The sequence below is a fragment of the Solanum lycopersicum genome, chromosome 11, assembly GCF_036512215.1.
Source record: "Solanum lycopersicum chromosome 11, SLM_r2.1".
NCBI classification, from domain to species: Eukaryota; Viridiplantae; Streptophyta; class Magnoliopsida; order Solanales; family Solanaceae; genus Solanum; species Solanum lycopersicum.
The window spans coordinates 54,414,405-54,473,499 of NC_090810.1; the positions used below are offsets into that span (position 1 = coordinate 54,414,405).

Here is a 59,095-nt window from a genome sequence, read left to right on the forward strand (position 1 = left end):
GTTCACATGTATAATAAGAAGATGATAAATTTCACATCAATAACCAATTCACACACACAATTATGATACATCATCAAAAGTGAGTCAAGATAATCATTCAAGCTACTCGTGGCACACCACACAATATTATATCTACCATTCATTTTTTCCCACGTGATCATAACAAATATTCAGACAATTTAATAACAAGCACTCCTTTGTCTTAATTTATGACTTTCTTTCCTTTTTAGTTAGTCCAAAAGAGAATGACACATTTCTATATTAAATAATAATTTAACTTTAAGATGTATATTTTACGCTTAATGAAATGATTTACAACTACACAAATTTCTATCATTCATTTTGAACCATAAGTTTTAAAAGCCTTTATTTATTTCTTAAACTTCGTATCCAGTCAAACTACCTCACATCAAATAGAATAGAGAGAGTATAATATAAGAAGACCTTCACCATTCCCCATTACTCCAAAGTACACAACGAAACATAGAAGGTTCAATATACTTTCAAAGGGTTAAAAAGGTTCACTTACCTTAAAAAGGAAAGAAATCAACTTGGTACTATTCATGTCAATTTTTTTAATTTTCAAACGTCTATCTCTTCATATCAATTTATTTTAATGTGTTCAAATTTAAATTAATGTGAGCTATTTTTAAATTTAGATGACCCGTTTATTTTCCACCTCTAAATATAGTCAAAAGTTTAGTTTGTGGACAAGTGTAAATGGATCAAAAGCTCAAAAGTTACAAACACACTTAGGTTTTTTTTTTTTTTGGTTGTTGTTGGAAATTGTACATTTTCCCATGTTGTAGTCCTCTGGCAATTGTCAAAGGTAAAACGGAAGGCAATAAATTGGGAAGTTAGTACCGTTTTTTCTTATTGAATTTAAATAATATCATCCATAATACTACAGTCTACAAGGTTAGCATTTTTTACTAGTTTTACATTACAGTGTCTATTTACACGTAGTGGCCTTGAAGCCGGGGGGACACAAAATATGGCTACCATTAATTGGTGGTTCCATATTACAAAAGGTGGAAGTAAAATATATTAATATTAAGGGAAAATGCACAAGTATTTCCTCTATTTATGCCCGAAATTCTAGAGACATATTTATATTATGCTAATGTCCTATTGTCACACCTCTTTTTTTCTCTCAAATATTTTTTTTTTATTTTTGAAAGAAAAGAGTTTTTCCAATTAAAGTGACATTTTGAAAAGTGATAATTATTATACAGAGTCGCCACTTGGAATTGAGTTTTGGTGTTCCAAGTCACCTTATTTAAATCCCTAATCAAAAGAAAATTTGACTCTATTTTTTATTGGTCTGCAAACTAGAAATTCGGGTAAGGATTTCTGTTGACCGAGGGGAAGGTGTTAGGCACCCCTCGAATCCCGTGGTTCTAGCACGGTCGCTTTATTAACTTTGATATGACTTGACTTAATTTTGGATATTATATTTTTTAAACTTATTGATAAATTTTTATTTACCCAAATTTATTGGTTAACTTATTTGAACTGACTAATTTATTTGAAATGATTTTTTTTTCAGGGTATGTCCATTTATTTTTAAATACCTAATATTTTGAAAGTAAAATTTATGTAGGAAAGAGATTTTAGTGTTTGAGTAATTTTAGTATTATTTCTTTTTTAGTTACATTTTTGAATAAGAGGTAAAATTTTAAGAGATTTACTATTATTTTTACAAGAAAAAAATTTGATTTTTTTTTAATAAAGTAATAATTTTTAATTTTGGTTGACATTCTTTTAAACTCACTCTTTATCTTTCTTTCTTTTTTACTTTATTGTTATAAAAAAAACTTACGTGTTTGTTAACTTTTTCATTATTATTTATTTCTATTTTCCTTTCATTCTTTTTTTTTTAACTTTCTGCTTTATTAACTTTTTTATTGTATTGTTATTTTATAAAATTTGTCTTCTTCTCCTTTTTTTTTTTTTATAATTTTTGTTACTCTTTTTCACGTTCTTTTTTTTATTCTTTTTTTTTATTTCTCCTTCTTTTCTTTTCTTTTCGTTTTTTTTTCTTTCTTTTACACGTTTTTTTTTTAATTTTTTTTCACGTTTTGATTTTATCAATATTATGTTTTATATTTTTTCATTTTTTATTTTTCTTCTAATTATTTTTTTTTTATTTTATTTTAATACGTTTTTTATGTTCTTCTATCTTTCTTTTTTTTTTCTTTAACTTTCTGTTTTATTAATTTTATATTTTTAGTTTATAATTTACTTATTCTTCTTATCTTATCTTTTCTTCTTCTTTTTTTTTATACGTTTTCCTATTATTTTTTTTCTCTGATTCTTTCTTCTTCTTTTTTATTTTCTTTATTTTTACAATCTATTTCTTCTAATTTTTGGTTATGTTTTTTTCATTCTACTTCTCTTTTCTTTTTATTTTTTGATTTTTTCATTTTTTACATATTTTTCTTTTTATTTTATTTTTTAAAAAAAGATTCTGTTATTTTTTTTTCGCTGTTTTTTTTTGTTTTCTTGTTTGTTTGTTTTTTGTTTTTTTTTATTTATTCTTTTGTTCTCTTTATACAATTTTTCAAAATTTTACTTTTGTTATTGTTAAAATTATATTTATTAATATTAATTATCACTATTTCATCATGAATCTCTAGATGAAATTTATTTCTCTTTTTAATTAACAATTCTATTTAGATAATTTTTGTTTTTGAAAAATCATTTATTAATTATTTTTATATTTTAATCTAACAAGTTAACAATAAATTTAATTAAATTCTAAAGTGAAAAACTAAACGGAAAAATATATGAATCTAATCAAATTTATCAATTCAATATCATGAAGAGATATAAATTACAAAGTGTATCTAAAAAGCATTATAATAACAATAATAATAATGTAACAATAATAAATATGATACATGCGATTTGAAGAATTTCATACTATTGGAATCTAATTTTCATACAAGTAATATTATTTAAATCACGCGAGAATTTATAATTACCTCGCTGCGAAATTTCATACCACAAAAACAAGCTTTCTACGAATTTGGAACCAAGAGGAAAACCTCTAACTCTAACCTAATTCTCAAAAGAATAACTCACTTTTCTTCTCTTTGCTTTTTTTTCTCTCTGTATTTCAATCTGCCTTTGTGTGTTTTTAACATCTCTCTGTATCTGTATATTTTTATAATTCTTTTGACTAAGAGTTTGGTGCTAAATAAAAGGAACGTAATAGAGTTGAATTAGGATTTAATTTGAAATATTGTTGAGGAAATTGGGGTTGATGATAAGGATATAAAATAAATAAATAAATAATAATAGTAGAAATTAACCAAAAAAATAAAAAAAATGTTTAAACTAAACGTGCAAAGAGAGAGACAGAGAAAAAATGAAAAAAAAATAAATGAATAAATAAATGGGATGAGATTTTTTAGTAAAATAAGTTAGGAAGTTGGGAATAATTAGGATAAAGGGGAGGTAATTTGAATATTTAGGACTCCCTTTTTCTTTTCTTCTACCATTATTTTTAAAGTAATTAAAAGTTGAAGATTTAAAACAAATACCATAAATTCATAATTTTTTATTATTATTAAAGTAATTTACACAATTTATTTATTTTTATTTATTTTAAATATAACCTTTTTTAAAAAAATTGGTGTTAAATCTTTATATTTTGGTAAAAAACTAGGTGTTCACAGTATGCCCCTCTTTGCTTGAAAACATGAAGAGTTTTCATGCAAAGACGTGAACAACGTGACTAATTTTTTACTGAAATATTTATGTGAAAAATTTATAGTAGAGAAGAGGTTTGACTGTGTCCTAACTTTTAAAAATATCCTATGTTGAGATGATAAGGAGTCAGGCGTAGTTCCAATGAGTTAGGTAGTCGAGTGAGGTTTTGTCGAGATTCCGGTTCGTAGCTCCAGCTATTACAAAAAAAAAACAAAATGCAAAAGAAAAGATATGAAATCCTATCTACTGCGATAGTGCTAAGTCTTCATTTTGGATTCTCAGATATCGCTTCACCCTCTTAGGTAGGTTCATCGATTCCCGCCCTTTGCTCTAGACATCTGAGTTTAAGACATGAAATTTCATGACTTGACTTCAGCTACTGACATTCTTCCGCATGATATTCTTGAAAACTTATTTTGCTTGAAATGATGAATTCTTTTATTTTTGAATTGCAAATTTGTGTACTATGTAGAAACCTGCACACAAAAGGAAATTTAATACCCAAATTGCAATCCAGGGGTTATTGTGCCCTGTGAAGACATGAAAAAAAATTATAGGGGTTATTGTGCCCTATATGCAACCAGGGGTTATTGTGCCCTGTGAAGACATGAAAAAAAAAAGATAGGGGTTATTGTGCCCTATATGCAACCAGGCGTTATTGTGCCCTGTGAAGACATGAAAAATAAAATGATAGGGGTTATTGGGCCCTATATGCAATTCAGGGGTTATTATGCCCTGTGAAGACATGACAATAGGATAGGGGTTATTGTTCCCTATATGCAACCAGGGGTATTGTGCCCTGTGAAGACATGAAAAATAAAATGATAGGGGTTATTGTGCCCTATATGCAATCCAGGGGTTATTGTGCCCTGTGAAGACATGAAAATAGGATAGGGGTTATTGTGCCCTATATGCAACCAGGGGTTATTTTGCCCTGTGAAGACATGAAAAAAAATGATAGGGGTTATTGTGCCCTATATGCAATTCAAGGGTTATTGTGTCCCGTGAAGACATGAAAATATAGGATAGCGGTTATTGTGCCCTATACGCAACCAGGGGTTATTGTGCCCTGTGAAGACATGAAAACTAAAATAGGGGTTATTGTGCCCTATATGCAACCAGGGGTTATTGTGCCCTGCAAAGAGATAAAAAATGATAGGGGTTATTATGACCTATATGCAATTCAGGAGTTATTGTAACCTCTGAAGACATGAAAAATAAAATAGGGGTTATTTTTTTACTTATATTATTATTTAATATTACTTTATTTTTATTAGTACATTGATCAATTTAAAAATAAAATAAAATACCCCAGATTTTATTAAGAAAAAAAAATATTTTTTTAAATTTTGCATATTATATGAGAGACAAGGATTCAAAAACTTACCATCGCGGCGTTTGTTTCTAGCGAATTACTTGCATTATTTGTCTTTATAGCTCTTTCAGCCTATAACTTTATTTCTATCTTTATTGTGCTCATGCCAAGACGGAATGTCATCATTTGATAAATGGTGTTATTCGTGATTTTTTACCAAGTAGACATTCTTATTTTTTTTACTGTCGTCTTATGTTTCTCTCGAGAATTTTCACTCATAAGACCCTCTTATTTTTTTAATTTTTTTCTATAACATACCATAGGATACAATGTCATGTTTCAACCTTTGTAGATTTTAAATAGCATGATCATTATTTTATTGAGTGATTAGACCGAACCTCAATGAAGGGCTGCCTACGTATCCTCTTAGAAATCAGGTCGAACGTAGTTCAATAAAAAAATATTTTTTTTTATTTATGTTTAGAAATATAATGGAAAAATTGGAAAAATAATTAGTTCATGTTTGATAATGCTTTGACTTTAGTTGGTACCAACAATTAGTATTATGCATATGAACTACATTCAACGACTTTCAAATAAGTTTGAGGTCAACTTTGAGTAATTTATATTGTTTCAAATTGTATCTCAAATATATTTAAGTAATTATAAGATCAATTTATCTTGTCAAAATTAAGGGATAGAATTATTCGTATCCTCATGTTTCAAATGCACTCTCAATATATGAAAGTCCTACTTCACACAATACAATAATTTAGATCGTTGGACATTTTGAAAGTCACTCCCACTCAGAAAGATATTCAATGCATGAGATTAAGATACCATATGAGTGACTCTCATGTAAGCATCCACTAATATGAGAACATAAAAAATGAGATCAAATAGGACTTGTCATTGGTTTGTAATGTAGTCTTAGGGAAAGGTAGAATATTCATTTGAGATAAAGTGACTATTTCCTCCTTAGAATTCGCACTATACTTTTGATATTTTTTTTCGTTTTTGCATTTGACCTTTGTTTCTTGTAAGGTCTTTTACATTTTTTTTTCTCTCTTCATTTTTTTGATCTTCTCTCCTTTTTGTTGGAATCTTTTTTTTCATTTTTCATTCTAATCTTTTTTTTTTGAACATATTTGATTTTTTTCACTTTGTTACCCAACTTAGGTCTTTAATGTTATATAGATATTTCATAGTGCGTTCAAGGAGGTGAGATAAAGGGATTAGTGCATTTTTACACTCAAAAGGTATATATGCTAAGATGTGGTTATTCAAATAAAAAGCTTTCAGGGTCGAAATGGGAGTTCTGTTGATAAATGTCATTCGGTAGGCTTGAAAGACACAATCGATTCAAAGAAAGCCTATAATCCTTTCTCAAGTTAAATGTTGCTCAAAATTTCATCTCAACCAACATTCGGGCCAAGTTCTAGATCAACAAAATCATGACTTTGAATTTTACGTCGTAAAGCTCACCACGCAATGCATTTGAAACAATGAGGTAAAATTTATTTTATCAATAACTTTAAACAAGATAATTTCTCAAGTATGACATAAATGTATTGAGAGATGTCAATAGAAGTCTATAGTTCACAACAAAGTTGATATGTCTTACCAAATAGTTTAACACTTTATTTTTTTTTCTTATGCATAATCCTAAGCATGTTGTTACCAACCAAGTCAAAGAAAAAAAATCTATTTTTTTGCCCCAGTTTACGTGACTAGAATTTTTAGGATTTTTTTTCCTCGGTTGGACTGAACCTTACAATAAGGTTGCCTACGTATCTTGTTAAACAAGAATCAGGTCTAACGTAGTTCCAAAATATAAGTAAAAATATGTTTTCTTAAAGACAAATTTCCTTTTTAATATATACACAAATTATTTCATTTTTTAATTTTTAAATAATAATTTTTTAATTTTTTAATTTTTAAATAAGGATCACCGAACCAAAGGAAGGTTGCCTACGTATCTCATCAAGGTGAGAATCAGGTGTGCGTAGTTCGTTCAGATTGAACGTTTAAATAATTTTTGTTTGAAATTTGTTGACAAATGCAACTCTTTTCTTCGTTTAAAGTGATATAAGAAAACTTTTAAAATTTCTTATATGTACAATTTAAAAGACATATATACATATATTATTAATATTATTATATTTATTATTTATGTATTATTTTTAATAAAAGTGAAAAATAAAATTGAGGATTAGGAGGTGTGTATGTATATATATGTGTACTAATTTGTTTATTTTGAATCATTGGTTGAAAATGGGTAGAAAATAGATATTTATTTCTTTAGTCGATTATCCTAAAACCGATCAACATTTTGTTATAGTCTTCATATGATGCAACAAGTAGCATAAAAATTCACATGATGATCTCATGAATAGATATCTGTCCTAGTCAAATTGGGCCCTAAATTCCGGTAAGTTACATGCACACAATGCAAATAAATCGGAACCTAGTAAGAATATCATGTCTGAAAGCTTCAATTCTACTAAGGTAAGATATCTACACTGGCTGTAAAACAAGCGGACAACTCGATCAGGGAGTAGCAACGTACCAGTAGCAGCACTTTCCGGCTTTGTGCATGGGTGCTCCCTATCCTAAAATGGTGTGACTACATATCCTTCACCATGGACCGAAGATCCACCGGCTATCTTGACAGAAGTGGGGTGCATAGTTGCAATTCCCATCATATTTTTATTGAAGACTCATAATGGTTCGGGAGACAAGCAATTCAAATATTATTAAAATATTAAATAAATAAACAATTAGCATATTAAGTTAAAATAAATACAATATTCAAAAAGCGTAAATATACAAGTCATAGTCATACATAAATTAATATTTAAAGCTCGAATTCTAGTTAATCCCCAGCGGAGTCGCCATCTGTCACACCTCTTTTTTTTCTCTCAAATATTTTTTTTGATTTTTATTTTTCGAAAGAAAAGAGTTTTTCCAATTAAAGTGACATTTTGAAAAGGGATAATTATTATTCAGAGTCGCCACTTGGAATTGAGTTTTGGTGTTTCAAGTCAGCTTATTTAAATCCCTAATCAAAAGGAAATTTGACTCTATTTTTTATTGGTCTGCAAACTAGAAATTCGGGTAAGGAATTCTGTTGACCGAGGGAAAGGTGTTAGGCACCCCTCGAATCTCGAGGTTCTAGTACGGTCGCTTTATTAACTTTGATATGACTTAACTTTGTTTAACTTATTTGAAACTGACTAATTTATTTGAAATGATCTTATTTTTTTCAGGGTATGTCCATTTATTTTTAAATACCTAATATTTTGAAAGTAGAATTTATATAGGAAAGAGATTTTAGTGTTTGAGTAATTTTAGGATTATTTCTTTTTTAGTTACATTTTTAAATAAGAGGTAAAATTTTAAGAGATTTACTATTATTTTTACAGGGAAAAAATTTAAATTTTTTTTAATGCTGCATATTCTTTTTTTTAATTATTATCTTTGGTATTTTTTTTTGTATTTTTTTTAATTTTTATAATAAAGTAATAATTTTTAATTTTGGTTGACATTCTTTTAAACTCATTCTTTATCTTTCTTTTTTTTTTACTTTATTGTTATAAAAAAAAAACTTACGTGTTTGTTAACTTTTTTATTATTATTTATTTCTATTTGAAATTTATTTCTCTTTTTAATTAACAATCTATTTAGATAATTTTGTTTTTGAAAAATTATTTATTAATTATTTTTATATTTTAATCTAACAAGTTAACAATAAATTTAACAAAATTCTAAAATGAAAAACTAAACGGAAAAATATATGAATCTAATCAAATTTATCAATTCAATATCATGAAGAGATATAAATTACAAAGTGTATCTAAAAAGCATAATAATAACAATAATAATAATGTAACAATAATAAATATGATACATGCGATTTGAAGAATTTCATACTATTGAAATCTAATTTTCATACAAGTAATATTATTTAAATCACGCGAGAATTTATAATTACCTCGCTGCGAAATTTCATACCACAAAAACAAGCTGTCCACGAATTTGGAACCGAGAGGAAAACCTCTAACTCTAACTTAATTCTCAAAAGAATAACTCACTTTTCTTCTCTTTGCTTTTTTTTCTCTTTGTATTTCAATCTGCCTTTGTGTGTTTTTAACATCTCTCTGTATCTGTGTATTTTTATAATTCTTTTGACTAAGAGTTTGGTGCTAAATAAAAGGAACGTAATAGAGTTGGATTAAGATTTAATTTGAAATATTGTTGAGGAAACTGGGGTTGATGATAAGGATATAAAATAAATAAATAATAATAATAATAATAGAAATTAACAAAAAAATAAAAAAAATGTGTAAACTAAACCTGCAAAGAGAGAGAGAGAGAGAGAGAGAAAATGAAAAAAAAAAAAATAAATGAAATGAGATTTTTTAGTAAAATAAGTTTGGAAGTTGGGAATAATTAGGATAAGGGGGAGGTAATTTTTAGGACTCCCTTTTTCTTTTCTTCTACCATTATTTTTAAAGTAATTAAAAGTTGAAGATTTAAAACAAATACCATAAATTCATAAAAAAAATTATTATTAAAGTAATTTACACAATTTATTTATTTTTATTTATTTTAAATATAACCTTTTTTAAAAAAATTGGTGTTAAATCTTCATATTTTGGTAAAAAATTAGGGGTTCACACCTATTATTCTCTAAACTTATTTTAAAAGTAATTTTCTATCCCTTTTCGACATACGTGGTACTAGTTTGAAAAAAAAGCCAATCAGCGTTGGGCCCACAAGATAGTATCACGTAGGCCAAAAAGAGGTAGAAAATTGTTAGTAAATAAGTTCAGGGGTTAATAGGACCGTAGTATAATATAAGAGTGTCTATGAGATTTCGGTCATACGTTAAGGGAGTGCTTGTGCATTGTCCCTAATATTAATTAGTATAGGTATTCGTGTGTTGTGCAGATATTTTAAAGGTATAATGCATAAATATGTCCTTTAACTTGACTTCGAATCACATATATGCCCTTCAACTTTGGGTTTGCACAAATAGACACTTAAACTTGTATAAAGTTGAACAAATAGACACACACGTCCTACATGTCATTTTTTATCTTATGTGGTGTCCTACATGTATTTTGCTATGTAGGACTCATGTGTTTGTTTATTTAAAAGTTGGATAGTTAAAGTGTTTGTTTGTGCATTATGAAAGTTGGAGATCAAAGTTAAAATTTGAAACCAAGTTTAGGATCCAATATATGTATTATGCCTATTTTAAAATATAATAATTTAAATTTATGACTTTAAAAACGGAAAAGGGCCTAAAATACCTTTGACCTATCAGAAATGATATAAAAGTACCCTCCATTCACCTATTGGTCCAAAATACCCTCTTCATCCACTTATTGGCTCCAAAATATCCCTGTGATCCACCTTGGGTTTAAAATTGACCAATTTTTTAACGATTTAAATTTAAACTATTTAAATATTTTTTAATATATTGGCTCTCAACTATTTGTTATAGTTTAACTTATTAATATAATTTATAAAACAATATACTACCCACCATTACTAATTAAACTACACTCAATTAATAAATCCGCTCCATTACTAAAGCAACAACAGAAAAGCTACTACCAATGAGTATTTTTTAAAAATTTGAGGCAAAATTGTATATATTATACATTCAAGTCCTCAATCAAAACATATTATAATTCAAGTGTCTAATTAAAATTTACTGATAACTTAAAAATATGACTATGTTCATCTTAATTATTCATTCGTCTCAATTATGTGGTGTTACTTAATAGATAAATTTTATAAAAAAGAATACATTAAAGTTTTAATATTTAAAACTAATAATAAATATTTATAAAATTATATTTTAAAAAGTGCATGAATTAATTCGGGATGTACTACTTCTTCATCTTTAATCATAAAATACGAATTCAAATTTAAAAGAGAATCCTATTGAAAGCAGTCTCCTAAATAAGCGGCTCAACCTAAATTTAATGAGATTTCAATTTGGACTCGAATAATTTTGATTGTCATTTTAAGGAATATGTAATTTTGTCTTGTTTCAGTAGTGTTTAGGGCGATTATGATATTAAAATTGATTTATTAATTGAGTGGGGTTCAATTAGTATATAAATGATATTATAATTAAATTATATCAAATAGTTGAGCAACAAGTATTTTTAAAAAAATATTTAAATGGTTTAAATTTGAAAAAGGATATTTTGCAGCCAATAGGTAGGTGAAAAGGACATTTTCGAGCGAATAGGTGGATTGAGGGTAATTTTGTACCATTTTCAATATTTCTAGGGTATTTTAGGCTCTTTTCCGCTCTAAAAAAGAATGATATAGTTTAATTTAACATAAAATTTAAGAAAATAAAAAACTTTTAATTCTTTTTATCCTAAATTAAAATTATGTCAAATTTATTAAAAAAATATCATTCTTTTTTAAACAAACTAAAAAAGAAATAAAAAATTATTCCTTTATTTATAAGGTACAAGGGCAAATGGATCAAGAAAGTCAAGAGGTTCAACAAGGTCCATGTTGTACCGAATGTGGAAATTGTCAAAAACCAAGGCAAAATATCCTACTACTATTTGTTTTTTTTCAATTTAAAGAAAAGGAAAAAACATAATGTGAAATTAATAAAAATGTATTTTGTTTGTAATGTATTTTTAAATGTTTTTATCATCAATATTTGAATTTTAAAATGTCCTTAGTATTATTATCTCTAAAGAACTGCAATATTCTATATTTAAAAAAGGGCATATATGTCTTTTAATTCTCATAAAAAAAAGATCAGAAATTAAAGAAAAAATAAAAAACCCCTAACAGAACAGCACAACACTGGAAATCAGCGATTTTAAAAAAGAAACAGAGAGCTCTTGTTCTACAGCAAACGAACGAAAGAGAAAAATAAATTGAAAATTGAAAGTCTTAGTTCTCAAACTAAATAGAGAGATGGAAGAAGAAGGAGACGAAGGTAAGTTTCTAACTTAGTTTAAAGGTTGAATTTGTATCTTCCATGACTATAAGATTGAGAATTGAGAAGTTGAGAAACATGGGTTTAGAAGAAATAGAGGAAATTTATTTCATTCTTATGAACCAAGATAACATAGTCAATGATTTGAACGATAAACTTTGGTATTGTTCTTATATGCAATGAAAGTTATCAGGCAATAATGTTAGATTGATCTTTTTACAGTGAGAATTAATTGACCAAAAAGAGACTATTTTATGTGATTAAAGTACTAATTAAGTGATTTGGATAGATTCCGAATTAATCATGAAATCTCTAGGGATGAGTTTTTGTTAATGTAGTATGAATTACCTAAACGAAGGAGTTAACACGAAATTATTATGAATGTGTTTATAGTTTGACCAAAGGAATTCACATAGACTATTCAAGTGAAGAGCTTGGTGTTTCAACACAAGTACAATGAGTAGCAATCTTACCACAATTGATGTTTTATAAGTTGCATGATTTTCACGTGGTGTATAAAGTAATGTGTTATTGAATGTTTTGAACTTGCATGTGGGACAAGTATTTTACTAGATATGATACCGGAAGATTTTTTGAGATAATCTCATTTTTACAAGATATGATTACTGGTATTGAAAAAGTTTTACACTTATTTGAGAAATAGTATTTTGACAGTTGATTGTTAAACTTTAAAATGATATGATTTAATAAGATTTTAAGTGCTCTGTTCATTTTTAAAATGTTTTTACTGATTACAAGAAAAATATAAATGAGAACAGACTTTGATGAATCCCGTAAGACCTGGTGCACCTTGTATTTACTGATTTCTTATAAAGTCCTTGCTAGTGGGAGTGGAATTAGTATACTATTACTGATATCCCTCGAGGAGGGATCTACTGATATGAATATTTAACTCCTTTATGAGGAGTTCACTGTTATTGATTACTTCTTATAAAGAAGGTCACTATGATTACATGATTCATCTTTGAAAACCTCCCAGATATAAGCTTTGATATAAAAGTGTTTTTCTGAGTTTACAGCTATAAGATTTGATATGAAATTGTTATTTTACTGAGTTTGCTATTATGTATTTACACTGAATATGCTCATATGAGGCATACAAGATTGAATATGGTTATTTTTTTAAGAGCATTATTTCATCATTATGACTATTATATTAGCATGTTTTCTAATTTGTCCCTCATTAAAATGGTTGTGGATAAGTATTATTACTAACTGAGCTAGTGTTCACTTCTCGCTAATTGATTTTTACAGAGAATTCAGGTGGTGTTGAGGAGGATTTATTGTTATTCTTATAGTAACCTGTATTTATAAGGTTAATAAACAGAAACAGAAATAAGATAAAGCAGAAAAACATAAAATACAAGAAGTAATCCGAATCCATAGAAACTACTGTGTGTCCTTAAGAAATTTAATCCCCTCACTGTACCCAAGGTTATGGATTAATTTATCCCAAGATAAAACGGATTAAACCTGTTAAAGAAATAGTGGTACCTCAAATTTCTTTAACTTCAGCGAACTTGAGAACAGCAACAAGTCACATAGACTCAGTCGATCGACACTTTTGATTTTATTTGAGAGAAAAATAAATGCAGAAAAGGAAAATTTTCAGTGTTTAAAAAATCGAAAATTGACTTTCTTTTATAGCCATTTTCAGCAAGAAACGTGTCTGTTCAGAGAAATCTGTTCAGACCCGTTTATTCCAAAAAGTTGTGTCTTTTGAAAAAAATAATAACTTTTCGGAAAAATGTGTCTGTTAGGAAAATAACGACTTTTTTTGGAAAGTAACAACTTTTCGGAAAGAGCAACAACTTTTCAGAATGTTACCGTTACCCGCAAATTTATAAGAGATGATATTAACAGGATTTATTTGATTTAACAAAAATTGATTAAATAAATTTTGTCCAAAAAATTTATCAATCAATCACATCATTTGCCAAATCCAAATCCAAATCCCAAGCCCAAGCCCAAGCCCAAGCCGAGGTCGAGTGAGCGACGACGACGCGAGGGGGCATCTTATTCTTAGCTCTTTAAGAAGTAATGGAAGTGTTTCCTTATATAAGGACAACAATTTTCCTTTGTTTTGTCGATATGGGATAAATGACTTTACATTTGCACTTTGCAAATGACTATTCATTTTCCCTCCAAAGCATTTCCCTCACTTTTCATATTCTCTTTTTTCTTTTCCCATTCACACTTGCTAAACCCCAACAATCCCCTACATGAATGGGGAAGACTATTATTAAAACATATGCATGAAAAAAAAAACTTGTGTGTCTTGTAGGTAAAGGTTAATTGCATCTAGATAAGTAGGTTTCCCTTTAAACTTTCCGTAGTGAACATATATCGGATATACTCTGTCAATCATTAGATTTGATATCTTTGAACCGTCGAGCTTTGGTGTAAATCTAGACAACATATGTCACACAATCAACCCTTGAACTGTTGTTAGTTCTCATTGTTTTGTTCGTTTCAACCATGAACACATCTTGGATAGTAAGTGCTTAAAGAATTGGCCTTACCGGATTCTCCTTGAAGCGGCTTACACTTCACACTTACATAGGTGATTTCTAAATGTGTTATCCCATAGATACACCATTTGATATTCCCTGTATTCAAACTTAGAAACCATTAAAAAGTCCTTATGTCTTTATCCTGGTTACTAAACATTGTCTCATCATGAGAATGGACCAACAAATAATATTAATTTTTTTTTCTTTTGATAATGTTGAACCGTCATCAATGACTTTGTTTTATCTCCTTGAACCTAGATCTTGGGATATCCAGCCTTCTAGGTAGAGTTACCACCACGATGACTTGTTCTCGGCCATAGTCCCATTCCCGTCAATGATTTCTCAACTGCCTCTCTATTTAGGCCTTTTGTAAGTGGATCCGACACATTATCTTTTGACTTCACATAGTCAATTGTGATAATTCCACTAGAGAGTAGTTGTCTCACAGAATTATGTCTTCGTCTTATGTGACGAGACTTGCCGTTATACATAATGCTTCCAGCCCTTCCTATTGCAGCTTGACTATCACATTGTATGCATATATGGGCCATTGGTTTGGGCTAAAATGGAATATCTTCTAAGAAGTTTCGGAGCCATTCAACTTCTTCATTTGCCTTGTCTAATGCAATGAATTCAGACTCCATTGTAGAGCGAGCTATACATGTTTGTTTGGATGATTTCCAAGATATTGCTCCTTCACCAATAGTAAAAATGTATCCACTTGTGGATTTTGTTTCAGTTGACCCAATAACCCAATTTGCATCACTATATCCTTCAAGAACGGCTGAATATTTGTTGTAATGTAAAGCATAGTTTTGAGTGTCATCTAAGTATCTCAAAACTCTCTTCATTGTCAACCAATGATTTTGATTAGGATTACTTGTGTATCGACTCAGTTTACTGATAGCGCAAGTTATGTCTGGTCGTGTACAATTCATGACATACATTAAGCTTCCCAATACGCTAGCATAGTCCAATTGAGACTGACTTTCACCTTTATTCTTTGCAAGATGAAGGTTTACATCAATTGGAGTCTTTGCCCTTTTAAAATTCAAAAAATTTGAATTTTTCAAGTATCTTTTGAATATAATGAGTTTGAGACAATTCTAGACCATTAGGAGTTTTAAGAATTTTAATTCCTAATATCACATCAGCAACTCCTAAATCTTTCATATCAAACTTACTAGCGAGCATACGCTTTGTAGCTTTTATATTAGCAATGTCTTTGCTCATTATAAGCATATCATCTACATATAGTCATAAAATAACTTTCTGATTTGGAGTATCTTTAATGTAAACACATTTATCACATTCATTGATCTTAAATCCATTTGACAACATGGTTTAATCAAACTTTGCATGCCATTGTTTTGGTGCTTGTTTTAGTCCATAAAGTGACTTAATAAGTTTGCACACTTTCTTTTCTTTACCAGGAACTACAAAACCCTCAGACTGTTCTATGTAAATTTCCTCTTCAAGCTCTCCATTTAAGAAGGTTGTTTTCACATCCATTTGATGAATTTCAAGACCGTATGCTACAGCTGGTGCAATTAACATCCGAATTGATGTAATCATAGTCACTGGCGAGTATGTGTCAAAATAATCAAGACCTTCTTTTTGTCTAAAACATTTGACATCAAGTCTTGCTTTATATTTGTCAATAGTTCCATCGTCTTTCATCTTCTTTTTAAAGATCCATTTTGAACCCAAAGGTTTGTTCCCTGTAGGAAGATCAACCAACTCCCAAGTATGATTGCTTAAGATTGATTCTATTTCACTATTAACAGCCTCCTTCCAAGAGGTTGAGTCGCTAGACAACATTGCTTCCTTGAATGTTTGAGGCTCACTTTCAAGAAGAAATGTTATAAGAACTGATCCAAATAAAGTAGATGTCTTTTGACATTTATTGCGTCTTGGACTTTCTTCATTTTGTTCATTCTCTTTTGGTTCTTCTCTGGGTTGTTTAAATCCCCCACTAGATGACTCAAGTCTAGTTTTATACGGATAGATATGTTCAAAAAATTCAGCACTATCTGATTCCGTTACCGTATTATCATGAATATCCGGATGTTCCTACTTATGAACCAAAAATCGACATGCCTTACTGTTTGTGGCATATCCAATGAATACACAATCCACAGTCTTAGGTCCTATTTTGACTCTCTTAGGTATAGGAACTTGGACTTTGGCTAGACACCCCCACGCTTTGAAATATTTCAAATTGATTTTTCTACCTTTCCATTTCTCATATAGAATTACATTTGTCTTTGAGTGAGGCACTCTGTTAAGTATTTGATTTGCTGTAAGGATAGCTTCCCCCCACAAATTCTGTGATAAACCTGAACTTATAAGTAATGCATTCATCATTTCTTTTAAAGTTTGGTTTTTCCTTTCTACAATTCCATTAGACTGAGGAGTGTAGGGAGCAGTAGTTTGATGGATTATTCCATTTCTAAACATATTTCTGCAAATGGAGATTCATATTCTCCACCTTTATAACTTCTGATCATTTTGATCTTTTTATCTACTAATTTTCAACTTCAGTTTTATATTGCCTAAATGCATCTATTACTTCATCCTTACCATTTAGCAAATATACATAACAATATCTCGTGTAATCGTCAATAAAAGTTATGAAATACTTTTTCCCACCACGTGATGGTGTTGAATTCATGTCACAAATATAAGTGTGAATCAATTCTAAAAGATTTGAATTCCTTTCAACAGATTTATAAGAATGCTTAGCATACTTAGATTCAACACAAATTTGACATTTTGATTTATTGCACTCAAATTTTGGCAAAATATTTAAGTTAATCAGTTTTCGCAAGGTGTTGTTATTAACGTGTCCCAAACGTTCTTGCCATAAACATTTAGACTCAAGCAAGTAAGAAGAAGAAAAATCTTTATTCATATTAACTGCAATTACATTGAGTTTGAAAAGGCCATCACTAAGGTAGCCTTTACCTACATACATATCATTTTTGCTTACTACTACTTTATTAGAAACAAATACACATTTGAATTCATTCTTGGTCAGAACTGGAATTGAAACTAAATTCTTTCTCAATTCTGGAACATATGAGACCCTATTTAAAGTCACCACCTTGCCTGATGTCATCTTTAATAAGACTTTGCCAGTTCCTTCCACCTTTACAACAACGGAGTTTGCCATAAACAATTTTTCATCTGTAAGTGCTGGAGTATATGTGAAAATAATTCTTTGTTGGCACAAACATGGCATGAGGCACCAGAATATATCCACCATTCTCTTGGATTTTCAACCAAGTTACATTCTGAAAGCATTGCACAGAGATCGTCCATTTCTCCTTTGGATTTAGCCAAATTTGCTTGATCCTTCTTTTTCTTGTCCTTCTTTGGACCCCGACATTCATCAGCCCTATGACCATGTTTACCACAATTAAAGCAGTTTCCATTGAATTTATTCTTAGGAGGATTGCTTTGGACCAGATGCTTTCTTTCTTTTCTTTAATTTTGTCTGATCTTCTTCAACAAAATTTACTCCAACTATTGCTGAATCACCACATGACCTCTTTTCTGCAGCCTTATTATCCTCTTCGATTCTCAACCTTACTATGAGATCTTCAACAGTCATCTCCTTGCGTTTGTGTTTCAAGTAATTTTTGAAGTCCTTCTATTATGGATGTAACTTTTCAATAATTGCAGCCACTTGAAAAGCATCATTTACAATCAATCCTACATTAAGGATTGTCACACCCCTTTTTTTTCCTTTCAATATTTTTTTATTTTTAATTTTTTATTGTTTCGAAAGAAAAAGAGTTTTTCCAATTAAAGTGACATTTTGAAAAGGGATAATTATTATTCAGAGTCGCCACTTGGAATTGATTTTTGGTGTTCCAAGTCACCTTATTTAAATCCCTAATCAAAAGGAAAATTGGCTCTATTTTTTATTGGTCTGCGAACTAAAAATCCGAGTAAGGAATTCTGTTGACCGAGGGGAAGGTGTTAGGCATCCCTCGAGTCCCGTGGTTCTAGCACGGTCGCTTCATTGACTTTTAATATGACTAAACTTAATTTTTGGACAATGTATTATTTAACTTAATAATAAAATTGTATTTTATTTTCAGATTTATTCTAAACTTATTTTAAACTGACTAATTTTGCTTTTACATTTTTTTTTATATATTTTTATGTTATTATAGGGATGAATTATATAGGTATTTTATAGTTAGAAAATATTTAGAGTTCATGTTAATTTAGAATTTCTATTTTTTTTAAAAAAAAATAATAGAAAGATGAAATTTTATGAGATTTGAATTAGTTTTAAAATCACAAAAATTCTAAATAGATTAGGACTATATTTATTTTTTTAAGAAAGGTTAAATTTTATTTTTTTTAATCTTTTAATGCATGTAACAATTTTTAACATTCTGTCTTCTTTTTTTTAAAAAAAAAATAATTATTATTTTTAGATTAATTCTTTTTGTTTACGTTTGTTATCTTTTTTGTGCTACATTCTCTTTTTTTTTTTACTTTTTCTTTCTTTTTATGTTTTTAACTTTTTTTTTCTTTTTACGTTTTTTATTCTGATTCTCTTTTTTTTCACGTTTTTTTTTTACTTTTTTTTTTTTAAAAAAATTCTGTTTCTGTTTTTTTTTGGAAAAATCTGCTTTTTTTTATTTTATTTATTTATTTTATTTTAGATTTTTTTTTTATATATATATATATTCCTTCTGTGTCACGACCCAAATCGGAACGCGACTGGCACCCACGCTTACCCTCCTATGTGAGCGAACCAACCAATCTAAACCTTAACATTTCAATGTAATAACAACAGAAAGTAATGCGGAAGACTTAAACTCATTAATAAAAACCAATTCAATAACTATCAATATTCAACATCTATTATTCCCAAAACCTGGAAGTCATCATCACAAGAACATTTACCTTAAACTACTAATTCTAAGAGTTTCTAAGAAGCTAAAAATACATAAGAAGCTAGTCCATGCCGGAAGTTCAACGCATCAAGACATGAAGGAGAAGATCCAGTCCAAGCTAGAAGCGTTAGCTCACCCTGAAGATCCGGTGTGACGAAGACTGGCTTGAGTTACTGTTGAGTCGAAGATGACGGCACGTTTGCTGCACTCCACAAATAACAAGAAGAAAAACATAAAAGTAGGGGTCAGTACAAAACACGAGTACTGAGTAGATATCATCGGCCAACTCAAAATAGGGAACAGTATATATCAAATATTATCGTAAATCAACTATAAAACTCAACATGTAGCAACAACAAGTACTATAATCATCAATAAGTACCATCAAGTTCATCCATGAGGGCTCAAGCCTCAACACCATACTCATTTGGGAATTAAGTATATTAAGTTGAGTATATTATCATCTTTCAAGATTCATTATCTTTCCTCCTCTTGTGTCGGTACGTGACACTCCGATCCCCTACTACTATGTGTCGGAACGTGATACTCCGGTCCCCTAATTCTATGTGTCGGAACGTGACACTCTGATCCCCTAATTCTATGTGTCGGAACGTGACACTCCGATCCCCTACATGTGTCGGAACGTGACACTCCGATCCCCTACATGTGTCGGTACGTGACACTCCGATCCCCTACATGTGTCGGAACGTGACACTTCGATCCCCTACATGTGTCGGTACGTGACACTCTGATCCCCTAATTCTATGTGTCGGAACGTGACACTCCGATCCACTAATACTATGTGTCGGAACGTGACACTCCGATCCACTAATACTATGTGTCGGAACGTGACACTCGATCCACTAATATCATTCTGTAAATCATCAAGCCTTCTCTATTCCAAGGCATCATCAATCCCATTACTTTAATTCATCAAGCCTTCTTCTATACCAAGGCATCATCATTAATAATGTATATTAAAGTTTCTTTTCAAGATTTGGGATTCAATATTTTCATCATGCTTATCTTATAACAATCACATAATCATATTCATGCAAACATACCATTAAGCATATAGTAGGGTTTACAATACTACCAATACATATCATTCACTATTAACAGTTTACTTATGAAGCATGAAAACCATAACCTACCTTCACCGAAGAATTGGAATCAACAAGCAATTTCCCAAGCTTTGATATTCCCTCTGCCTCTTGATCGATCAATTTCTCTCTCTCCTTGTTCTCTCTATTTTCTTTATTCAAACCCTCTTTATTTTACCCTAGTTAACATATAATTAAGTGTAAAAGATGGCAATAATACCCAACTAATTAATTTAGGGTTACCTCTTTTAACCCCCAAGAATTTGAGTTATTAATATAAACCCACAAAATCTATAATTAAGGAAGAAATAGTCCAAAAACGTCCCTTAAAACGTGTAAGGAAATCCGATTCTGCCTGGGATTTGCGCAACCAGTGACGGGCCGTCGTGCCTGCGACGGTCCGTCCTGCAGGTCGTCGCAAGAGTCAGAGAGTCAATTTCCACTGAACAATCTATGACGGTCCGTCACGCCGGTGACGGTCCGTCCTGCCATTCCGTCACGAAGTTCAGAGAGTCGATTTTCAGTACCCAATTTCAGATTTTCTAAGTGTTTTGAAACGAGACCCTGCGACGGTCCGTCGTGCCCATGACGGATCGTCGTTTGGTCCGTCGCCTCATCCTGTTTTTCCAGAATTGAAGTTTGTTGCTCAAAACGACTAAACAGGTCGTTACAATAGATACCAATTTACCCATCGTTCGTCCCGAACGATCAAAAGAAGGAAAACAAGGGCGAAAAGGAGTACCTGAATCTGTAAACAGATGTGGGTATCTTTCTTGCATATCTGCCTCCTTCTCCCAAGTGGCTTCTTCAACCGGTCGATTCTTCCATTGCACCTTGATGGATGCAATCTCTCTTGACCTCAACTTGCGAACTTCTCTATCTAAAATAGCAACAGGATCCTCCTCATAAGACAAGTTCTCATCAAGCAAAACGGAATCCCAACGGATAATGTAGTTTCCATCCCCATGGTATCTTTTCAACATCGACACATGGAATACCGGATGTACTCCGGACAGCCCTGGAGGCAAGGCTAACTCATAAGCCACCTCTCCTACTCGCTTAAGTACTTCAAATGGTCCAATGTACCTTGGACTTAGTTTACCCCTTTTACCAAACCGCATCACCCCTTTCATTGGTGAAACTTTCAACAAGACTTGTTCATCCTCCATGAACTCTAAGTCTCTAACCTTTCGATCTGCATATTCTTTTTGTCTACTTTGTGCCGCTTGAATCTTTTCTTGAATAGACTTCACTTTCTCTATCGAATCCCTCAAAAGGTCAGTACCCCAAGGCCTAACCTCAAATGCATCAAACCAACCAACGGGAGACCTACATCTCCTACCATACAATGCTTCAAATGGAGCCATATCAATGCTTGAGTGATAGCTATTATTGTATGAAAACTCCGCTAAGGGTAGGAAGCTATCCCAATGACCACCAAACTCTATCACACACGCACGAAGCATATCCTCCAACACTTGAATCGTCCTTTCAGACTGACCATCGGTGTGAGGATGGAACGCAGTACTAAGGTCCAACCTAGTACCCAATTCCGCATGCAATGTTTTCCAGAACTTAGAAGTAAACTGCGTACCTCTATCTGATATGATGGATAGTGGAACCCCATGCAATCGCACCACTTCCGAGATGTAAAGTTTGGCTAACTTCTCTGCATTGTAAGTCACCTTAACCGGAATGAAGTGAGCAGACTTAGTTAACCTATCAACAGTTACCCAAATAGAATCAAATTTTCCCAATGTCTTGGGAAGACCAACCACAAAGTCCATTGCAATTCTTTCCCACTTCCATTCCGGAATGGGCATTCTCTGAAGGGTTCCTCCGGGCCTCTGGTGTTCATACTTTACTTGTTGACAGTTTGGACATCTGGCAATAAAATCAACAATATCACGCTTCATTCTACTCCACCAAAAGTGTTGCTTTAGATCACGATACATCTTGGTTGCGCCCGGATGTATCGAATACTTTGAACTATGAGCCTCTGTCAGAATAGTGTTGATCAGATCATCAACTCGGGGTACACATACCCTTCCCTTGATCCTCAAAAACACCTTCCTCATCAATTTGTGCCTCCTTAGCCTCTCCTCGCAATACCTTATCTTGAATTCTGCGCAGTTTCTCATCATCAGACTGTTTTCCCTTAATCTTGTCAAGAAAGGAAGATCTTGCCTCCACAGAAGCCAACAATCCTCCCTTCTCATTTACTTCTAATCTCATCAAGTCATTAGCTAGAGTCTGAACCTCTCTAGCCAATGGGCGTCTAGAAGCGTGCAAGTGAGCTAGACTTCCCATGCTTCCCGCCTTTCTACTTAAAGCATCCGCTACAACATTCGCCTTCCCCGGATGATACAAAATAGTGATGTTGTAGTCCTTCAGTAGTTCCATCCATCTCCTCTATCTTAAGTTCAAATCTTTCTGAGTAAAGACATATTGAAGGCTACGATGATCCGTGTAGACCTCACACCTAACCCCATATAAATAGTGTCTCCATTGCTTTAATGCAAACACTACCGCAGCCAATTCCAAATCATGAGTTGGATAGTTACGTTCATGCACTTTTAATTGTCTTGAAGCATAAGCAATCACACTCTTCTCTTGCATTAGTACTGCACCCAACCCAGAATAGGATGCATCACAATAAACAATGAAGTTCTTACCCTCTACTGGCAAGGTAAGGATAGGTGCGGTAGTCAACAAAGTCTTGAGCTTCTGAAAGCTTTCCTCACATTCGTCCGACCATACAAATGGAACATTCTGCTTAGTCAAGTTCGTCAATTGGGAAGCAATAGAAGAGAATCCCTTGACAAATCGGCGGTAGTAGCTAGCTAACCCAACAAAGCTCCTTATTTCCGACACATTAGTGGGTCTTACCCAATTCTTCACTGTTTCAATCTTAGAAGGATCCACCATCACTCCTTCCTTAGAAACCACGTGCCCCAAGAAGGACACTGCATCTAGCCAAAACTCACACTTAGAGAACTTGGCATAAAGCTTTTTCTCCCTCAACATTTCCAATACCATTCTCGAATGTTCTTCATGTTCCTTCTTGCTCTTTGAGTATACCAATATATCATCAATAAACACGATCACGAAGAGGTCCAAATATGGCTTAAAAATACCATTCATCAAGCTCATGAACGCAGCAGGGGCATTCGTAAGACCAAAAGACATCACCACAAATTCGTAATGCCCATACCTCGTTCGAAAAGCAGTCTTTGGCACATCTGTTGCCCGTATTTTCAATTGATGATAACCGGATCTCAAGTCAATCTTAGAGAAGACACAAGCACCTTGTAACTGATCGAACAAGTCATCAATGCGAGGAAGAGGATACTTGTTCTTAATAGTTACTTTATTCAGTTGTCTGTAATCTATGCACATCCGAAAACTCCCATCCTTCTTCTTTACAAACAAAACCGGAGCACCCCAAGGAGATGCACTTGGTCTAATGAAGCCTTTGTTCAATAACTCTTGAAGTTGTGCTTTTAACTCTCTTAACTCCGCGGGAGCCATTCTATAAGGGGGTATAGAAATGGGGCGAGTACCGGGTTCAAGATCAATACAGAAGTCAATATCCCTATCCGGTGGCATACCAGGAAGATCTGCAGGGAACACATCCAGAAACTCACGAACTACTGAAACCGACTCAATCGAAGGTACTTGGGTAGTGTCATCCTTGAGATGTGCCAAGAAAGCTAAACACCCTTTACTAACCATTTTCTTAGCACGAAGAAAGGAGATGATACGCACCGGATTGGAAGTGTCGTCACCCTCCCACACTAACAGATCTGTCCCAGGCTTGGCTAACGTCACGGTTTTAGCATTACAATCCAAGATTGCAAAATTTGGAGAAAGCCAAGTCATACCCAGAATTACATCGAAATCATACATTGCCAAGATAACCAAATCTACATAAGTGTTGCTCCCCACAAAGTTTACCACACAAGACCTATATACCTTTTCAACTACCACAGACTCACCCACCGGAGTAGAAACACGAATAGGCATATCAAGAAATTCATAATGTAAATTTAGACCATTAGCAAATGAGGAAGATACATAAGAAAACGTGGATCCAGGATCAAACAATACAGAAGCCATGCAATCACAAACCAGAAGATTACCTGTGATGACAGCATCAGATGTCTCCGCTTCAGACCGCCCAGGGAAAGCGTAACAATGGGTCCTATCGTTCGTCTGTCCGTTGCCCCTACCATGTTGTGATGTAGTGGCCCCAGTTTGCCCATTACCTCTGCCGTTTTGGTGACCACCATTACCTCGACCACCACGTCCTCCAGAATAACGGCCTCTACCATGACCACCTCTACCTCTAGCTATTGGGGGTCTATAACTTTGTCTGGGACAATTTTTCCTAATATGTCCAATCTCCCCACATCCATAACATTCTCTAGAGTCAATCATAGGCCCCTCGGAGAAGTGTTGACCGGTCTGAGGTGGTCCCCCAACTACAGTCTGTAGTGAAGACTGAATTGGTCGGACTGAGTAACTTCCCGAACCCTGTCCTCTAGTGTAAGAACCATTAAACTCACCTCCCTTTCGAAGCCTTTTTGATGTCGATGTTGTGGTGAAGTCGTCTGGCTTCACTCCTTCCACTTCTATCACAAAGTCTACCACTTCTTGGAAGGATTTTGCCGTTGCCGCTACTCTTCCTCGAGCTACAGCCCCAGTGGCTGGCTCAGACGCTTCTTGTCTTGCCGATGTTGGTGTTGGCGCAGTCGTTGATCTAGTTCTAACCATCCGCGAAATAGAGTGAAGATGGTCAGATACCAATTTGTATCACCTAGATACCAATTGGATCCAAGTAATAGCACGAAAGAAAGAAAGAATGGAATTTTTCTAAAGTCTTGTAGCCTCTCAAAGAAAAGTAAAGGCGTCCCCCTACCGTTCCTTAAGACTCTACTAGACTCGTTCTTGTGTGATGAGACCAACGAACCTAATGCTCTGATACCAAGTTTTTCACGACCCAAATCGGATCGCAACTGGCACCCACACTTACCCTCCTATGTGAGCGAACCAACCAATCTAAACCTTAACATTTCAATGTAATAACAACAGAAAGTAATGCGGAAGACTTAAACTCATTAATAAAAGCCAATTCAATAACTATCAATATTCAACATCTATTATTCCCAAAACCTGGAAGTCATCATCACAAGAACATCTACCTTAAACTACTAATTCTAAGAGTTTCTAAGAAGCTAAAAATACATAAGAAGCTAGTCCATGCCGGAAGTTCAAGGCATCAAGACATGAAGGAGAAGATCCAGTCCAAGCTAGAAGCGTTAGCTCACCTTGAAGATCCGGTGTGACGAAGACTGGCTTGAGTTACTGTTGAGTCGAAGATGACGGCACGTTTGCTGCACTCCACAAATAACAAGAAGAAAAACATAAAAGTAGGGGTCAGTACAAAACACGAGTACTGAGTAGATATCATCGGCCAACTCAAAATAGGGAACAGTATATATCAAATATTATCGTAAATCAACTATAAAACTCAACATGTAGCAACAACAAGTACTATAATCATCAATAAGTACCATCAAGTTCATCCATGAGGGCTCAAGCCTCAACACCATACTCATTTGGGAATTAAGTATATTAAGTTGAGTATATTATCATCTTTCAAGATTCATTATCTTTCCTCCTCTTGTGTCGGTACGTGACACTCCGATCCCCTACTACTATGTGTCGGTACATGACACACCAATCCCCTAATTCTATGTGTCGGAACGTGACACTCTGATCCCCTAATTCTATGTGTCGGAACGTGACACTCCGATCCCCTACATGTGTCGGAACGTGACACTCCGATCCCCTACATGTGTCGGTACGTGACACTCCGATCCCCTACATGTGTGGAACGTGACACTCCGATCCCCTACATGTGTCGGTACGTGACATTCTGATCCCCTAATTCTATGTGTCGGAACGTGACACTCCGATCCACTAATACTATGTGTCGGAACGTGACACTCCGATCCACTAATACTATGTGTCGGAACGTGACACTCCGATCCACTAATACTATGTGTCGGAACGTGACACTCCGATCCACTAATATCATTCTGTAAATCATCAAGCCTTCTCTATTCCAAGGCATCATCAATCTCATTATTTTAATTCATCAAGCCTTCTTCTATACCAAGGCATCATCATTAATAATGTATATTAAAGTTTCTTTTCAAGATTTGGGATTCAATATTTTCATCATGCTTATCTTATCACAATCACATAATCATATTCATGCAAACATACCATTAAGCATATAGTAGGGTTTACAATACTACCAATACATATCATTCACTATTAACAGTTTACTTATGAAGCATGAAAACCATAACCTACCTTCACCGAAGAATTGGAATCAACAAGCAATTTCCCAAGCTTTGATATTCCCTCTGCCTCTTGATCGATCAATTTCTCTCTCTCCTTGTTCTCTCTATTTTCTTTATTCAAACCCTCTTTCTTTTACCCTAGTTAACATATAATTAAGTGTAAAAGATGGCAATAATACCCCACTAATTAACTTAGGGTTACCTCTTTTAACCCCCAAGAATTTGAGTTATTAATATAAACCCACAAAATCTATAATTAAGGAAGGAATAGTCCAAAAACGTCCCTTAAAACGTGTAAAGAAATCCGATTCTGCCTGGGATTTGCGCAACCTGTGACGGGCCGTCGTGCCTGCGACGGTCCGTCCTGCAGGTCGTCGCAAGAGTCAGAGAGTCAATTTCCACTGAACAATCTATGACGGTCCGTCACGCCTGTGACGGTCCGTCCTGCCATTCCGTCACGAAGTTCAGAGAGTCGATTTTCAGTACCCAATTTCAGATTTTCTAAGTGTTTTGAAACGAGACCCTGCGACGGTCCGTCGTGCCCATGACGGATCGTCGTTTGGTCCGTCGTCTCAGCCTGTTTTTCCAGAATTGAAGTTTGTTGCTCAAAACGACTAAACAGGTCGTTACATTCTGTAAGTCTGCTTCTCTCTTCTTTTTTTTTTTTGTTTTATCATTATTTTTATTATATTATTATTTTATAATTTTTGTCTTCTTCTTTCTTTCTTTTTTTTTCAAATTATTTCATACTAATTTTTGTTACTCTTTTTTTTATTATGTTATTGTTTTTTTTTAAAACGTTCTATTTATAAATTTTAAATTTTTATTTTATTTTTTTATTTCTTACTTCTCCCCCTTTTTTTTTACGTTTTAATACATATTTTTTTTGAATTTACGTTCTTTTTTTTTGTTTCTGTTAAAAAATTTTGTTATGTTTTTTTTTCTTATTATTATATTTTCATGCCTTTTTTTTCTTTTTATTTTTTAAATCTCTTTTCTCTTTATGTAATTTCTCAATTTTTACTTCTGTTATTATTATTATTATTATTATTAGTAAATAATATTAATCTCTAAATGAAATTTATTTACCTTTTAATTACAATTCTACTTAGATTAGTTTTTCTTTTTGAAAAAATCATTTATTAGTTATTATTTTTATATCCTAATCTAACCAGTCTACAATTTATTCAACAAAAATCTCTAAAGTGAAAATAGACGAAAAAATATATTAATCTATTTAAATTCAACAACTCAATATCATGAAGTAACATAAATTGCAAAATCTATCTAAAAACATAATAATAGTAATAACGTAACAATAATATAATACATGTGATTTGAAGTATTTCATGCTATTAAAATCAACTTTTCATAGAAGTAGTATTATTTAAATTACGCGAGAATTTACAGTTAACTCGCTGCGAAAATTGATACCACAAAAGCGAGCTGTATCCACAAATTCGGAATCACGATCAAATCTCTAACTCTAACCTAATTCTCAAAAGAAATAACTCGTTTTTTTTCTATATTTCTCTCTGTATTTTTCTCTATATCTCTCTTTTCCTCTCTGTATTTCTTTGTATCTGTGTATCTGTGTATATTTACATCTCTCTGTATTTTTTTTCTTCTCAACTGAACGTGTTTTTATAATAATTTTGGCTGAGAGTTTAGTGCTAATTAAAAGGATAGTAATAGAGTTGGATTATGATTTAATTTGAAATGTTGTTGAGGGGATTGGGGTTGAGATAAGGATGGATATAAAATAATTAAATAATAATAATAGAAAATTAAAAAAAATAAAAAAAAAGTGAAATGAACGTCCAAAGAGAGAGAGAAGAAAAAAAATAAAAAATAAATGGGATGGGATTTTTTAGTAAAATAAGTTAGGAAGTTGGGAATAATTAGGATAAGGAATAGGTAATTTGAATATTTAGGACTCCCTTTTTTTTCTTTTTCTACCATTATTTTTAAACTAATTAAAAGTTGAAGATTTAAAACAAATACCATAAATTCATAATTTTTATCATTAAAGTAATTTATACAATTTATTTATTTTTTATTTATTTTAAATATAACCTTTTTTTAAAATTGGTGTTTGACTCTTTATATTTTGGTAAAAAATTAGGTGTTCACAGTATGCCCCTCTTTGTTTGAAAACATGAAAAGTTTTCATGCAAAGACGTGAACAATGTGACTAATTTTTTACTGAAATATTTATGCGAAAAATTTATAGTAGAGAAGAGGTTTGACTGTATCCTAACTTTTTAAAACTACCTATCCTATGTTGAGATGATAAGGAGTCAGGCGTAGTTCCAATGAGTTAGGTAGCCGAGTGAGGTTTTGTCGAGATTCCGGTTCGTAGCTCCAGCTATTACAAAAAAAACAACATGCAATAGAAAAGATATGAAATCCTATCTACTCCATAGTGTCAAGTCTTCATTTTGGATTCTTAGATATCGCTTCACCCTCTTTGGTAGGTTCATCGATTCCGAACTTCGCTTTGGACATCTGAGTTTAAGACTTGAAACTTCATGACTTGACTTCAGCTACTGACGTTCTCCCGCATGATATTCTTGAAATCTTATTTTCTTGAAAGGATGAATTCTTTTATTTTTGAACTGCAAATTTGTGTACTATGTAGAAACCTGCACACAAAAACAAAATTTTCTACCTAGTTTGTACTAGGAATTTTGTGAGTTATTGATTAAAGCTATTAAAATCTATACTAATAATAAAATTATATTTTTGTAGCCTATTACAAAATGTAAAACAAAAAATAAGACGAAAGTGAGTTTTGTACCCAAATTGCAATCAGGGGTTATTATGCCCTGTGGAGACATAAAAAATAAAATAGGGGTTACTGTGCCCTATATGCAACCCAGAGGTTATTGTGCCCTGTGAGACATGAAAAATAAAATAGGGGTTATTGTGCCCTATATGCAACCAGGGGTTATTGTGCCCTGTGAAGACATGAAAAATAAAATAGGGATTATTGTGCCCTATATGCAACCAGAGGTTATTGTGCCCTGTGAAAACATAAAAAAAATGATAGGGGTTATTGTGCCCTATATGCAATCCAGGGATTATTGTGCCCTATGAAGAAATGAAAAATAGGATAGGGGTTATTGTGCCCTATATGCAACCAGAGGTTGTTGTGCCCTGTGAAGACATAAAAAATGATAGGGGTTATTGTGCCCTATATGCAATCTAGGGGTTATAGTGCCCTGTGAAGAAAAAAAATGATAGGGGTAAATGTGCCCTATATGCAACCAGGGGTTATTGTGCCCTGTAAAGACAAAAAAAATGATAGGGGTTATTGTGCCCTATATGCAATACAGGGGTTATTGTGCCCTGTGAAGACATGAAAAAAATGATAGGGGTTATTGTGCCCTATATGCAATCCAGGGGTTATTGTGCCCTGTGAAAAAAAAATGATAGGGATTATTGTGCCCTATATGCAATCCAGGGGTTATTGTGTCCTGTGAAGAAAAATGATAGGGGTTATTGTGCCCTATATGTAATTCAGGGGTTATTGTGCCCTGTGAAGACATGAAAAATAGGATAGGTTTTTTTTTTACTTATGTTATTATTATTTATTATTATTTTATTTTATTTTATTTTTATTAGTATATTGACCAATTTAAAAATAAAATAAAATGCCCCAGATTTTATTAAGAAAAAAAATAATTCATTTTTTTTTGCATATTATATGAGAGACAAGGATAAAAAACTTACCATCACGGCGTTTGTCTCTAGCGAATTACTTGCATGATTTGTCTTTATAGCTCTTTCAGCCTATAACTTTAGTTCTATCTTTATTGTGCTCATGCCAAGACGGAATGTCATCATTTTATAAATGGTATCATTCGTGATTTTTTTACCAAGTAGACATTCTTATATTTTTTACTGTCGTCTTATGTTTCTCTCGAGAGTTTTCACTCATAAGACCCTCTTATTTTTTTTTATTTTTTATTTTCTATTTTTTCTATAACATACCATAGGCTACAATGTCATGTTTCAACCTTGTAGATTTTAAATAGCATGATCATTATTTTATTGAGTGATTAGACCGAACCTCAATGAAAGGCTGCCTACATATCCTCTTAGGAATCAGGTCGAACGTAGTTCAACAAAAAATATTTTTCTTTTTTTAATTTATTTTTAAAAATATAATGGAAAAATTGGAAAAAAAATTAGTTCATGTTTGATAGTGCTTTGACGTTAGTTGGTACCAACAATTAGTATTATGCATATGAACTACATTCAACGACTTTCAAATAAATTTGAGGTCAACTTTGAATAATTTATATAATTTCAAATTGTATCTCAAATATATTTAAGTAATTACAAGATCAATTTATCTTGTCAAAATTAAGGGATTGAATTATTCATATCCTCATGTTTCAAATGCACTCTCAATATATGAAAGTCCTACTTCACACAATATAATAATTTAGATCGTAGGACATTTTTGAAAGTCACTCCCACTCAGAAAGATATTCAATGCATGAGATTAAGATACCATATGCTTGGCCCTCATGTAAGCATCCACTAATATGAGAACATAAAAAATGAGATCAAATAGGACTTGTCATTGGCTTGTAATGTAGTCTTAGGGAAAGGTAGGATATTCATTTGAGATGAAGTGACTATTTCCTCCTTAAAATTCGCACGATGCTTTTGATATTTTTTTTTTCGTTTTTGCATTTGACCTTTGTTTTCTTGTAAGGTCTTTTCCATTTATTTTTTCTCTCTTCATTTTTTGATCTTCTCTCCTTTTTGTTGGAGTTTTTTTTTTTCATTTTTCATTCTATCTTTTTTTTTGGACATATTTGGTCTTTTTCACTTTGTTATCCAACTTAGATCTTTGATGTTATATAGATATTTCCTAGTGCGCTCAAGGAGGTGAGATAAATGGATTAGTGCATTTATACACTCAAAAGGTATATGCTAAGATATGGTTATTCTAATAAAAAACTTCCAGGGTCGAAATGGGATGTAGATAAATGTTATTCGGTAGGCTTGAAAGGCACAATTGATTCAAAGAAAGCCTATAATCCTTTCTCAAGTTAAATGTTGCTCAAAATTTCGTCTCAACCAACATTCGGGCCAAGTTCTAGATCAGCAAAATCATGACTTTGAATTTTACGTCTAAAGCTCACCACACAATGCATTTGAAACAATGAGGTCAAATTTATTTTATCCATAACTTTAAACAAGATAATTTCTCAAGTATGACATAAATGTATTGAGAGATGTCAATAGAAGTCTATAGGTCACAACAAAGTTGATCTGTCTTACCAAATAGTTTAACGCTTTATTTTTTCTTTCTTATGCATAATCCTAAGCATGTTGTTACCAACCAAGTCAAAGAAAAAAAATCTATTTTTTTTGCCCCAGTTTGTGACTAGAATTTTTAGGTTTTTTTTTCTCGGTTGGACCGAACCTCACAAAAAGGTTGCCTACGTATCTCGTTAAAACAAGAATCAGGTCTAACGTAGTTCCAAAATATAAGTAAAAATATGTTTTCTTAAGGAAAAATTTCCTTTTTAATATATACACATATTATTTCATTTTTTAATTTTTAAATAATAATTAAGATATTTTTTTGAATTTTTTAATTTTTAAATAAGGATCACCGAACCCAAGGAAGGTTGCCTACGTATCTCATCAAGGTGAGAATCAGGTGTGCGTAGTTCGTTCAGATTGAACACTAAAATATTTTTTGTTAGAAATTTATTGACAAATGCAATTTTTTTCTTCGTTTAAAGTGATATAAGAAAACTTTTAAAATTTCTTTTTGTGAACTTTACATTGTAAAAGAAAAAAAAACTTTTTCTATTATTCTGATTTTAATTTAAAATGGTAAATTGAGTTATTTATCTAGATAGATCCGATCATATGTAAAGTCTTTCATTAAATCATATGTAAATGATTTAAATAATGAAGTCTATTAGGAACTATTACATTTGGTTTCAGTTATCATGTTTAAACTCGTGGAGAAAAGTATCTAGACTGGCTGTAAAACGAGCTGACAACTCGAGTTAGGGAGTAGCAACGTACCGGTAGCAGCGCTTTCCAGCTTTGTGCATGGGTGCTCCCTATCCTAAATATGTGTGATTAAAAATCCTTCACCATGGACCGAAGATCCACTGGCTATATTGACAGAAATGGGGTGCATAGTTGCAATTCCCATCATATTATTATTGAAGACTTAGTAAAATTCGCGAGAGATCACAATTTATATGCAGATCAAATAATATCATACATTAAATAAGTAGACAATTTACACATTAAGACAAATAAATACAATATCCCAAAATGTAAATAATAAATCATAGTCATACATAAATCAATATTGAAAGCTCGAATTCTAGTTAATCCCCAGCGGAGTCACCATCTGTCACACTCCTTTTTTTTCCTCTCAATATTTTTTTATTTTTAATTTTTTATTGTTTCGAAAGAAAAAGAGTTTTTTCAATTAAAGTGACATTTTGAAAAGGGATAATTATTATTCAGAGTCGCCACTTGGAATTGATTTTTGGTGTTCCAAGTCACCTTATTTAAATCCCTAATCAAAAGGAAAATTGACTCTATTTTTTATTGGTCTGCGAACTAAAAATCCGAGTAAGGAATTCTGTTGACCAAGGGGAAGATGCTAGGCATCCCTCGAGTCCCGTGGTTCTAGCACGGTCGCTTCATTGACTTTTAATATGACTAAACTTAATTTTTGGACACTGTATTATTTAACTTAATAATAAAATTGTATTTTATTTTCAAATTTATTCTAAACTTATTTTAAACTGACTAATTTTGCTTTTACATTTTTTTTTATATTTTTATGTTATTATAGGGATGAATTATATAGGTATTTTATAGTTAGAAAATATTTAGAGTTCACGTTAATTTAGAATTTCTATTTTTTTTAAAAAAATAATAGAAAGATGAAATTTTATGAGATTTGAATTAGTTTTAAAATCACAAAAATTATAAATAGATTAGGACTATATTAATTTTTTAAGAAAGGTTAAATTTTATTTTTTTTAATCTTTTAATGCATGTAACAATTTTTAACTCTTCTTCTTTTTTTTAAAAAAAATAATTATTATTTTTAGATTAATTCTTTTTGTTTACGTTTGTTATCTTTTTTGATATAACTAATTTTTTTTTTTTTTTTTTTTACGTTCCTTACTAAAAAAATAATTTTGTGCTACATCCTCTTTTTTTTTTTTACTTTTTCTTTCTTTTTATGTTTTTAACTTTTTTTTTCTTTTTACGTTTTTTATTCTGATTCTCTTTTTTTTCACGTTTTTTTTTACTTTTTTTTAAAAATTCTGTTTCTGTTTTTTTTGGAAAAATCTGCTTTTTTCTTATTTTATTTATTTATTTTATTTTAGATTTTATATATATATATATATATATATATATATATATATAAGTCTGCTTCTCTCTTCTTTCTTTTTTTTTTGTTTTATCATTATTTTTATTATATTATTATTTTATAATTTTTGTCTTCTTCTTTCTTTCTTTTTTTTTTCAAATTATTTCATACTAATTTTGTTACTCTTTTTTTTTATTATGTTATTTTTTTTTTTAAAACGTTCTATTTTATTAATTTTAAATTTGTATTTTTTATTTTTTTATTTCTTACTTCTCCCCCCCCCCTTTTTTTTACGTTTTTATACATATTTTTTTTGAATTTACGTTCTTTTTTTTGTTTCTGTTAAAAAATTTTGTTATGTTTTTTTTTTCTTATTATTATATTTTCATGCCCTTTTTTTTCTTTTTATTTTTTAAATCTCTTTTCACTTTATGTAATTTCTCAATTTTTACTTCTGTTATTATTATTATTATTTTTATTATTATTATTATTAGTAAATAATATTAATCTCTAAATGAAATCTATTTACCTTTTAATTACAATTCTACTTAGATTAGTTTTTCTTTTTGAAAAAATCATTTATTAGTTATTATTTTTATATCCTAATCTAACCAGTCTACAATTTATTCAACAAAAATCTCTAAAGTGAAAATAGACGAAAAGATATATTAATCTATTTAAATTCAACAACTCAATATCATGAAGCAACATAAATTGCAAAATCTATCTAAAAACATAATAATAGTAATAACGTAACAATAATATAATACATGTGATTTGAAGTATTTCATGTTATTAAAATCAACTTTTCATAGAAGTAGTATTATTTAAATTACGCGAGAATTTATAGTTACCTCGCTGCGAAAATTGATACCACAAAAGCGAGCTGTATCCACAAATTCGGAATCACGATCAAATCTCTAACTCTAACCTAATTCTCAAAAGAAATAACTCGTTTTTTTTCTATATTTCTCTCTGTATTTTTCTCTATATCTCTCTTTTCCTCTCTGTATTTCTTTGTATCTGTGTATCTGTGTATATTTACATCTCTCTGTATTTTTTTTCTTATACAACTGAACGTGTTTTTATAATAATTTTGGCTAAGAGTTTAGTGCTAATTAAAAGGATAGTAATAGAGTTGGATTATGATTTAATTTGAAATATTGTTGAGGGGATTGGGGTTGAGATAAGGATGGATATAAAATAAATAAATAATAATAATAGAAAATTAAAAAAATAAAAAAAAGTGAAATGAACGTCCAAAGAGAGAGAAGAAAAAAAATAAAAAATAAATGGGATGAGATTTTTTAGTAAAATAAGTTAGGAAGTTGGGAATAATTAGGATAAGGAGAAGGTAATTTGAATATTTAGGACTCTCCTTTTTTTCTTCTTCTACCATTATTTTTAAACTAATTAAAAGTTGAAGATTTAAAACAAATACCATAAATTCATAATTTTTATCATTAAAGTAATTTACACAATTTATTTATTTTTTATTTATTTTAAATATAACCTTTTTTTAAAAATTGGTGTTGGACTCTTTATATTTTGGTAAAAAATTAGGTGTTCACAAGGATTATGTGAGTATTAAGGGAAAACTTAATATTTCTAACATAGACATTAAATAAATTTATACCTTCAGCAATGAGATCATGGATTATGACCTGCAATTCTTGAACTTGGGTGACGACAGTCTTACTGTCTATCATCTTATAGTCCAGAATTTTTGTCACAATGAATTTCTTCATTCTGGCATCTTCTGTTTTATATTTCCTTTCTAAAGCATCCCAGAGTTGTTTTGAGGTTTTGGCATTGCTGTACACATTGTACAGATCATCTTACAGACCACTCAAAATATAATTTTTACACAAAAAAATCTGAGTGTGTCCATGCTTCTGTTACCAAGAATCGTTCATCAGCCGGAGTTTCATCTGATATAACAGGAACATTCTCATTAATGAACTTCTGCAGACTCAACATAGTGAGATAGAAGAACATCTTTTGTTTTCATCTCTTAAAGTTGACTCCAGAAAACTTTGTAGGTTTCTCAGTCGGCTCTAAGGCAGTATTTGAACGATTATGTGCAACCGATGTTGTAGCAGCACTTACTGTTCCAATATTTATTTGACTTGAATCAGTCATTTTTTTCTGTCACAAATGACAGATAAGTTAAGTATTTGAAATACTAACAGTAAATAACAAATCTTTACACAAACTGTTTATGATTAAACGATAAAGTTATTATGTTCTTTTAATTGTTAATCGAATGAATTTTAAAAATTCAAGCAGAATAGAAAATCATAAAGGTTTTAATCTCCAGAAACCTCAAATACAGAAACTTTTAAATTTCTTAAGATTGTTATTCTTATAGTAACCTGTATTTATAAGGTTAATAAACAGAAACAGAAATAAGATGAAGCAGAAAAACATAAAATACAAGAAGTAATCCGAGTCCACAGAAACTACTGTGTATCCTTAAGAAATTTAATCCCCTCACTGTACCCAAGGTTATGGATTAATTTCTCCCAAGATAAAACAAATTAAACATGTTAAAGAAATAGCGGTACCTCAAATTTCTTTAACTTCAGCGAACTTGAGAACAACAACAAGTCATACAGACTCAGTCAATCGACAGTTTGATTTTATTGGAGAGAAAAATAAATGCAGAGAAGGAAAATTTTCAGTGTTTAAAAAATCGAAAATTGACTTCCTTTTATAGCAATTTCAGCAAGAAACGTGTCTGTTCAGAGAAATCTGTTCAGACCCGTTTATTCCAAAAAGTTGTGTCTTTTGGAAAAAATAACAACTTTTCAGAAAAATGTGTCTGTTAGGAAAATAACGACTTTTTGGAAAATAACGACTTTTCGGAAAGAGTAACAACTTTTCAGAATGTTACGTTACCCGCAAATTTATAAGAGATGATATTAACAGGATTTATTTGATTTAACAAAAATTGATTAAATAAATTTTATCCAAAAAATTTATCAATCAATCACATCAAAATCTGAAAAGCCGAAGCTGAGCGACGACGACGGCGCGAGGGGGTATCTTCTTCTTAGCTCTTTAAGAAGTAATGGAAGTGTTTCCTTATATAAGGACAACAATTTCCCTTTGTTTTGCCGATATGGGAGAAATAACTTTTCATTTGCACTTTGCAAATGAGTTTTCATTTTTCCTCTAAAGTAGTTCCCTCACTTTTTATATTCTCTCTTTTCTTTTCCCATTCACACTTGCTAAACCCCAACATTTATTTAACTAGAGAATAAGATTTGGTTGCATTTGGTGAGTCTCGCATTGCTTCATGTGGAAAGAGACCATTTGATTTGCTATGTTTATTTAGTTTCCTTAAACTCTTAGAGTCGCTCCATTTGTCAGTTCTTATTTAGAGTCATGATATTCTTTCAAATTGTAGTTCAAGTGACTAGTTTGAACCTCTTTTTTTATAGTTGGAGATAAATTAGTTTTATTGCGTGACAATTAAATCATTGATGGATATTATTTTGTGGTCTACAGTTGTTATTAGTTGGGTTGTGAATTTGTAAGACATGAAAAGTTCAGGATAGACATAAAAACAAAGGAAACTCTGCCCAATTTTCTATAAAATCCTGATAAGGCTTGCTTTGGGGTTCTCCTCCTTAGCGTCGGTCATGATCCTTGATTGGGTCCTGACAAAGAACCTTATTCTTATTTTCTTTCTTTTGTAGTTATGGATTATGAACGAAATTTTTAGGAGCTTTTGCAAATTTGTTATTATAATAAACTTAATTATGTTTAATAGTTATAGTTTGCATATTTATGGATTGTAACTACAGTTTAAGTAGCCTCTTTGCATAATTTGCGGGTATATTTATATAATTAAGTTATTTTTATAAAATTAAATTTATACAATTACAAACATCATAAGTGTAAACAGTTATATATAAAAATTATATTATACAAATTCTGAATGAAACCTGGAGCAATTGTCAAATCTATATTAATTTATATTTATTTTAAATAGGTTTAAAGAATGGTTACAAGTAAATGAAAATAAGGGAGGTAGACGTAATATCGTAAACCAAAAGGGAGTTGAGTGTTATAGAGCGAAACATAGAGGTCTCTGAAATTATCCCTATAAATATTATAAATATAATTTTATTTTGATTTGAATAACAAGTATTAACATTAACATCATTATATATTGGGTTGACCCTTCAAGCCTGTGGCCACATACTTGTGGGTTGAACCCACTATTTTTTAACCCATGCCAAAAATGAACTAATCCATTCTGACCCATAAAATATCAAAATCCATATGAATTAACACAAATAGAGTAGGCTAGTCCATATTTACATCTCTACTTTTAAACCTTTGTAAGATTTGGAAAATTGGACGAGTGGCTGAATACAAATTGTTGGGCGCCCGCGAAGTAGGGATTAAAAGTCAAATTCCTACAAAAATATTCGCTAAAATAAGTCCCAATAAAACCAATATATATAGCAGTATTGCGTTCGCCGTTTCAACTCCATTCACCCCTCTTTCTCATCATCATCTCCTCGTTCTTCTCCTCTACACGAGGCGAGTCGAACGAAGGTACAATTTCTCTCTTTCTCTAATGTCTAAATATAGATCGTTTACTTTTATTCATTTTTTCAGATTTTTTATCTCCGTTTTGCTTATGTATATGTATTCATTTTACTGTTTTTAGCTGTTTTCTGATTAGATCTGTAATATATAGTGATTGTTCTGTTTCGTAACTTTAGTGCGGTTCATTCTGAGTATTTTTTAAGGTGTTACGGAGATCTGCTTTTGTTTTTGCTAGAAATGTGATTTAGTTTAATGGATCCAATCGTATTTGTGTTTTTCGATGTTTTTATTAGTTGTGGATGAGTATTTTGACTGTTGAGTGGGCAGATCTGGTCAATGAGTTATAGTATTGCTATGTTCATTCATTATGCTGCTCCATGGGCAAACGTCTAGTAATTTTAACTAGTTTTTTTTAACTAAACGTAGTATAGAATTGCTGGTTGTAGTACTTTATATAGTCCCTCAGTTTATGTGATTGTAGTTGACTAGGGTTGACTAGTCACTGAGTCCAAGAAAGAATAATTTTTGAAACATCTGATCTAAAACAAGCTATGTATATGTTTTTGTGGCTATAACTAATCTAATTGGTAATATGAGAATTAAATTGTTTTTTATCATGAGAAATTTGACAGACAAGAAAGGAGGTACTATCAACTTAAATTTGGGGCAGAGAGAGTAATTTTATTAATGAATTGTGAGTTGATTCATATGCGAATTTAGCATTGAAGTTGAATCAGGGGAATCTGTCTATCTGTATATATTAGATTTGTCTTATGTCCTATAATTATAAGACTCAATCACTGCCAGCATGCTATGCATACTGTTAGTACTTTGTGGACAAGATATAAAAAAAAAGAAGTTATTATTGTTGGCTGAATATCAGCCATATGTATAAAGTATTATATGTATTGTTGTGTTGGCTAAATATCAGTCATATGTATAAAGTAAGAGTCTTTTTATTTTTGTCGTCTTGCGTCGGCTGAAAAAAACCAAATGTACAAAAGTCGTAAAGTAAATAGTTTGTCGGCCAATCATGTAAAAAGTTTGTTGGTCAATTATGTAAAGTAAATAGTATGACGGTGTAATTTATGTGTATAAATAGAGGAGCTTTCCTCATAAATAAAACACACCTTCATCCTTACATCTCTCATCTTTCTGAATACCCTCTCTTTACGCTTCCACCCCAAAATTGGTATGGTCTGTTTGTTAATCTAAATTAGCCAATGAAATTGGAATTGATGCAATGCAAAAAATGTAAATCTAATTCTTTTTTATTTTTTGAGCTCTTGCTAATTGTGAAAGTTATGCTTTTGGTGTGAAGTTGGTTGGTTGAGCTCCTAAAATATTTTGAGATCTTACTTGAACAAGATTTATCTTGAGACTTTAAACCTAAAATTTTGAGTTAAAGTTTTGCCCAATTTAATTGATATGTAGAGATCATAAAAGTGTTTAGCTGTTGACATTTCTAATGCAGTAACAGAATTGCCATTTCAAATGGCGGTTGAATGTGAGAATACCATGTTTAACTGGTTTAGTAATGTTTTTAAGTTTGTTGTTGGGGTATGTATATATTGTGAGTAGATAGATGGTCTTAATTGTTTAGTGTGCAGATCAGTAGATGAATGGTGAGAACTCCTAGTGCTTATGGCAGCAATTTTTTTGTTCTTTGCTGGATTTATGGACTTATTTTGTCAATGTTGGGCTTAAGTATAGAGATCTGATTCATGCTCAATCTGTGCAGGACTTTTTTAAACGTTGCAATGACAGATATGAATCAGCATCCAACTGTTTTCCAGAAGGCAGCTAACCAGCTGCACTTGCGCTCTAGTCTATCCCAAGATGTCCATGCTCGCTATGGGGGCGTTCAGCCTGCTATCTACCAGAGGCATTTTGCTTATGGCAACTACTCCAATGCTGCTCTGCAGAGAGGCCAAGCCACTCAGGATCTATCATTGATCACCTCAAATGCCTCACCTGTGTTTGTGCAGGCTCCTCAAGAGAAAGGATTTGCAGCTTTTGCCACTGACTTTCTCATGGGTGGAGTTTCTGCTGCTGTATCAAAGACCGCTGCTGCCCCTATTGAGCGTGTGAAACTATTGATCCAAAATCAAGATGAGATGCTCAAGGCTGGTAGGCTGTCAGAACCATACAAGGGAATTGGCGATTGTTTCGGGAGGACAATTAAGGAAGAAGGTTTTGGGTCTTTATGGAGAGGAAACACTGCTAATGTTATCCGTTATTTCCCCACTCAGGTTTACCATTTGTCTTCATTTTGAGGGATGAAATTTATACATCAAAGATATATGCACATTTATTGTTCTGTTGTTTGTTTAAGTTGAGCATTGACTGACTGATGCTCTGCTCCACAGGCCCTGAACTTTGCATTCAAGGACTACTTCAAGAGACTCTTCAACTTCAAGAAGGACCGTGATGGCTACTGGAAGTGGTTTGCTGGAAACCTTGCATCAGGAGGTGCTGCTGGTGCTTCCTCTTTGTTCTTTGTCTACTCCTTGGACTATGCTCGTACCCGTCTTGCTAATGATGCCAAGGCTTCAAAGAAGGGAGGCGAGAGGCAGTTCAATGGTTTGGTTGATGTCTACAGGAAGACACTCAAATCTGATGGAATTGCTGGTCTATACCGTGGATTCAACATTTCATGTGTTGGTATCATTGTTTACCGTGGTTTGTACTTTGGAATGTACGACTCCTTGAAGCCTGTCCTCTTGACAGGAAACCTGCAGGTTATATGTTTGCTTTGCTCTGCTTTTTCATGTCTTTATACTTCTCTGGATGTTATCTCTGCTGTGTCTTACCAAAATGTTGTTAGTCTTTACCATTTTGTTGGCTGTATAAATGCATCATTGTTTTCGTGTTGGAGAAGCCGATGTTTAGAGCTTGCTGTGGGAGAGTGATAAGAATTCAGTATTTGTCATTAAATATTGTCAATTTCTGCTAATTTTTCATCTTCCTTGATTTGTTTGCTAGAAAATAGATAATTGTAATTGATTTTCTCCTGGGAAGTTAATATGGATATGGATAAATAAATGTTTTAGTATAAAAAAACTATAGTGTCTGACCCTTGTTATGGTGCTGTATACAGGATAGTTTCTTTGCTAGCTTTGCTCTTGGTTGGCTCATCACCAATGGTGCTGGTCTTGCTTCTTACCCCATTGATACAGTAAGAAGAAGAATGATGATGACATCTGGTGAGGCGGTGAAGTACAAGAGCTCGCTTGATGCATTCTCCCAGATTGTTAAGAATGAGGGTCCCAAATCTCTGTTCAAGGGTGCTGGTGCTAACATCCTCCGAGCTGTTGCTGGTGCTGGTGTGTTGGCTGGATATGACAAGCTTCAGGTTCTTGTTTTGGGAAAGAAATACGGATCTGGTGGTGCCTAAGTCAGCCTCGTAACATCCTTTAGAATTTAGATGGTGATGAAAATCTTTTTGGTGTTACATTTGAGTATTCAGTTGGGGAGACAATTATCATTATTCCTTTTGCCTTTTTTTTTGTAATAATTCGAAAAATCTTAGAGTGGGTCAAAGCTTAAAAACCCCACACTCGTTTCCCTTGTTGAAGGGTTATTACTGTTTTGTTTGGGCGGACCTTATTTCAATTGCAGAGCTTACAGATTCTGAATGAATCTTTTGATAAAATCAAATGCGGATCAGTTTGGTACTTGTGTTATTTTAAGTGTGGTATACAATATTAAGCATGCGTACATTTTCTTTTTTTATTCAACTTGACACATTTTATTTTGTTGTGGCATAAGTTTCTTAAAAAATTAAATAGAAGGATGAAACTTGCAATATTTTGGATAGCGTAAGCATTTTTTTTTCCACATATATAATAAAGGATGTTCTTTAGGTTTAAGTCATACTTAAGATATGATTTTAGTCAAAAACTCCACAACCCATATATGATTATTTTCTAAGAAAATAATTTAGAATTTTTTCACTTATATAATAAAGGATGTACTTTAGGTTTAAGTCATATTTCAGATATGATCTTAGTTAAAAACTCCACAACCCATATACAATTTTTTTCAAAGAAAAAAATTTAGAAACAACATAAACATCGTCTAATTCACAGTTTCTAAATAGGAATAACCATAAAACACAAAAAAAATCTGAATTTTGTTCACTACAGTAAAGTAGCATTTTCTAATGAAAAATCACTCTTGGTAGTATTTCTTATTGAACTAGTGAAGATGTCATGAATATTTTTCTGATAAATATAAAGAAAATTATTATAGATAAATAAAGCGAATGTGCATAAATTAGTGCCTACATATGGTTTAAAACATTTGTTACTGTCAAAAGGTAATGAGATTTTACAATCCAAGTAGTAAGCATGAAAGGAGAGTTTAAAAATAGGGAAAAGAGTCAAATATGCTCCTCAACTATTCAAAAAGGTCTAGATATACCCTCCGTTTGAAGTTTGGTTCACTGATGCTTTCGCCATCCAACTTTTGGTCCAAATATGCTCTTATGGACGTTAGTTGTCATGTTGGACATATCCAACTCATTTTTTATTTCTTTAAATGCCACATAGAATTGTCATGTCATTTTGGCCTTATCACATAATATTTATATGAAAATGAAAAGATATTCGGACTCATAAACTTAATCCGACCCATAAATCAACCCCTTTTAAATAAATTATTCGACCAATTTTCAATAATTTTGTTTTATTTTTTTCGATAAATTCCGAAAATGAGTAATTGATTAATAAAAAAATAGAAAAATATGAAAAAAGTATAAAATCAACGCCAAAAATTCATAAATAATTATAGTAACCTTAAATTCAGTATAAACACTTTTTTTTTGAATTCTTTTATTTTTTCAATAAATTCCGAAATGAGTAATTGATTAATAAAAAGTATGAAAAAAATATAAAATTAACGCCAAAAATTAAAAAATAAATACAGTAACCTTAAATTCAACAATTTCAACATTTTTTTAATTTTTCATTTTTTCGACAAATCCCAAAAATGAGTTTATTAACAAAAAATATGAAAAAATATAAAAATTACGCAAAAAATTTAGAAATAAAAAATAGGAAAATATGAAAAAAATATAAAATAAAAAAAAATTGTTGAAATTATTGAATTTAAGTTTACTTTATTTATTTGTGAATTTTGATGTATATTTTTTTATTTTGTTTTCATATTTTTCCCTTTTTATTAAAAAATTAATCATTTTCAGGATTTGCCGAAAAATATAAAAATTTTATTAAAATTGTAGATTGAAATGTTACTATATTTATTTGTGAACTTTTGGTGTTAATTTATATTTTTTTCATACTTCTCATATTTTTTATTAATCAATTACTAATTTTCGAGATTTATCGAAAAATAAAAAATCTAAAAAAAATTGAAATGTTAGATTTAAGGTTACTATATTTATTTGTGAATTTTTGGCGTTAATTTTATATTTTTTTCATATTTTTTCTATTTTTTATTAATCAATTACACATTTTTGGGATTTACTGCAATAATAAAAATTAAACAAAATTGTTAAAAATGGGTCGGATAGTGAATTTAAAAGGAGCTGATTTATGGGTCGGATTGGATGTTTATGAATCCGAATATCTTTCCATTTCATATAAATGTTATGTGGTAAGGTCAAAATGAAATGACAATTCCATGTGGCATTTAAAGAAACGAAAAATGAGTTGGATATGTTCAACATGACAACTAACGCCCATAAGGGCATGTTTGGACCAAAAGGTGGACGGCGAGGGCATGAGTGAACCAAACTTTAAACGGAGAGTATATCTAAACCTTTTCGAATAGTTTAGGGGCATATTTGACCCTTTTTCCTTTAAAAATGAATAATGTAACAAATTAAGCTTTGTTATTGATCAACAAAGCAACTAATTACAAATAGATTGTTCATGTAATCAAACAACAAACAGCAAAATACAAAATAGCTAATGAAAAGAAAATGACATAACTCTTAGCATAAGCCCTATGATTGTTTTCCCCATTTGTCACTGAGCACAAAGACATGCCACAACACAGCAGTGAAGAGACAAACAACATGTCATCAAAACATAACATCACTTGCGTTCTGCAGTGAAGATGAGCCATAACAAAACTTAACGATCCTCAAATCTGAGTCAGTAGTTATCAAAATCCATTCGATTCCATACTCTATTGATAAAGGTAACCTCCTTACGTTTGCAGATGATACAATTCTGGTGATCTTCTTTCTATTGCTATGATGATTAAGAAGTTGGATACCTATGAGCAAGTTTCTGGTCAAATGGTTACTAACAAAAAATCCACTTTTTTGATCTCTGCTAATATTCCTGCCCCCACTCCTTCTTCCCTATTAATTATCTGGAATGCCCTATTTATTCGGGAAGAAAGAAAATTATCTACTTTAGTAGTATGGTCTCCAAAATCGTCAATGTTACTCAAGGATGGTTGGGTAATTTGCTCTCTATGGGTGGCGAAGTTCTTCTTATTAGATCAGTGTTGCACTCGATGCCCTTACATATCATCTCTTTGGCTCACTTATTGAAAAATCTCTTGCTAACTTCTTTTGGGGGTCCTCGGAAGGAATGATTGTGAACAAAAATATTCTTTGAGAAGTGGCAATGGAAATCTTTCTTTTTGTTGGGATAATTGGACTAACAGAGGGGCTCTTGCTACGTTGGTGGACTAAAGTACTCATTCGAAGAATTCTAAAGTCTCTGACTTTATTAATTCTAATCACTGGAACAAATAAGCTTCATGAAATTGTACCTTCTGATTAGTTGTCCACATTTTAACTATCAAAGATTTTTGCAGGTAATCAAGACCATGCTGTCTGGTCACCTGAACACACAAGCTCTTTCTCCTCAAAATCTGCCTCGAATGCTCTTAGACAATCTAATGGCTCCTCCCCGACTTTTATAAAAATATTTGGCATACAAAATTTCCTTTCATATGCTTAGACTCCTTAACAATAAGTTGGCTACAGATGATTCATTATCTCGTTTTGTTGTGCAGGGACCTTTCAAATGTTTTTGTTGTCACAATGGAATGAATGAGGACATCAACCACCTCTTTAGCTATGGTCAAATAGCGGAGAAAGTTTGGAAATTTTTTGAACATACTTTGGAACTGCTCTGGCCTAATTCTGATAGCATTCGTACTAACCTTATGAGATGGTGGAGTATAAATATACCAACAAAGTGCTTAAACTGACCACTCAATGCCTTCCTTCTGTGATTTTCTGGGAATTATGGAAACATAGATGCACTTATAAATAGGAAGGCACCAAAATCCGTGGTGGAGGTATTCTGAGGAATCATACGGGTCATATGATCATGGCTTTCGCAACATATTTTGGTCACTCTTCTAACAACTTGAACAAGGCACGTGCTATCAATATTGGATTGAAATGGTGTATTGATCACGGTTTCAATGTTCATACAATAATAGAATTTGATTCCTTGACTGTGATTAGCATGATCAACGAAGCTGCAACTACAATATGGAGCATTAAGGAGGAAATGAATGACATCCATAATATGATTTCAAAGGGGAAGTTTCAGTTCATTCATATATTTATGGAAAGAAATATCACTGCTGATCTCTAGGCCAACTTTGCGGAGCTTGATCAGAAAAATGACTTCTTCACTGAAACTATACACTTACCAAGGAAGATTGTAGTCACTATGAAAAATAATGAAGAAGCTCGTCCAAACTTTAGAATCAGATTTAGGAAAAACACTTTTATCTTCGACCCTGGTTGAGCTCTTCTTGAATGGTACTAGGTATTCTATCCTAGATTTTTTTGGAAGCCTAATTGTACTAGGAACAATCTTCCTCTTTTGCTTTATTTTTGGAAGCTAAAATTGTAAGAATGGCTTACCATTCTAGCTACTCTTGTATGAGGTATGGTTGGTCCTCCTTTGTAACTTTTTGCTTTGAAATGGAATCTTCTTTGCTGTTTTAAAAAAAAAACTAAAATCATTATACATTCAACTTGTATTATTGTATGAAATTATTCATGTGGAAGTTGTTGCTCCATGCATTATATGACACATTTTTATGTTAAAGACTATTTGATTAAAAAAAAGTTTTATCTAAATGCTTTCTTCTACCAATTTTTGGTATGTCATTTGTGTCACATTAATGATCATTATGGTGAAATCATGAATAGTTTTGAATTAATCCCAGCGACTAAAAAGAATTTTGAAAAATATAAATCTTGTAGTAAAGTTAAAATCACAAAAAGCCCTCATTTTCAAGTTAAAAAAATAACTAATCTATTAGAATTAATTCATACTGATATTTATGAACTTGGTGAAATTTAAACTCGTTTATGTGGATTTTGGGTCCCAATGAAATGTGAAAAGTTAAATTGTAAAGCTATTTGAATTATATTTAGCCCTGACATGATAATATTTAAAAGGGAAAAGATTTCACTTTTCGTCTGTTTTATTATGAGATTTTACAGTGGTAAATACTGGTTTGTAAAAATTCTTAATAAAAAAAAAGATCTTCCAATTCCCCCTTCCAAATGACATAATTAACACCATTCAAAGTAATTATTCTCCTCGTGTTGGCTTCCATCATTTTTTCCAAAAATATAGTTATCACTAATCAAAGTAAATCTTTTCTGATGTGAAAGTTCAGACCTGTTCGGAAAATGCGGACAAACAGAAAAATATATATGGTAAAAGTAATGGAAATAAAATGAAAAAATAACGACACTAAGAATTTTACGTGGAAACCCTTCTAAATAAGAGAAAAATCATGGGCCAAGAGGAGAACTGATATCACTATAGTAAGAAATTTTACATGTTTTCACCTTACTAAAATATCGCTCGCACTCTATTTTTTCTTCATAAACTATTTTTCTTGTATAGTCTAAGGAATACCTCACTCTCAAAATGATTTTTTCTCTCTAATTTGGTGTGTTTTTTAAGTAAGTAAGAGCTCTCTATTTATAGGAGAAATCTACTCCAAATGATGTCACCAGTGACAACATAAAAAACACAAGGTTTCAACTTTTGTACCTATGCAGATCTTTTTATAAAATTTTAACTGAAAAAAAAATAGTGAACTTTGATTTGTTACGACATTTGTTGACTTTAACAATAAACAACAAACATTAATCAACTTTTCCTGCATTTTAACTTTTTTTATGTTGATCTATAATGAATATGAACCCCACAAGAAGTTCTTAAAATATGATAAAATAATCATCTTAAATATCTAACTCAACATAGAAAGAAATTATTAGGGAATTGTATGTCATAGCATATATAACTCAACAGAATTAGACCCCAAATATATAAGTTCTGCTTAATTATTTGGATTATGACATATATTTTAATTTAAATAAATTTTGAGGGTTCAAGTGGATGATTATGACCGCCTCAAATCATCATCATTTTTTTTAAAAAAAAAATTAATCAAAATTTTAGTTTATTGATGGTGCAAGTGGATTAAAAAGCCCAAGAAGTTCAAAGTGACTCTGCATTTTTGTGGAAATCGTACATTTTCCCACTAAACTATGGAAATTGTCAAAGGTAAAATAAAGGCAAAAAATTGAGTTAAAGTTAGTACTATTTGTTCTTTATTGAATTTATAAAATCATCCATAATTCTTGATTTATATGACAGTGATGAACTCTTTTCAAAAAGAAAAATTCACTTCAATACAAGTTTTGTACACAATAATTCAACTAATTTAAACTAACATATACTATCTCCGTTCATTTTTACTTATTTACTGTACTAAAAATAATTATCCAACAATACTTGTTTAGTTTGAGAAATTAAGAAATAATTTATTCTTTTGTGTCTATTTTAACTTTGCTGTTAACAACACCTCAGGGAAGAGATAAACACCATGTAACCAAAAGATAACATCACTAATGTTCTGCAATGAAGATGAACCATAACAAAACTTACAGAAAATCCTTCATGTTTCAGCTTCTGGGGCAACCACTAATCTAGTGATTTCATATTCTCTACATATTCGTTTCAGTGTTGCTCGACTAACTGCAATAAAAGAAGAACACAAAAAGGGATTTCAGTGAACCTATGCATAAATCATTTCGGTTAAAGCATATATAGGAGCCTACATAATAAAAGAAGAACACAAAAAGGGATTTCAGTGAACCTATGCATAAATCATTTCGGTTAAAGCATATATAGGAGCCTACATAATAAACACACAAGGAATTAAGAACCTCAAATGCGCTAAAGTTAGTGAACTTACCATGTAGATTTTTGACAGCATCTTGAAGAGTCAAGCCAAAATGCTGCTCCAGAATCTTGCGAGTAATCCCATGATCTTTTTCTATCCTTTGCATTGCGTTGTTCTTATGTCAAATGGATATTGTCATTGTTAGTCCTTGCATTTGCCGCAGAATTAATTTCTAAATTAGGTTGCTCAAAGTGTGAATCAAGTTGTGTCATTTCACTTGTATCTTCAATATGGTCATCATGTGCTACTGTTGATATTTATATATGTAAACAACTAGTTAGTTATTAGTTACAGCTCTTCAATTAGTTAGTTATACTTCCATTAGTTAGTTATTAGTTACATTTCCATTAGTTAGTTAGAAATTGGTTAGTTGATACTCTGTTAGTTAGTTATATAAATGGCTGCTGCATATTCATTGTAAGTATCACTTTGTATTGTGTTTTCCACAACTTTTATCAATTCAGATCACAGAAAAGTTCTATCTCTTCTTTCTCACTTCTTCTTCTCTTCTTCCCTAAGCTCCATCAATGGAGATCTTCTAAACATATGCATTCTGTTCTTTTGTTTAATAGCTACTACATCCACGTTACCTGTTCCTCTGTTTGTCACGGCTTCCTCTATTGGATGAGGAAGTAACGGATGAACTTCCACTGTCTCTTCACAGTTGTGAGTCACTCTTGTGTGATAAACAAGAACAAACCAGTAGTGCAGCAGCAACATTTTTCTGTAAATTTGACTGTTGACAGAAAGAATCAATTTCTGTTGTTTCTCCTCCATCCTGAACTGGTTGAACACTTGACAGAGGTTGGCCAATTTCAAAGGAGCCAAGTTCATCACTCGGGGTAACTTTAACAACTTCAACGATCATCCTCTGCCCTAGTTCATCTCCAGAAGCAACTACGAAACCGGGAAGTTGCTCTTTCATTGTGTATAAAAGCATGTTCAAGAAAGTCTTTGTATCTCTTAACAACCATTTCATTGAGTGGCAGAAAGCACTCAACTACGCAAATAAAATTGTTGGTGCATTTACTTTGCAAACAAATAGCAAAACTCTGAGTGAATCCTAGCATTTCGTGCACTAGGCACCAAAGGGTACTCTTTGATGCTTAATAGAGTAACATCTTTGCAAAAGCATGAACCTTGGGATGCAAATGCCCTCCCCACCAATGCCTCACCGCTCGCAATAAAACAGACCTCAGAAGCATATTCAAACTCATAATACATTGAACTCGAATTATAGTTGACTTGCAGCAGCACGATACGACACTTTCAAAGAGAGGAGAAAAAGGAATCCAAATTTGTGCAAAGGGAATACAACTGTCTTTGAAGGATCTCATATAACCCATCCTCTATATTGTCAATTCTATTAATCATCCAACGGCTATAAAAATAATAAAATAAGCTATGAAATTAGTGGAACTGATCTCTTTTTTTTTTTTCTTTTATTAAAAACGTCAACAACACCATAACTCAAAGTCCAAGAAGTATGTTTATTGGATTCGAAATTCAACCACTATTACGGTAAATTGAACAAGGATTATGGATTTGTTCAAAGAAAAGTGAATAACCAATATAGCTGAGCATTCTATAAATAAAAGAAACTAGCAAATACCTTAATAAGATTGGGAAGACGCAGAGATGGTTTTGTAGATACAATCTCAAATACTCCAAGGCACCGCTGATCAGGGAGTTCGAGAAGTGGAAATGCATAATAAGAATGTAATCCCAAGCTAATTGCAGTTTGAAGCAGTGGAAACTCTGCCTCTGGACGTCGGGGTTATATTCTGGCAACCATCTTCTGGCAAGTAGAGCTTCCTTGTAATAATCAATGGGAATCAAAGTATCGAGACAGAGCCTCCTGTATGAAGAAAGTCTCTTATCAATTTCCTTATTGAAAACAAATAGTTGATCCGCAGTTGACAGGAAAGTTGATCCATTGACTTCGATGGGTGACCAGAATTGAACCAGAGAAATATATGGAATCAATATTTTAGCCATAAGACATTTGATCCTCAATTTCACCATTGCGGACGTGGAAACAACAGAATCAGTAGCAGCTGGCTCAAGAAGATAAGATTCAAAACAAAAACAAAAGAAGCAAAAATAGTTTGATATTCACAACTGACTCACAGATTGTTTGCTGGTACTGCAACTCATCGTCGTCTTTTATACTCCAAATTGCCCAGCCATTGGGCTTCAGTTAACACCAGTCCAGTTTACAAGGCATTACGGAACATACCGCTGAAACTTGCTGAACAAGATGCTCCATACAATACAACAGAATTCCCTTAGTCCACACTTGCTTTTGTTTACAGTTTTCCACTTTGTAGCCACTGTGGGAATTGCTAAAGCAAAATGTTGTGGAGTTGGCACTACTTGTTCTTTGTTGAATTTAAATTTTGTCATCTCATGACTATATATTATTCAAATAGCATTACAATTTTGTCTCAAACTTTACACCTTGTTTCTATTGGGACCCAAACACTAATTCTAATAAATTAATATTTTCTTTTAACTCGAAAAATGTGTGATTTTGACTTTAGTACAAGCCTCACATTTTTCGATATTCTTTTTAATCGCAGGAATTATTCCTACACTATTCATGATTTTACCATAACGATCTTTAATGCCAAAAAATTGGTAGAAGAAATCATATAAACAAAACTTGAAACTTTATTTATTTGTGAAAATGGTCCTTCATGTATGGAGGTTGAATTATTTTGATCCTTAATATACGCCACTCGATAGAAATAGTCCTCAATGTATGCAAAATGGATACCACTTTGATCCCAACCCCTAAATTTAACATTTCTCTCTTCAGTTTACTTGGCCCGCCCCTTTTCTAATTCTTCTTCTTCAGTGTATGTACTTCCTCTCATAGTCCATCCTATATATCTATATGAAGCTTATTCAAACACATTCATAATTTTTGCAACCAAAAAAATCATTTCTTCTCCTTTTGAAACAATTTCTGCCTTGTGGGTCAAACTGAATCACGGATCCACTGAAAGCGCACATACCTGTTGATTTCATGTTTCGTAGAATTAATTAACCGGCCGCATTCAATCCAAAAATCATCTGATTCATTAAAAGCGATTATACGTAGATTGTAGATTAATAGTATTTAAATAATGGGTAATTTTTTTGTGGGCGTATTTATCGTTAATCTTGGATCTACTAATGCTCTATTCGATTATCTTACTAATTTATCCTATTAATCGTCCTCAAATGGTTAACTTTTTTTTAAAAAAAAATTCTATCAAAGTTTCTAAAAATATTGCCATTCATACCCTTATCAAAAATTGGAATTCATTATCATAAAACGAAACAAATTGCTCAAATAAGTACCATTGAATTTCTCATCCAAGTATTCCAATGTGTGTTGAATTTAAATCTATTTTAGGGAGGATGCAATTGAGAGAGAAACAGAAAGGGGCAGAACAAAGGCAGGGGTCGTTAGTTTTTAACAAAGGACAGTTAACTTTAGGGTTGAGGACCAAAACCATGCCAATTTTGCATACATTTAAGACAATTTCTGTCAAGTGCTATATATTAAGAACCAAATAATCCAACCCCCATACATGAAGGGTCATTTAGATCATTTTCTATTATTTATTTCAATATTCAGTTTGAACATCTCATCACAAGCATACCTCTTTTCCACATAAATACCTTTCTTTACAATTACATATGGATCAGATTCAATAATCTATTTAAAGTCTGCTTTATTAATAAGAAAACTAGACAATAATTTTTTTTCATGAAAGGAGAATAAAATACATCTTTTAAAGTTAACACCCTCTCAGAGGTAAAACACAATTCGACATCTCCCGTTTCAAGCATTTGAATAGTGTGTGAATCACCAAACATGATGGTATTGGGTTCCTCAAAATGAGTATTTTTTAAATTAATCTTTGTTATAACAAACATGAGGGTTTATACCATAATCATCCCACCATCCATCAACACTCTCACCTATTTTTATGTTTGTAATAACCGCCACGAAAGGTTCTTCGTTAACGTGTGCCTTAGGTGTAGGACCACATTTACGGAATATACAAAATCAAGCAATATGCCCATTCTTGACATAAACAGAACACGATCCCTTATCTTGAACTTGTTGATTTTGTGCATGGTTATTTTACCATTATTTTTCTTGGGAGGTTACCATTATTTTTTTTTTGAATTTTTTTTCTTAGGCTTCAAAGAAGTATTTTTGTGAGATTCAGGAGTAGCATTATCTGAAGTAATTAAATTTACCTTCGCTGGGATGTTGCTTTCTTCTGATTGCAAAAGTGCATCTTGGCCTCTTGCCTACTTTTCCATACGAATTTTCATTATCGACATCTCAAGAGAGGCCGCCTTTTGTTTGTGGCCCATAATTTTTTGAAATTCCTTCCAAGAAGGTGGAGATTTATCTACAATGCTACAAACAATATGGTTATCTTCAATTTTGACCTCTTTGAACCTGAGCTCTCCAACAATCATTATGAAGTCTTGAGCTTGGTCTACCACAAATTTGTTATTCACTATTTGAAAACGAAAAAATCTATTAGCCGCATATTTTTTCGCTCCAACCTCTTCGATATCATACTTATGTTGCAAATGTTTTTCAAATTTTCTTTGCACTAGAGTAAGTTCTATCATAAAAATTATCAAATTGACAATTAATAATATAATATCGATATTTGTAGAAATCACAATCGTACTTTTTCACTTTCTCTAAATGAGAAATAGTTTCATCATCATTCATAGAGGTGATGTCAACTTTATCAAAATTCTTCTCAGTTAACACATAAGAAACATTGAGAAAACTTAAGTAGAATAGTATTCTACCGTTCCATCTCTTGAAATGATTAAATTTAACCAAAATGGCTTGTTAAGGTATTCCACCTTAACATTCACGACTTTTTCAATTGTAGCCATTATGAAATCTCCTTAAAATTGGAAGTGAAAATTACAATATTACAAGATTAAAATTAAAAAATATATATCTTTAGGCTGAAGCGTGGATATCTTGCTCTCTTTAAAGAGATTCAAGTCCGCTGCAACAATTGTTTTCACCGGTCCAGCAGTCGTCATTCTTGACTTGTCCTCTCCAGGATACAACACCTTAATCACAAAGTACAACTCAACAAACTATGAACAAGAGTTGAGTACAAAACTCCACAAAAAGAACACATTCCTTCAACTAATAAAATCTCTCTTTTTGACCAAGTTTATGCACTCTATATTTTCTTATGTTCCCAGAAGAGCACCACTATTTATAGTTAAGGAAATCTTCCTACCAATGAATAGAAAGATAATGGAATAGTAAATAGTGAAGATAAATGTCCTAGAGGTTACATATGTTACAAAGAATAATGATTGAAATAATATGAGGGCATCCAATGCCACTAACGTGCAAAATGAAGAGTTATGAACTTTTTAAATGGTTGTGAATTTTCTGATAAGGCACTCATAGTTCATACTTCATACTAACCTTTCTTGGCCAATGATAAGATTCTCGGAGAAGAGTGAAGTTTCCAAGCATTTGAAGGGGAAGTTCGCCTTCCACGTAATCCCAATGAACATAAAATGAGCTGATTGAGTTCAGGAGAGACCCCAGACATGTGGATATGTTCACTATTTGCCAAGCCGTGAATGATTCTGAAAATCTGTACAACAGGCACGAGTATATTTATCAAAAATTCATAAAAAGAAAAAATTATTGAGCACAGATTTGCAGTACAACCAAAATAATTGGATCATCTTCTACGCCTTGATGGACCACCAGATTTTTCTAAAGTTCAATGATACGTATCAAAACCAACATTTGTGAAAGACTCCATCGCTAACGGTTGGTTGTCACTTGTCAACATCCTCAATCTCAAAATTCAGATTATGTATGGTGGTTTAAGTGATGACAAAAATCCGAAATTGTGGAGTCCGATTGCATCTCATCCTACAGTAGTGATCATACGGCAAATGGAAAAGACCATACTACTATGACTCCCTTGCATCACTTTCCCCCAATCTTGCAGTGCCTTCACTGATTCAAAAAGGGTGCTGAACTGCACATTGGTCATGCTAACAGGACATAGAGGCATGGAGTAGGAATAATGATGAAACAAATAAAGCTTTGTATTGATCACCAAAGGAACTAATTACAAATTGATTGTTCACACAATCAAAGAGAAAATGGAGAATAGATAAGGGAGATTCCAGACTATTATTATGAAATAGCTAATGAAAAGAAAATAACATAAACACCTGGTTGTTACTCATTGTATTGTATTATACTTCTAGTTTAAATACAATGTGTGTTTTCATTGTTACTTAAATATTATTGCATTATATTGTTAGGTAACAATAAAAAGTCTCATTTTGTATAATAATCGATTTGATATAATCACATCGTTATCTTAATATTTTCTTACTTAATATTTAATAATTATCTTTTATCCTTTTACCTCTGCCTTTTTATAGTAGCTCTGCCATATATCCTACTTTTCTTGTAGTTTTATCATTCAAATTGTTGACATGAGACATTAGGTAACAATGAAAACGAATACAATCTATCTAAATGTTGTATATATTAAAATAATATAGCACGATATGAAATAATATGTAACAATCATCCGATTAGAGTGTGCATAAGCCGTAATGGATTATTTTCCTCTTCTATATATAGGCATCCTTTTAGGACTTCAAGCGTAATTTAAAAATCCCCCATTCATAACATCATTAATCACCTTGGTTCAATGTGCACAAAGACATATCACAACACAGCAGGGAAGAGCCAAACACCATGCCACCAAAAGATAATATTTCTGCAATGAATATGAACCATAAAAAAACTTACAGAAAATCCTTAATGTGTCAGCTTCAGGGGTAACCAGTAATTTCATAGTAGTCCTTCCCAACAATCTAAGTGAATGCATCCTATCCTTCAAATCTGAATCAGTGGTTATCAAAATCCAATCGCCACCTTCATCTTCATACTTTATTGAAAACCTTTCAAGTGATATCTTAAGCCTCTTTTCCACTTCCCCCCTCCAATTCTACCCTCGTTGATGAAAGGGAGAGTTGAAACTTTATGATATCACCTCTATATGTAACCTTTACCGTCATCACACTATCACAAGGTTTTCCTGTTGCAGGAGATATTTTTAACTCAAATAATTTGTGCCTTTTTCTTGGGAAAGAGCAGGACATGTTGATCGACCACATATGGTTTCACACCTTGAAAAGATACGCCTTGGCTAACATGGACATTAACCTTTCTAGTATTGTAACTTGTCCATCTAGTGATTTCATATTCTTTACATATTCGTTTCAGTGTTGCTCGACTAACTGCAACAAAAGAAGTACACAAAAAGGGATTTAAGTGAACCTATGCATAAATCATTTCAGTTAAAGGCATATGAGCGTACATATATATTGTTATTTGCAGTTTTGATGATTTGACAAACTTAGGGACCTTGTAAAGGTATCATGTTTCTTACTTGAGTGTTGAAGATGAAACAAACTCAGGGACCTTGTAAAGGTACCAGGCTCTCAATGTGACGAGCCGGTTAACTGCCAGCTGGAGAAGGTACAGAAAATAGGTGCACTCTTCCCAACGGCGTCAACCAATGGCAAAGAGTTTAAGGAAAGTGACTTGTCCATATAAAAGTCACTTTCCTAAACATCATTGGTAGTTTTTGCAACTTGACAAAGAACTTTTCAAGAACTCTTGCAAAGGCTATTACAAAACAAAACAGTAGAATTATTCAAACAACAGCAGAAATCCCTGGAGCATTCAGTGTAGTTGTTTAAGAATATATTCTCTTGGTCTTACATTGTAATCTATTCCTGAAACTATAAAGGAATCAGTGGGTAGTGTTGAAATTCTAAGTTGTCTAAGTGGGATAGCTTAGTAGGTAGATTTATTTCTACTTAGGCTTGTTAAGCAATAGAGACTATTGCTTGAACGTGAGATTAAAAACTTCTTCTCACATTTTTTTTAATCGTGTTTTACTTTTGCTTTTGAAGATTAGTGAAAACGATTGAAAATCTTGTGAGACACGTCGTGGTTTTACTCCCTTAAGCAAGGAGGTTTCCACGTAAAATCGTTGTGCTGTTTTAAACTGCATTTGACTTTCTGTTTATACTTATTAGTGTGTTAAGGGACGTCGTCCATTGTCTGATAAGTGAAGGCACATATTCTATCAAGTGGTATCAGAGCAGACACTCTCTATTTGGTTAACCCCAAGGAAGTGATATCTGTTCTGGAATGGCTGCTCCACTTAATCTAGAAGAAGGTCAGTCTTCAACAAGACCTCCTCATTTTAATGGACATTTCTACAGTTGGTGGAAAGTTAGAATGCATGATTTCCTCATGGCTGAAGACAGTGAGTTATGGGATATTGTACTAGATAGACCGTTTATTCCAATGATAGAAGAAAAGGATGGAGAGAAAATCAGGCTTGTTCCAAAGCCTAGACAAAAATACGATGAAGCTGATAGAAAAAAGATAGAAAAGGGCTACAAGGCAAAAACTCTTCTTGTCTGTGGGATAGGACCTGATGAGTTCAATTGTGCCTCACTTGTGAGTCTGCTAAAGAAATTTGGGATTGTTTAAAAACAGCCCATGAAGGAACTGAACAAGTCAAAGAATCAAAGATTGATATGCTTACCTCTCTGTATGAAAACTTCAAAATGAAGGAAGGAGAAACCATTATGAGATGTTCACAAAAATGTCCTCCATTACCAATGAGCTACGAAGTCTTGGGGAACCTATCAGCATGAGAAAACAAGTCAAAAAAGTGCTTCCAATTCTTCTTCCAAAGTCCTGGGAAAGCAAAGTTGATGCCATCACTGAAGCTAAAGATCTGAAGGTGCTCACAATGGATGCTCTCATTGGAAATCTGAAGACTCATGAGATGAATTGAAATCATGATTTATCGAAGAAGGAAGTCAAAAAGAATAAGTCATTGATGTTGAAGTAAAAATCAGATGAAGACTCCAGTGATGATGATATGGCATATCTCATCAACAAATTTCAAAAAATTGTGAGAAAGAAAAAAGGTTTTAAAAGAGGAAAAAAATGGTCCTCGAAATGCTACTCAAAATGATACCTGCTTCAAGTGTGGAAAAGCTGGACACTTTATTAGAGAGTGTCCTCTGCTCAAAAATGAAAACAAGGAACATCAAAAACCAAGAAGTGACAAAGAGAAGAGAAGGGACCTGGTACTCGGTAAGAATGATCAAAAAGTTGATGCCGACTATGTGGTCAAAAAGGCTCTTGCTGCATGGGGAGACTCTTCAAGTGATTTAGAAGATCCTGATGAACCAAATGCTGTGTCTATGGTTGCGGTTCATGAAGAGGAAACCATTTTCAATGAAATGTTTGCTTTCATGGCTCATACAGAAAATGAAGAAGAGGATGACAAGGTAACTCTTCTCGATATGAAAAATGATCTGAATAATTATTCTCTTAAAAAGTTGAGAACATTGGCAAACGTTATGATTGATTTTGTAATTGAGTTAACCTCTGAAAGAGACATTATGAATGTTGAACTTGACAGTTTAACTGAAAACAAAGTTAAACTGGAGGAGAAAATGTCAAAAATGGTGTCTCTAGAGTCTGATAACACTAAACTTAAAAACCAGTTGAATCAGATAACTGAAGAATCTGAAAAGCTAAATGGAAGGTCAAATGGTTTAGAAGTTGAAACTGAAGAAAAATAGAAAAACTTTGAGAAAAATCTGGGATTGTCTTTGGAGAAGAGCAACAATTAGAAAAGGATATTGTCAAACTTAAGGAAGAACTTGAAAAATCTCTTAAGTGGACAAAATCCTCTAAGTTGATGTCAAATGCAACAAATCAGAGTAATTTCAATAAGAAAGGGCTAGGAAGTTTGAATATCACTCCTCCTTTTAATCCTCACAGCAAGTATGTATTTGTGTCTGACAATCTGCTTTGTCTTCATTGTGGTAAAAATGGGCACTTAAAGGGA

At 32.1% G+C, this 59,095-nt stretch overlaps 1 protein-coding gene and 1 long non-coding RNA gene across 2 annotated transcripts; one reads left to right on the forward strand and one right to left on the reverse strand.

Annotated features, from left to right (window-relative positions):
- Positions 1-38,702: 38,702 nt before the first annotated feature.
- LOC104644740 (ADP, ATP carrier protein, mitochondrial-like) lies at positions 38,703-42,582 on the forward strand. Its single transcript, NM_001306138.1, is given in 4 exon segments — positions 38,703-38,903; positions 40,639-41,149; positions 41,267-41,638; positions 41,998-42,582. Coding segments are annotated over 3 exon segments (1,161 nt in total). The 5' UTR covers positions 38,703-38,903; positions 40,639-40,657; the 3' UTR covers positions 42,295-42,582.
- Positions 42,583-46,391: 3,809 nt separating this feature from the next.
- Positions 46,392-51,409, reverse strand: LOC138339524 (uncharacterized). Its single transcript, XR_011212330.1, has 5 exons — positions 51,243-51,409; positions 50,725-51,169; positions 49,125-49,359; positions 48,815-48,904; positions 46,392-46,839 (listed from the first exon to the last, which is right to left on the reverse strand). It is a non-coding gene; the product is annotated as an uncharacterized lncRNA (long non-coding RNA).
- Positions 51,410-59,095: the final 7,686 nt, after the last annotated feature.